Raw genomic sequence first — 72,089 nt, 5'->3', positions numbered from 1 at the left:
GGGAAAACAAGAGGATTGGAGTCAGACATATTTGTGTCTGACTACATCTTTTAAGGGAATTTAACTTCTTTCATCAGCTTCCCTTTCTTTATCTACTATGTGGGAAACTACCTAGGTAGTTCTTATTTGAATTAAATGAGATAATGTACATCCGATTTAATTACAATGTTTGGCACACAGCTCTTGGGAAACAGTATGCCATGACCATTTGGGTGCCTAGATTTCTTTCTGTAAGCACCAAAATCACAGGACTACGAGTGCTGTCTCACACAGGAAGTAAAACAATTCATCTTGTAGCCTAGCAGGTCACCTAACCCTCCTCAGGGTGAGGAAGAGGCCTCTCCCTGCTTGCTATAATAAAAGTGTTCTTTTAGACATACTGGCATACCTTGACTTGTGAACACAGAGTTTCACTGCACTATTTAAGATCCTTTCACTGTCTGTCAGCATATTATCTAGTTTTTAGTGAACAAATCTTATATATCAATTGTTAGACTTGTCCCAAAATATTTCACATGCTGGATGCCATTGTGAATAGTAATTATCTTAAACTAAACTACACATTGCTAATTACTAGTACTTAAGAAAAAGGTTATGGATTCTCTAAACTCAGCGTTCTTTTCTTCTTGAAAAGAGTTCATGTACATGCTGCCCTGTGCAATTTGGAGCTCAGGAAACCAGCACTCCTGTGAGGATAGTCTTGCTAATTTTTTCATTAATAGAAAAGTCCTTTGTCTCTGACTCCGAAGTCTTATTTCTTTTGTCAGCATTCATTGAACTCATTAGCTCTTCTCCTCACATCAAACCCATAGTATAATCTATATTCAACAAATGATAATCATTAAATAATAATATTTTTATTCATCCGGGTCAAAAAATGCCCATTGGAACAATTAATAAAATGATCTGACATAATCAACATAATCCCACAATACATCATAAGACCGATAATGTTAAATCCATATTTTAAATAATATTATTGAGGTTCAAGTTCAAATAAACTAAACATACCATGTAAGTATTGCTCTCCTGGTAGCACCAGGAGGCAAGAGACCAGCAAGAATAGTATAGATTAAACAGGTCTTTGAAAAACCTTTCTTGGCAATTTGTCAAAGCTAGCTGTGGCTCTTCTCCTTGTCACCTCACAGTTAATTACCAATCAAGAAAAGTAGGAAGAGGAGATAACTTTGTAGTGATTAATTTGTAAACCTGGAGGTACATGATGTGGGTGTGCTGCAAACTGAGATATGCCATATAGTGTTCTTGCCACGGCTTCAAGGGAGACACACGGAGACACACTGTGCTGCATTCAACATGGTCATAAACATAGGGCATGTATTTCCACTGAGGAAACTCAGTATAAAACTGCTCTGTGAATTAGTCTGCAGAGAATATCTAGGTTGTTTTTCATAACCCATAGAAAATAACAAGAAGTAAGCAAATCAACAGACTTTTTTTCCATATTTACAATGTTAAGCATAATGGATTTGGGAAACTGAGAAAAAGAGAGTTTGGAAACCTCACCCTGGCCTCCAACTCAGGCATAACTCCTCCCTCTTCTTAAACACAAGGTACCACAGTTATATGGGTGTTATAATGAAAAGAGTAATGATACTGGAGAATGATAGCCTAATTTTGCATCCTAGCACCCCCATTTTCTGCTTTTGTGGCCAAGATGTTATTTGATCTCTATTAGTATATTAGTATTTAATACCTTTATTTTATTTATATGTGGTGCTGAGGATCAAACCTGGTGCCTCACACACACTAGGCAAGCACTCTAACACTGAGCCACAACCCCAGCCCTATTAGTATCATTCTATAATATATAAAATCCAATACTAATTCTCCCTGGAAAACATCACCGTGTCCAGCACAGTAGGCACCTAGTAAATGGGAAACATCATCAACATTTCCAGGACACAACAGTTCTTCAGTGGAAGAGGCAGGATATGCTCATTTCCTGTATAATCAACCAGAGAGCTTTTCCTCTCATGGCTCCAAGGAAGATCACTCACACAGAACAACAGGTGGATACTTTGGGAGGAGTGTGGGGAAGTCTTTGCAGGTCTAAACTTTCACTCTAACAAGATCTCAGGAGAAATAAGCCCAGGGAGCAAAGTGCCCTTGATTCAGAGCTGCATTATTGCTTAACACTTTGGAGTATCCTTTGACTTGAAATAGGATGGTTTCTCTCCCTCTTTTTAATCTTCAGAGGAAAGTATTCCATTTATTCAGTTCTTACCTCCTCACTGAGAAAAGGCCAGTGTCAACACAAGGTTGCAAAATGTGAAGGCACAATCAAGGAGGCAAATTAGCTACTTGCTCCAGAGTCAGTCCTCAAAGAAAGATTACGCCCTAAATCTGAGCAGCTAATATCTTCCATGGCAATTAAGCCTGAGCTGCTTACAGTTCTAAGAATAAGCTACAATATACCTGAGGATGGAGAGGCCATGGGGGAGGCTTTCAATTTCTGGCTCTTTGTAGTTAATTAACCTTAAATAACAAAGTGAATTTGGGGTCAACAATGGTAAAGTGCACCTGGAAAGGAAGCTGAGGGACAGTGGAGAGAATATCTCAGAGGTTAGAAGGACTTCCCTTTAAATGAGAGCAGGCTGTGCCACTGTCTGTGTCAAGAAGAGTAAATGTGACAATGGCTGATCTTTATATATATATATATATATATATATATATATATATATATACACACATACACATATATATAGTTTTTTAAAAATATTTTTTAGATATTGATAGACCTTTATTATTTTCATTTATTTAGATGAGGTGCTGAGAATCAAACCCAGTGCCTCACACACGCTAGGCAAGCGCTCCACCACTGAACCACAACCCAACCCTACAATTGATTCTTTCTATGCTCTGACAGGTGCACTTTCAAGTAAGGAACAGACACTAATGGGAGCGCAATCTGGGTTAACAAGATAAGTGTGTAAGAAGCACCCAGATCTTAATAAATATTCAGGAGGGAAATTAGTATTATTTGGGAGTAACACTCAAGAGTAATTTTATTTTTTGCATTCCATATATTTCTAACTTTTGCATAGAGTTCTATTTTTTCTACTTTAACTTTTATTAAATGAGAAAACACCACACACACACACACACACACACACACACACACACACTACAGCTTCCTAAAATGCTCTCTAATAAAGCTAGGTATCTGGATTTTCCTCAGTGTGTCTTCCAAGTATTTGCTGAGGTTATAAGGAATAAAGGGGAACATACATACTTTACAATGAAGAAGAGGATTTTTATCTGGATAAACATAATGCCAAAAGTCATTCTGGTAAGTATTAGAGTTTGAACTGGAACATACATATATATATGGTGTTTAAAGTTTAGCTTTTCTCTGACTGTAGAAGAGTGTTTCACAAACCTCCATGACTGAAATAATTCCTGAAAATACTTTCTAGAAATGTAAATTCTGGAGCTTCCTTCAAATCCAAATATACAGGAAAGAGCACCAGAGAAGCTCTATGTTACTGAATATTCCAGATGAGTATATCATGGGCAAAGTTTGGGAACTATCATTTCAGAACACAGAGGTTAGTGTTCTGAACCTTTTGTCTGTTTATTTTTAATAAATAATTATTTTGGAACAAACTGATTTTGGTAGAAACATCTGTACCATTAAATTTCTATTAACAACATATATACAATTATTTCTGCATTTTTAAGAAAAGTGCGGATACACTATTGGAAAAGCCTACAGAATCTCAACGACAAAAGAAATACTGTAAAATATTTAAGGCAAAAACTATAGTTATATCAAATGGACCTTTACACTTTTTACTAAAACAAATTACAAAATGTTCAATGTCATGCAAATATTTAAATATGCTAAAGTTTTTCAAAAGTTCAAGTAATGTATATTAATTAGGATATAGAATAAACCATGAATTCTATGAAGTGAGAAGACATGTATCAAGACTAAGCTCTTCAATTTACTAGCTCTGTGGCCTTGAGCAAATCTTAAACTCTGTGGGTCCTAGTGACTCCATTCAACTAATAAATGGAATAATATTTTCTTTTCAGGATTAATGTACAAATTAAAAGGAATAAAATTTGATAAGTGGTTTCTAAATTCATACAGTTATAAAAATGAGTTTTGTTTTTTTTTTTTTTTTTTTTACTGTTATCATATCCTTAGAAGTTGGCTCTTTCTCTCTGCCAAGACTAAATTCATTACTCCTTTCTGGTTTTCCACCAGGGAAGAGAGTAAGGTTTTACAAGAAGGCAGAAATGGTGCAGGGTCCCTGGATGAGATGCTAAACTAGACTCTCTCCCTTTGTGTTACCAATTATTTAGAAGGAGTTTAAATCTATGAAGACTCTTTAACAGAGGAAAATGAAGAAGGACATCATCCTAATGTTCTTAAATCTCTTTCCTATATGTCTGCAATAAAGGTCTATTGCTCACAGCTATTTCTGATCATTTACACTGGTGGAGATAATAGCAACCTCATAGACCTTGGCAATCATCTTCTAAGTTAGTTCTCTTAAAATGGCTTTGTAATGTCTTATCAGGAGTGCAAAAAATTTAATTCCAAGGAATAAGAATGAGACTGAAAACTATAATGGAAATAATTATAGTGCTGTGTATGATAAGTATAACTTCAATGATGCAACTCATTTAGAGGTAAGATGTGACCCTGAAGTCACTTTACCCCTTCTATAACTGGAATATATGGAACTACTTTGCAAAAGCATCTTAGACGTAGCCTGGGATGTTTGAAACACAACTGCCAAAATTGCTTATGATTTCTGAAAATGAGCCAGAAGATCTGGGTTAAGAGTAGAGGAAGGCAACTAGGGGGAGGGAGGAGAGATGGTAAGGGGAGTTACTTGGGAATGAAATTAGCCAAATTATACTGTTATGTTCTGTGCACATACAACTATGTAACAATGAATCCCACTGTTATGCATAATTATAATACATCAATAAAACAAACAAAACAATACACAAAAAGAAGATCTGTGTTAAAGTCTAGCTTTCAGTATATTAGGTTGATCACTTTCTCTGAACTTTAATTTTCTCATCTCGAAAAAATGGTGATTATAACTATGCCATAGAAGAGAGAAGGTATGTGCAAACTATAAAATGATCTAGCAATTGCAATTACAATAAAGGTATCAATAAATGTTAAAGGTTATCAATAGTGTTAAGTCCAATGATGGTGATAATTATTTTCAAGGCAACTGTTAGCTTTATCCAGTTTATTTAATATCTCTGTATATTCTATGAAAGTCTAATGTGGCCTTATTAAGATATTGGGAATCTCCAACCATCACAGGTAGATATATTTAAATCATAGTTGCTTATTTTCCCTAACTGAAATAAAACTTAGCAGAATACACTCAGATATCAATTTCTATAATAAGCCTTTTGATCCTCCTCAGAGTTTCATATTTTTCAATTCCATTTTTATAACCTTCTCTTGATCTTCCTCCCATTTCTGTCATTTTGAACCCTTACAATTACCCAGATGTGAAAAGGGACCTTTACATCAGGAAGCACATTGGTTTTGGAGTCACGTTTGTCTACTATTGAGCACATGGGTTTTATATTCAAATTGTGGTTATGCCACTTGTCCAGGTGTCCTGACTTGACCTCTCTAAGACATCTGTTTCCCCCATCTGTAAAATAAACAAATACAAAGCTATGTATACAGTTCATAATCTTTGGGGGGTGAGTATACTGAACTCAGCTTGTCACACAATGGAGGTGACTATGACCTCCTAAGAGCTCCAGTCTCACCCAGGTACATGGGCTTTTCCAAGGAACTCCTGCATAATCTGGCCTCCAAGACCCACTCTTTTGGCCATCTGGTGGCATTTTGCCCTGAACCAAAGACAACAGACAAAGACATTTTCTTGCCCTTAAAAAAGAAAGACCACCAAAAGTGGGCTGCTTCCCCCAGAGTATAAAGCAATTATGGCTTCAACAACAACTTCACCCAGGTCTCCATACCATTCCACAGGATGACAGGATAAGGGCACATGTGCCGCTTTCTGACCCCTGGTGTATAAATTGCCCCTTAAAGTCCACTATGTAACCAGTACAGTACGGCACTGCTGAATTTTCCCTAATCTACTTTGTTTCGTGGTTGTTATCAGCTTTCTTGAGTCACTAAGGGAAACATGTCCAGCAAAGTATACTCTCCTGGTAATACCCTGGCTTCTTGCATTTTTTCTTTGCTATTCACTCTTCACCCTCTGGATGATTTCAGAAAATCACTTAGGAAGAGCACATTTTAAGATTGCAAACCATTCTTTCTCTAAGGTCTCTGTTTACCTATATTTCAATGCTATAATTATTTGCCACACCATAAATTATGATTACCAAGTATAGATGGTATCATCAACTTTTATTTATATAATAATACTTCTTTACTAGATCAATTTACTAACTGCTGACACAGTGAGATCCAATGAAATCTTGAAAGACTGATGGATATTGCCAAAGTCAAGGCAACTCCTAAATATAAACAGTATTTTCTTTCCTTTACCTCATATACATTGCCTATATATAGTGCTGTGCAATTTCCATTAGTCTCACCTAACATCCTTGTGTTTATTTCAGGATGCTATGGCTTTAGCAATTTTTAGGGTGCTGTCTTAGAAGAACTTTTTTTTCTAGTTCCTGTTAGTGACCCAGTAATTGTTTTCATGGCTCTCCAGTCAAGTGTGAAGTGCTCTGATAGCATGTCAACAAAACGTGGACTACTAGTGGAGAGACTGTATAAGTGCTTTCATGATTGATTGCTTATTTGAATCTTTCTGCTCCCAGTTGCTCCTTGGATGTTGTCTCAAGGAAGACAGAAATCTCAAGTACAATAAAAGCTGTGTTGTGTGTATGCCTTTATAGAAAGCAGAGAAGAACAGGAGGTGTAAGACTAACGGGGCTTCTGGGTGGATCACTGAAGGGAATGTTGTCTGAAAAATATTTGTAATTTGTAGTACTGCCCAGCAAATTGAACTGATGAGAATAGCCCACAGCCATCAGACTCCTATAAAATTAAGAGTCCTGGCTGTTTTCTGGTGACTTTGCTTGAGTCTCACAGTGGTGAGGAACAATGCTTCTTCTAATAATCTGAATTATCCAAAGGTGCAGAAGAAAAATTTGAAGGAAGATAAATCGTATAGTCAAATTCCACTTTCAGATCAGATAGTCAGTCTAGTAAACACCATCAAGTATGACTTTCTATTAATAAACTCAAGAAATTTATTTTTGAATTTGTCATTTTCTAAGTTATATAAATCTAAAAGGAAGACATTCCTCCCCTAGAGAAATTAACTGTATAGCTAATTCTGATACATTGTTATAAAAGTTCTTAGTAGTAAAATCTAGTAGAAATTTTGTTTCTGGGACAAAGTACCTTATTTACAAAACAGAGACTGGGTAAACTAAGATCAAAATAGAGAATTTCTTTTGGCAAAGCAGCATTTGAATAATAATTATGAAAAGTTATTTTCGAAAAGGTAAAATTTAATAACTATAATACTCGTATGAGTTATAGCTACTTGATGTTAAATGTACTCAATCAATCTGAATGTTTGGCTTAGCCAAGTCATCTCAGATTTCAATCATCACTGATGGATTTTCACAAGTACTATTTCTCAGTTGGAGGGGAAAAAATTCAAGGTTTTCAAGTATGAAATTCAATATCAAAAATCTTTGGGTTACTTGTCTATCCATAAAAGCCAATTTTCTTTTTAATGTAGCAAAACTTCATATAAAAACATTTTCTGAAAAAGAAAGATCAGCCTAGGATGCACTTACACTTAACAAAGGAAAAAGCAAATGACAGGGAAAATAGATTTAGTTATTTCTCAAGGAATAGTATCTTTATTTATAACAACAGCCCGGTACCCAAGACAGATACCAAACTTCTTGCCAGTTGGCTGAACAATAGCTATTGAGCATCTGCTGGTCATAAAAAGGCTACACTAGATATCACCAGGAAAGCTAAAAGAAAAGCCAAAATGAACCCTGCCCTTGAGGAGTTTAAAGTTTAACAGAAAAAAAAGAACAAGTTTACTAAGATACAATAAGAACAGTGACATCTTTTAGTGATACCCTTAGGGAAAATGTCTTATAGTGATACCCATAATAACTAAGGAAAACTACAAATTTTATTTGAGCACTTATTTTAGAAAACTTGTAAATATTTCCTCCTCTTTTTCAAATGTGTATAAATGTTTTTGAAAACCAGATGGGTCTTTTATCAGCTTTAGGATTAGGATTATCTTTCTCAAAGGACATGAGAGCCATCTTGTTGAACTATAAACATCAAGGGACTTGCACCTCCCTGGTCCAGTTCTTCCAGTTTCTGTGTGAGATTAGAAGCAAACCAGTTTGTTCCCTAGCTTCAGGCTATTAAAAAAAAAAAAAAAAAAAAAAGATCCTGTCAAAAATCTGTGAGAAGTTCGTGTACCTCTGGATAAGGTCATTTAACTAACACAGATGAATTTCCAGGTAAAATTAAGATGAACTCTGTGTGGCAAACAGTGATGTCAAGTCCTCTTTCATGAGAACCAATTGCTTTTCATTTTGAAAACATATATGCAATGGGTATAGTCATCAGCCTGGCTGATGTAATGATGATATAGTCATCACCCTGGCTGTGTAAAAGCGTGAGTTCTGTCTCCACCATCTCCTAGCATACTGTACATAATGCACATTTCTAGTTTGATGCTTACTCAGTTATAATATGTATTTATTTTCTATTCTTTACCTTGGTGGGGACGACTTCCGGGTTGGGAGAAGATTTTGCTTTTAATTATAAATATGTCAGCAAATGACATCCCTGTTTTTTAAAGTTTAAACTCAAATGAAGATAACTCTAGCAAACTAGGGTAGATTAAAACATGATTTTTAAATGGTATTTAATATCTATTATATTGTGCCATTTAGAACAATACTCCTATATAGGAAACTATTACAGTTTAAGCCTCTTGAGTATGTAAAGACAGCTAAACTTTAAAAAATTAAAATTAACAAAATGTAAGGAAAGAAAAAAGGGAGAGACAGAGGAAGGGAGATGATGTTTTTGGAAATTAAAGAGATAAGTTTTAATTCTAAATTTCCCCTAAACACATTTAAATGTTTTTGTAATATGCTATCCCATCTCCTTCACATTTTTAAATTTAAGAGTGTTCTACATCTACATTGTCAAATATATGGACATAAATACATGCATGATCCCATTTAAACCTGATTTTAATATTAGTTCTGTAAGAATGTATTTCCTGCTCACCTCTGCTCTTTGAAATCAGTGTTTCCATAGATACTTTGTTTATATGAAACTTGTTCCCTGTTCCCTATATGCTTTAAGAAGAATTAAACAGGAAAATATTTCCTTAATTCTTGAATGTTGATAAATATTTTTCATGCCCTTTATACTTACTTGAAAGTAAGTTTTACTGATAAAATATCTTTGGCACACATTTTTATTTCCTTGAGCATTTTAAATGTTATTCTTTTTTCTTTTGGCACAGGACATTGCTTTTAAAAAATGTGTTGAAAATTTAATTCAAGTTTCTGTTTAGCTTAAATGCTATTTTTACATAAATGTCCCTCAACATTTTTATTTTAAAGGTTCACACTTTTATTTCAAAAATTTGATGTCAGGTATCCTGGATTATAATTTCCAGGTACACAGTATGCTATTTGAATATTTTCAAATCCATTTTTTTCTGTTCCTCTGCTTTGGTCAAGCATTCTTATCATATATACAATAGATCTTGTTTTCCTATATTCAATCTTTTCTTTTTTGGCATGCTTTTAATTTTCTGAAAAGATGTTATTCTGTTCATTTTATTTTTCAAAATAACTGTACAAATTTTAACATCATAATTTTTGTCACATATTTTTATGTTAGTGCCCCATACTTTTACCTATTTCCTTAATTATTTGTTTGTTTATTTATCTATTTGCTTATTGTAGTGCTAGGCATCAAACCCTGGGCCTCCCATATGCTAGGCAAGTGCTCTACTACCCAGCTACCCAGCCCTGTTTTTCCTGAACTTTTAGAGAAAGGCTGGCTCTAGATAGCTTTCCAAATTTCACAGAACTCCCTCTACTGTTGTATTAGGCATTTCAGATATGCTATCATGTTTTTTAAAATTTTCTGGCTCTGTGGCTTTTCCTATTTTTACCTAAACTTGTGTTTTTTAATTTCCCTTTGACTCCACTGTTTCTGCTCAGTTTTATGTTGATTACCCTACCATCACACCCCTCTGCAACCATGGTTTTTCCAGTGTGAGGCGTTGTCAGACAAGGGTGCTCCAAGGGCTCAATTTTGAAAATACACGAGATGTAGATGACACTAGTCCCTCCAGATCTTGCTGTGTGCTACTCAACCTGTGACTGGAGTAGACAGAAGAATTTCATCATTTCTAGTAGCTATTCTCAAATGGTCCCACTGTGCCTTCTAGGGAATACCTAGAACTCTGGGTTCTGCTGTGATAGAAACTCAAACTCCCCATTGGTTTTCTCTGTGTCTGGTTGTGCATATACTGATACCACAGGACTCATGGCTGCCTGTGTTTTCACTTAATCTACTAGGGTCTATTGTAAATGCTGTGCATGAATTTTTTGTTTTTGTTATCTGGTTACTATATCCTTTACATGAGAATTTGCAAAGATCTAAAAGCATGATGTTGACCTTTCTTAGCATGCAGTTAACAAGAAAAAATGTTCAAGGAAGTCACTGGTGGTCAGACCAAATGAAAGTCTCCATGATCAGTTTCTTCACCTTCCTTTCCTCTGGGTCTGTATGTTCAGAATCATCCTGATTTAATGGCAAACCTAAAGAACATTATTTTAGGAATAGACAAGAACTACCTAACTTTAAGTGTTCTCATTAGTTGAGTGCTCCAGGCCATTTGTTATCACCCTCATCTTATCACCAAAATTCAGAATTGTCTAAGTACCTATTGGTTATATTTTAAGAGGAAACACTGTCTGAGACTTACTTGCATTTTAATCTGAATTTCAAAAGATCCTTCTAAATTCTTGTGGTCAGCTTATTAGGTGTGTTGAAAGATTCCACATGAGTCATTAAATTTTTAATTTCATGAACCAATTAGAAAAATCAATGAGAAAAAAACAAAATGGAAAAACTTTTTTCTAATTAGAAATAATCTGAATTAAAAGAAATCATGCTTTAAAATGTTAATATTGCTGTATTAGAATTCACTATACATGCAGGAAACCTGAAGCCAGTTTTGGTTAGTTGTCTCTTTTTTTTTGTCTTTTTGACTGAAATTTTACTGTTCCTTCCCCACTTTCTATTTTTTTTTTTTTTTTTGAGGGCTGATAATATACAGATCAAAAATATGAGATTTGGACTCAACTAGATATCACATAGTACTTAAAATCATAGTAAGTCCTCTTTTGAGTGTGGGACCAAGGAGATATATTTAGTCTCTCTAATCCTTAGTTTTTTTATCATTGAAATGGGAACAGTAATAACACTTACTACTCAGAAGGTTGTGAGGTTCAATCCTATGATACATGTCTCTAAAGTACTTAAAAGCATATAGCACAAACACTAGTAAAGGTTTACTATGTAAACAGTAAAAATGTTTTGTTATTATCATCATACTATTAGTTTTGATCTTCAGAGTTCAGAAACCTCTCTAGGATATACCTAGGTATAGGTTTTTACATGCTGATGAATAGTTGAGATTTTTACATGACCATGAGCAAGACCTTAATTTTATACATTTTAGCATTTATCATATTTTAGTGGCATTATCTCTTTACTTATCTATATTCATGATGGAACTGATATCTCTAGGAAAATATGGGGAACGTCTAACTTGATCATTACTGCATCTTTAATAGCTAGCGCAGTGCCCCAAAGCCACTCAATAAATATTTGTTGAACGAATTAGTAAATGAATTCATTTGTTTTCCCAAATATGTAGATCTGAAGAAGGAGATGCCTTGGATAAAAAATAGGAGATCACTATTGCTCATTTGTAAATTAATAAATTGACAGTTGGATATGCTTTGTAAGACTGATAATTATGAGTAAGTATCCTGTGAGTAATTGATAAAATCCAGTTCCCCATCTTGGATAATCCAGGTAGTTCCCAGTCTCAGATAAAGTACTCAAAATATATGCCCATCTGGAGGCACTGCCTTCGCAGTTCTCTGGCTTCCCTCCTTCTGAACATCTTTTCTATTAGAAGCATCCTTTTTTTGGAACACCAGCCTTTAGCAGGCATAAAACTCTGCAGCTATCCACTGAAGACCAGTTGCATGTATATAACATCAGCATCACTTTTGGCTACTTCTGAGCACACATGAATAAGCAGTAAAATGAGACCCCAGCTTAGCAATTTCTCAGCAAATGAATGGGGAACCATGCTCTGGGTGGTTATTGATAATACTAAATGGCCCTTGAAAATTGCCCATTGGAGCTGAAAGTATACCTTATTTCTTCTATGCCTTGAATTTCCTTTAACTGTCTTTTTTGGGCTTCAGAACAGCATTCTTCCTTGCTTAGGCATGCAGTTTTGCATGCAATCAGTACATGCAGGCTGCATTCTTCCAGAGAATACTTCAAGAAAAAAGTTAAGTTTGCAACTGCAACCCAGGGAGATAAATAAAGGAGGAGTTCTAAAGTTCTGATAGTGAGGTAATAGGCATAAGATATCAATACTATCAAACTATAACATGGACTCTGACCTTTTTAATCCAGTATGCCCACAGGGGCATGTCATTGAAATAGAGAGGGAATTCAAATCTGTTGATTCAAACTCCTTCCATAATCTCATACTACCTTGAGAAAGGAATGAGAAAGTGTTATGAAAAGTATTCAATAGGAACATAATGCTTAATTATGTTAGGTGTAAATAAAAGCAACAACATTGACTTACATCAGAAGACATGATATTTGAAGCATCACTATGTACAAAGGATGAGGGGGTACTTAAAATTGTTCAAATAAGAAAAGAAGAATTAGTAGGCTGAGGAGGAGGAGAGGATTTTGCTACTAATGTGATACAATGTCAACATTTTTCTACTTAATGGTGGGCTGCATGCTGAATAATTCCTTCCAAATCCCACTGCTGGAAGCCTGCATCTCCAAGCTTTTAGGTTAATCTATTATTCATGCTGCTTGTTTGCACAATAATATTGATTATCAGGCCAAATAGTAAGATGATATTTTTGTTCTCAATGAAAATTCATGGCAAATACTTGAAACACTAAATTTAAACTGTGAAGAGGAGGATATACAGGGTAATTCAATTGGAGAAAATAAGGAGTCCCTTAAGTTAACTGTGGACATTTTTCAGTCATCAGAATCCTATGAAACACACACTATACCTTGCTATGAAAGTAGGCATACTTATTTTAAAGGAAACTCAGTTTACCCTGAAAATGATGAAATGATAGGATAATTGGGTTATTTATTTACTTAGGTGCTAGGAATTGAACCCAGGGCCTTACACCAGCAAGGCAAGCACTCTACCACTAAGCTATACTTCCAGCCTGTGAAATTAATACTTTTGTTAATATAAACAAGGTTAAAATGTTTTGATATGTTAAAAGAAATTTTATGTGTGGATTCAATGACATTTCAAACTCAATTTTTGTAAAGACAATACTTCAACATGTTATGCAGGTAGAAGCTTAAGCTATTTTATTTTTATAATAGACTGTGAGCTGTACAGCAAGAATGACTTCCTACTCTCCTGAAGGTTTTCTATACAACATAAAGCACAAATCTAAACTATGCTAAGGTTGTATGCTTCCTACAAGAGTTTACTGAATGAAAAAAAAATATGCTCCTCCTGAAATGGAATGTGCTTTACATTAGTCGAACCAATTTATATTTGTTAAACCAATGCTCAGATTTATACCACAAAAATCTTTTATTTGGTTGCACAGCAAAAATTAATAATTTCTTTGCATACGTATGTTTATGCCTACACATGCATGCATATATAGATACATGCATACATATTGCAGAATGATTGATTTATTCTCTTGTTTTTATGTGTTATCATTGATAATAAATGAGCTAAAAGACAATCTGTTAATTCTGAATTTAAAAAAAGAGTACTGAATTTTCCTGGTGCTAGAGATCACCAAAACCAGGTTACAGATAGTGTGACTGCATTTCTGCTAGTGCAGGAATAAAGAGGGAAGAGAGGTAATCTACACTCCAATATGTAATGACATTGGTGACTAGACTGAGTGATGAGTTGTGTCTCACAAAAAGTGACTTTGCTTGACTGTCACTGCCTAATTCTGAATTTTCTATTAGCATATGAGACTTCCTGGGGCTTTGACTGGGAAAAAAATATCACCCCTTTTCTAATGGTCTCCTCTTGTGGATCCCAAACATTATACACCTGTGATGCCACTTGATTTCAAGGAAGCACATCTTTATCCTAGTCTCTTCAAATAGGGTTCATTTCCATTTGTGAATCTCACTACTTCATAGCCCCTTGAGGTTTCCTAGCACCAGGAACACTGGAACTTATCTAGATTCTGGTTCTGGATCTTTAGAATGGAGGGCCTGCCTGATAAATTTCCTAAAAGACTTGCTACATCTTTAAATATCAGCATGATTTAGAAGTCAAGAGACAAATGTCCTTGGACACCTCTGTTCTAGATGTCATAGAGAAGGGTACATATTTCTTTGGATCTCACATGTACTGGACATTAAGTGAGGTCATTGGACTATATGGTCATAATATTATAAATCTAATGCTTAGTCAATGATATGAGACTGCTTAAGCAGAAGAAAGTACAATCGAGCTCTGCTAGGAACTTCTAAAGAAATAATTTTAAGGCATGTGAGTGACTGACTGATAACAACTGGTACTTCTCAGGCTATTCTCTATGCATAAATATTGGTCATTATGAAATTTTATGGTATTTTCTAAATATGTTTGGGAAAACAAAAACATACAACTTCATTAACCCATTTGATCCTTGCTTGGAAAATAGGACAGGTTATGGTGCTAGAGTCTAATAGTCATAACTTTAATGAAACAATAAATAAAAAGAAACATCCATTCTCTTATTTTGCCTCAGAATTCAGCAGAACACTTAAAGTAGTCAAGGATGTGAACCAACAATCATCATGTCACCAGCTCCTGGCTCACAAAAAGGAACTCCACCAAAAAGAAAGTGGACATGTTTATTAATGACTTGAACATGACCATGCTTTGAGTATTCTGAAGAAGTCAATTTATGGAATACTCTTATCAGTCAAAGCTAACCCATGAATAACCCCCTGTCTTTTGTGAGATGGAAGTTAGTTGGAATGGATTTTATGTTAGGAGAATATTTTAAGAGCACACAATATGATAAAAGAGGGCAAAGGTAGCCAGAGGAGATTATTACCATACTTCTTTCTTTCTCCTTTCTTTCTACCTTCTCACACTACACGTACTAGCTCACATATCAATTTAACAAAAAATTTACTTCACATAAATTTAAATAATGGGTCTGGATTTATAACATTGACATAATCATTTAATGGCCCTGTTTAGCTTTCAGAATTATTGCAAAACTAAATATAGATGGAAATTTGAAAATGCTGAAAGATAGCTATTCAAATTCAGTATCGAAATATTACTAATTTACCAGTAGTTCTAATACTTCCATAGGGTTTTTTTCCACAAAAGTAAAAATGGACAGAAAGATATTGTGAGTAGGAAAACACACCAAAATTTCTTCTTTTCATATATCCTCACTACCTCCATTTATTCCACAAATGTTATTAAATGCCCAACGTACCAGTTACAAAATTAAGGTACCAACAGGTACCATATTTGGCTCAGGAAATGTAATGATGATCCAAATAGAAATTTTCCTGTTCACACATACTATGTCAAAAAAGACAATCAATCAAATATACAAGCAGTAATTGTAACCTGATATTTGTACCAGGATAAAGGAAAAAGTATCTGAGATGCTAGTCATGCAGATGCCTCTTCCCTCTTCTGTTGAATTGTATAGAGAATTTCCTCAATATTTGAGGAGATATTTGAGTGCTGAAGTATATACACATAGAACAACTGGGACTCAATAAAAACAGTCTTCACTGAAGAAGAAAGAGGCAAATAGAGTTCGAATAGCATTTCTAATATTGAGAGCCTCATGTACAGCCAAGAATCACAAATCTTTGTAAAGAGGAATAGGCAAGGTCCTATTGTAAGATACTCAACGACCAGTATGCACTCATAGGGACAGTTAGTTCCTGTTCTGTTTTTTGAGCTATTTAAAGATGGAAAAAGTGTTCAAGTGATAAGCATGGGAAAAGCAAAAATTTTTTCAAGTTTAATCTGTGAGGCAGTAAGCCACCACAAATTCTTCAAAATGACATATTTTGATTTCATTATCTCATTATAAGGAAGTTACAAGGAAGGATTTCTTAATTTTGAAAAAAACAGTGTTCAGGCACATGCATCATATAATTTCACACAAAGATATTTTGGTCTAGGGCAGAGAACACAAAAGAGAAAATAGGAAGGGATAGGGGTTTATTATAAATCTATGATCCATCAGCAGTTGAGTTGCTTGAATTAAGTCCTGTCTGTAACTGTGCTTGCTCTGATAAGCTGACAAAACAAGTGAGTTCCACATGTACGATAAATCATAAAGTCAAGGTATTGAATCCATTTTTATTTTATTTTAAAAATTCTGATTTATCTCTTTCTGACAGCACATCCCATAGTTCCTTCCGGCTTCTTGCTACATTAGAGAGCAATCATGAATGTCAAGTTTTGATGTACACCATGAGGACCCTTCTCTATAGTCCAGAGTCTGTGTGGTCTTTCTGATATGATTGATTGTGGCACAGAGGCATTCTCCAATAAAGATTAATTGCTCACAAATTATTCACTACTGAATAGTTGACTGTGACTCCACACTTCTGATTCCTACTGAAGCAAGCAGTTCCAGTGTTACAGTAATTTATTTTCTCCCTCTCTTTTTAACTTGTATATTCATTTTATTTTTATCTTTTTCATTTAGGTAAAATATTTCCTCTTGCCATTCTGGTTTGAGATTTAGGCATGCCTTCGAAAGACATAAGAAACATGATGGTCTAAAAAACTTAACATGAATTTTCTCTTACCAATAACTAAGAAAGAAATATTCTTATGCAAAAGTTATAAATTAAAGTGGTTAAGCAAACAAGGGAGATACTTCATGGTTTATTGTCACCTCTCTCCTTTAATGTGGACGTGACCTAATTGCTATAAATGACTCAACACTATAACGCTAATTTCCAAATTTGATTCTCTCAAAGTGCCATTAAGTTGGACTAGATCCAAAGGAAATGCTAGAAGTTAAAGAAACCAAAGAAGCACATACAATTTATTTTCAGCTCATTTAGAAAAACCAGAGCACAGTGCAGAGACAATCTTACTTTTGAAAAGTGAATAGCAAGCTTTTACTTAAGACTGTTCTTGATGAAATACCCTAGGGCCCAGGTTAGAAAATTTCAATTTGCTCTGCAAAAACAAAACAAAATGAAATGTATCTTTATTCTTCTAATAAGTAACTTTTTGGTAGTTATAAAAAGAGTTTTTAATTTACCATTTTCCTCTAAAGCAGCTTTGAGCTAGAAGAGACATCTATTGATAATGTAAGAAAGTTACATTTGAAGAGAATGAATATAATAACACATTGATTAAAAATATTAAATATATTGCATCTGAACTGTCTATAACTGTATATGGAAGATAAGCAAATTTAAATTCACTTAAGATCACAGAGAAAAAGAGAAAAAGGAAGAATAATAAAACCCAGATCTGTTCTCAGAACACTAAATGCTTGACTGTACTACATGTAAAATATGCTGGAGTTTTAAAGTACAAATGGCTGCCAATGGCATCTGTTGTATACTGTTACATAGTTCACAAAGCTAAATAAATCAACCAGTTTTATCAGGATGCCTGCAAAGGAATATTCAACTACCTTTCGGCAGTTTAGAAAAACAAATCTGTTTTAATTTTTTCATATGTAGTCCCTACAGGATAAGTAGAAAACATACTGTCATTAGCTAATATACCTTTTCATGACAGATTAGCATTTTTATCTTGGGTAGCTATTTAGATAATTTAGATATTCCATGACCTTGTCCTCCCCAGGTCCCTTCTCCACCTGCTCTGTAATGGCAGGGCAGCAATCTAGCTTTGCTTAGCTTGCTTATGTGGATAGAGTTCAGGATGCAAAACACCTGGAACTATTGATGAGTTCATATATTGCAAAACTATTGATTTTTCTCCTGTGCAGTGTTTTTCATTCCACTGAAAAGAAGGAATCACCTCTTCTGAGAAGATGGCTCACCAATATTTCACTTCAAAGTTGTGAATTTTTAAGCCAGAGAACCCTGCATTGTGCTATCACATTCATGTTTAGAGAAAAAGAGGGTACTGTATCATTTGTCAGACTCAATTGTATGAATTTTAGGATATATTTCAAAAATACTGAGTGCAGGCCAGTCTTTCCTGACTGCTTTTCCTTAAATTCCACAGGAAGATCTTTGTAATGTACATGTTATTTCCATCCAAAATAAGTTTTCAACATTTTCAAATCTAACTAAGAACCCAGATGCAAAGGATATTTTACTACTGTTTCACTCAGTTTAAAACCATTTATTAATTATTCTCTTTCCCCAACCCTCTCTCTCTCCTTCCCTCTCTCTGATACACAAGATATATGCAATTTTAAAAGCATAAGATGTGTTTAGTACTTTTTTATTCTCTTTAAAAATCACTAAAACAAAAAGTTCTAAATCAATTAATCTTATAATATATTTTGTTCCATATGCACAGCTTAAAATAGATAGCACATTATGATAAAATGGGTTTAAATGTTATAGATTTTAAGAAAACATAAAACTAGTAAAGGTGCTTAGTAGAAATTAGAAGTGTAAAACTATTTATTTTTTTAAAGGTAATGTTATCAATGAAATCAAAGTATTTGGGAACTTCCCTGGACTCTGCCTTCTCAAAATTCAGAATACCACATGATAATCAGTTTAAGTTACCACACTTTAAGTTTGCAGACTTTTTTATATGTATGTGTGTGTGTGTGTGTGTGTGTGTGTGTGTGTGTGTGTGTGTACGTATGTACCCACAGACAATTTAGGAGCCAAGAAATAACGTTTACAGGATTTTGAGTATGTGTTAAGACAAATATTTAGATCAGCCAAATTATATTATTATATCCTGTGCATGGACAAAGATTTAACAATGAATCCTACAATTATATATATAATCATCATGCACAATATAAAGTATGGAAAAATAAACTTTGAAAATTATGCTTATAAGAAGAATTAGTTAACTTTATATTAACTGAAATGAAATTGAAATCAAATATAATAAATAAATATTTAGATGTTAGAATTTTTAAGTATTTTGTAGCTATTCCCTTTGACTTGAATGATTAAAAGGAAGCTAAAAGGCTGGACATCAGGAATTTTGGAAGTAGGTGACAAGAACATGCTCTGCAATCCTTTTCAGCATCTAAGAATCATTAGAATGATGAACAAAATTCTCATTTTCTCCACTTGGTTTCCCTCTTTTTTCATCAGAGATTGATCATGGTCCCATCAGCTGTTTTTACTCTGTTCTTATTAAAAGTTATAGGTGATTAACTTCAGCGTTTTTTTTTTTTTTAATCATTGTGAGTGTGAAATTAGTTTTATGAATTGTATGTTGTTGTAGCTTTTATTCCTAGTTTTACTCTTCCTGATTTCTGTGTTGCTGTTCCTTTCGATCAGCAACAAAACACCTCAACAGATTAAGGGCTTCTTGAAGTAGCAGCTGGAATTTTCAAATACAACCTAATATTGTATGTGATAATTTGAGGCCAGATAGAGAGATCAGTTGATACTTCTTTGAAATTTTGAAGAGGATCAGTCAGAAATTACAATAATAGATATAAAAAGTTTAAACTATAAGATAATATTAATTAAATTGGAATATGCATGTTCATATATAGAGTCACTGAATGTCTAAACCTGAAGTGACCTTACATAGCTTGAATTTCAGCACTATTACTTTACGTATAAGGATATTGAGGTTCAGAGAGGGGTTTGGTCTCATTCTTTGTAACAGTTAAAAACAAAGCTGAGCCTAGAGTTCCTTTGTTTCTCCTGGGCCAAATAATCCCCTTACAGTATGAATTGAAAGGTCATGAACTGGCAATGCTCAGAAGGAAGGTGCACAGCTAGACACCAGGCTCTTGTGGGACTTTAGAAGAGACCCTGACTAGGGTGGGAAGTTGGACCATGTACTATCCCAGGTCTTCATTCCAATGCCAAGATTTTATTCACCTATATTTGAAATTAATTGTTGTGAAGATGAAAAGAGACAAAATGACTGCAGAAGAGTAACATGCTAAAACATCTATAGCTCTTTATTCAAATAATAAAATAATTTTCTTATTCTACATTTAGCAATATCTCCTGCTTTAGAAAAATAAGCCATCAATTCTACCCATGTTTCATTATCTCTTATAGTTATGCATGCTTTTGAACAACTGGTAAGGTAAGAAGCATGGAGTGAAATCCATTTAGTTGGCATTATATAGCCACAAGAACAGATGTTGCCAAAAGTCACTTTCATTCAGTTCATGAAGCAAAGGAATAAGAAATCTGAAAACAAAAGCTGTTAGCACCTAGCAGGCATTCAGAGAAATAACTAATATGTGATGGAGGAAAAACTCCCCACTTGATCCCATGCTTATTATATAAAAACAAGTTTAGCAGTCTGCATGTTATAAATAAAAACTTCAATACTACTTATTGGCAACATTATGAATATTTTCAATCTGGTTCAAATTCAAATATAATTGCAAACATTTTTAAATACCAAGGCTGAATGACCTCAGAGGGAATTTGATGGTTTTACACTGACTTGTACACATATTGTAGTGGTTTTTTTTTCTTTAATGCTGGAGTGATGGAAAATTCATAATTTCTTACTTAACTCCTCACTTTACTTAGATATCTCACATCACATAATACAAATTTCTAAGAAAACAGATTATAAGACAGACCATGCAAACTCTGTCTAGTGGTATGGACTTATTGACAAAATATTTTAGTTTTGAACCCTGATGTGACTCTTCAATGGAGTCAAAAAGAAGAAATAAAAAAAGACAAGAAAAGAGAAATTTTCATGAGAAGCCTGTTAGAGACACACGTGGAACCCAAATAGGAAACATCCCTTCAGTTCCAAAAACCAAAACATTGGTAACTTCCTTCCTTTTCTCTTTTTTCCTCCTCCTTCTCTTCCTTCTGTCACTGTGAATTATTTTATCATCTATGTACTAGGCACTATCCTGGGCTATGAGTATATGGAAGATTAGACTATGACCAAAAGATGATGACTATGAATAAACCCTAGTCTCAGAAAAAGAACACACCAGATAAAAAAGAAATTATATCAAGAATACAAGAAAACATGCATTGGAGAGTGCCATATTAATAGTATAAGGTGATAGTTGGTCTCACATTACTGTTTATATTTTGTACTGAAAAATCTTTCAAAGAATTATAGTAAGAGAGGTAGTATATATTCAATTCCAGTATTCAAACATAAAATATGTAATGTGGAACTCTTCTTTTTCTTTCCCCCACAATTAAAAAAAAATGTGTTCCTTCTGTGAAAGCCATCCTAGCATCAGGCTTCAGGGGAATTAATGGAGATCAATGGAGAACAATAGTCCATTCTCATGCCCACAATCTTAGAAAGCATGTTATGAGAAAAATTCAACATATTGTGCTCAACTGAAGCTAAGATTCATTGAAAAGGCCTGTAAGTACCTACAGAAAAGTCATGTCCCTTGCCTTTAAGTGGACAGTTGCTAAAAATAAGAATGTCTAAAAACCAATATGGGAACACAAACCCACAAACCCTAGGGCCAAGAGTCTGCCCAGAGGAGAGGGCTTAGTGAAATCTGCACTAAAGTAAATTACTTTTAAACTGGGCATTGAAAGGTAGGAATAAGTGGAATTTCACAAGGCAGAAAAGAGAACAAAGGACATTCCAGACAGAGGGAACTATGTATACAAAATCAGTGTCTTAGGTACTCCCAGTACCACCCGCTAGGCGGTACAAACAACAGAAATGTATTCCTCTCAGTTCTGGAAACTAGGAATACAAGATTAAGACCTTGGCAGTTCTTGTGTCTGGTGAGAGCAGTCTTAATGGTTTGCAGAGAACCTTCTCTGGATAGATTCTTACGTGATGGAAAGAGAGAATTCTGGTCCCTTCATCCCCTTTGAAGGCACTAATCCCAAAGGAGCTACATCCTCATGACCTAATACCTCCCCAAAGACTCTCTTTCTAATGCAATCAAACTGGGAGTATTATGATTTCACTATATAATTTGGGGGGACACACATATTCAGTCTGTAAGAATTTGTGCGAATTATTCTCTGAAAGTTTCATTTTCTTTTATGCTAATTTTGCAAAGGTAACTACTATTCCTGTGCTTGTAAGGAGAAACTGGCGTATCTTTATATTGGAGAAACCGGCATTTCTTTTTGTTGTTGTTTATTTATTAATAAAATATATCAACTCCTATTATTTACACAGTTAAAACTTAGATTTGAAAATAACACCAAAAAAATGTTGGACAGGCATTTTCCATTGAGAAACAAACAAATTCATTGCAGAGAGAGGCTGTGGTATAATGGGAAAGATATAGGTTTGGAGTTAGAAGTCAGTTTGTCTCACTTCTGTTTATCTCATAATTGTTTGGCATGTAGTTCATACTCCATAGATAACTAAATAAGTGTGTTCCCTATCATTTGAAATTGTTTTCAGGGAAGAACTTCAGAGCAATACAAAGTGGTTTGTAATTTCGTATCAACATGAACAGTAAATATGTCTGAATCTACTGTGCCTGAAAGTAAATGTGGAAATGTTAACTGAAGTAATGTGGGCTGTCTTTCAGTGATATATATAGAGAGGTATAATAAAAAGGAAGAAAATTATCTTTAGAAGAAAACACAGGTCTCGGTGTTTATTTTAGAAGGAGAATATACTATGTCTAGAAAAGGCACATGTCTTATGGCAGAAGGGAGTCAGGGGAAAACAGTTTTGTATTAATAAGTAATGAAACACACCAGATAAAACATCACATCATAAAGAGGTGTGAGCAGCAATGTAAATATCTGGAACACCAACCCAAGCACATTAAAACATCACTGACAGTGCCCAGACAAATACCTTCTTCTGCAGATATGAGGAAGACCACACTGGACAGAGGAGTGCAGGGCTAAGTCCTTATCACTGAGACTTACAGCAACTCTCCTTTCGGAGTAGCTCTCCCTGACCTCTGTACCCAAAGCAGCCTCTTACTCTCTGTGTCACACTTTGCAAAAATTGCTTTGCTGATCAAATTTGTTTAATTGAAATAATTTTCTCCTCTCACTAGATTTTAAGTTTTCCAAGAACTGGAACATTTCTCTTTGGGTTTACTGTCATCTTTTCAATCCTTGGAACAAAGCCTGGCACACAGCAGGTACTTGTTGTCTCTTGGCATACCACTACATGTGCACATATATGTGCACATGTATACACACACACACACACACCATTTAAATGTTTTCCTGAAAGGGAAAAAAAAAAAAAAACAACCCAGACTTTCTTGCTATAGCAAGATGTGAACAGTGTTGGCAATGGGTATTGAAGGAAAGGGAGAAATGGGATTTATAGCCAGGCTACCTCAGCAGGCATAGGGGTTGTAAGAACTAATTTTTCATGCCAAAATGTTACAATAAATTAAAAAATTCAATGTGTATCTAGCTGCCAACCATTACCTTCTGTCACAAATCCATTTATCTGCACTGAAATAGTCCACCTCTATCTCTCACCAGAGTTCACAAGTGCCAGTTCTCTTGTCATTCAGATGTCCTCCTTATGCAGTACATCTTCTGCTGACAATCACACCTCTCCAGGCCTGTTAGGTAAACACACAGTAGCTAATGACTAAAGAGAATCCATTTTTCTATTTGGCATTATATCGTGGAGTTATATTCTTTTCTATCAGGGAAGTTACTGTTAACTAAAGTTGTGTGGGTTTGTTTTGGTGGTGGTGGCTGTTTGTTTGTTCCTGTATATTATTGGTAAAAATCTTCCCTTGTACAAGAATAATACAATAGCATTTTGGCACAATTTAATGTGACATCATATCTTCAGGGGGCACATAAGAGTTGGGGAGAAAAGAGAACACTCATCAGATAAATATTTAAAAGGGTGAAGAGCCATCTGTATCTGTACATTTTTTAAATTTCATATCCCTGGCATCCAAAAGTTTCCTAACATATAAGTATTATTTTAGTAAATCTTCCCATGAATAGCTAGTATATTTCCATTGCATAGATGAACAAACTGAAGGAAAAAAAGAGAAATCACTTGCCCAGGGTGTCAATAATTTAGTGTTCTCTCCAAACAGGCTGAGTTGGAGATAGTAAAGACAAACTGATATTCCTTCCTCCCCTTCTTTCAGGCTCAACTTATGCCTGCAAACCCCAAATATGACTTAGTCAGTGTCTGTACCCTCACATCTGCAGGCTCTGATAAATGAGAGGTTTGATTCAGGTTCTCTGAAGAATTTCAATTGAATGGGCAAGAAGAGCCAAAGAACCACAGGGATGTGTGGAAATACTTCTAGGTGTGATGGGAAAATAAGAAAGTAAGACTAGTAGAGCAGAATCTTGACAGGTAGCCTCGAGCAACACTCAGAAAAAGAACCTCCTAGTCCAGAGTTTAGTAACTCAGGGCATTGTGAATCTCTCCCTCTCAATTTAGAGAAGCCTGCTTAAAATTAATAATGGATGTATGACTTTTTTTTCTCAAAACCAGCAAACAATAGCATTCTGAAGAAAAGGAAGTTCCAGGATAACATTGTGTGTGTGTGTGTGTGTGTGTGTTATTAAAATGTACCCTCACGAAATTACCAAATCACGATGCAATGTTGAATAGCTGTGCTAATGAAATGTTGGACCTAGCAGGACGCAGAAGTTGATAGTCGGTTTGTGCTATGGGGTCAGGAGGAGGGAAAGAAATCCACTCAGCACCATTTGTTTTCAGAAGAATCCCTCAGTACCAATGCAGTAAATAAGGAGAAGAGATTTCATACACTACAAAACCATGCAACTTAACATGCACTCAGAAACTTTTCATGGTGTTACAGTGGAAGAGAAACTGGTGTTCAATTATAAGTGTGTCCAGTAATCAAACACTTACACCAGATTCTGTATGGCTTTTGAAAGGCCCTACTGCAGAAGAAATTATGTGGCATCTTGAGGATAAATCTCTCATGTTTGCACAATGAAGGGAGAAGAATTGAGAGGAAAAACCTAAAAAAAAAGGAACCCCTTTTTTTTTTTTTTTCCCACTGCCTTATCACAAGTATATAAAAAAATCTGGAATAAAAATTAAAATGTAATACGCTTACATTCCAACTGTGAGAAGGAAAATAAAGTGCCTTTTACGAGTTAGTTTCTCAATATCTTATTGCACATTTAGAATATTTACTTTAGTATGATGATTAGAAACTTTTGATATGGCAACTACACATTTTAATTAATGTGGATTAAACTCATAGATCTCTTATTTATTATGTGATTATTTTCATTAATTCTCATCATTGCTAATATGCATAGAACTCCAACCAAAAATACTTTTGCAAACTACCATACTTCCTACTTACAATTGTGCTGGGGAAGCAAACCCATACTTATTCTCTAAAATATCTTCCCTTTTCCAACCCTAGAGTCATGTTCTCCTTGGCTTAACAGATGTTTTAAATAAGTAAATTCACCAACCATGGGTACTAACTTTCACATAAATTATGTGAAACAAAACATATTTTGCTGTTGTGGACCTGAATAAAGTATATCTGAAGTCATTCAAGCAATTTAGAAAGAAGAAAGAACCAGAAGGAAATTAAGACAAAGTTAAAAGATATAAAGCTACAAAAGATAGAGATTTAAGATTGAATTTTGCCATAATGCAATTACCATTCAACTGGAACTATATTATAGTTAAATTCTATTAGAAAGTGAGTAATTAAACCTCCTTATGTGAAGTTGAAAACTAAAGTCTATGACTATTCACTCTAGGATGAACAGTGTCAATGAGATTTCAGTGTACTACCATAAACTTATGATATGTTTTTTCAAGAAAATTATGTTTGTTGGTCAAAAGATTGTTCTGATGTTGGTAAGGGCCTGGTTACCAATTTATTAGAATATATAGTTAATGGTAGCTTTTTAGATTTCTGTTTCTGCATTATTACTTTACAGAAGCAGGGAAACTAACAGAAATTGAAGCACATGGTATTTGGGGATATATTACACAAGCAAAATAGTTTTTTGGCTATAATATGCACTGCTTGATGGAAATGCTTTTAAGACTAAAAATGAAGTAATTTCTTAATTTAAATGATCTAATATATAAGCATATTAACCTATTCTTATCAGTTAGCAAAATAAAAATATAAACCTCATAGCATGTGTCTAGCCCTAGATAAAATTATGATAATTTTTGACATAGCATCAATAAAACATTCATTTTAGAATTAGGACATAAATATAATATATATTGACCGTTTTCAAATATCACTAGTTTGAGGATTTTTAAGATTTTTTTCTTGGTGCCAGGACAATGGACATGGATAGAAGGGAAATAAGGTCCTATGCATCCTTTAATGATTGAATCTCACTGTTCTGAGGTAAAGAGTTCATTTCTTAGTGTTGTTACCTTGATAAACAGAAACAGTTATCCCCCATGGTCCCTATGTGTATTAGATTCCTACCTTCTCAGTGAAAATTATTAGATGGACAACGCTGTGAAAGCAAATCAAGTAAGCAACTGAGGATATTTTATCTGAAGTTAATAAAAAATATAACTTCATACTTAAGAGACTTCATTATTTGCCCAACATAGATCCCCTATTTTTTTTAATTAATTTAGGTTTTCTATTTTTGATGGCAAGGCTTATCTCCATCTCAAGGGAAGTTAGCCCAAAGTTCTCCAATTCTCTAACTCCTGAGTTTATGGTTCACTGGAAAGAGATGTATATGTGTTGCTTGTCAGGTTGACTACTTGTACTGAAATGTCATGAAGAGTTGGGTCTAAAATTGATGCCACAGTAAATTTGGAAATGATAAGTTAAGTTTATGAACGTAAAAAAAAAATACAGTAGCCCACAAGTAGAGGATAGTTATTGAGACCACAAAGGAAGAAACACATAATCCTTATGAATTAAGAGACCAGATCCAGGTATGGCACACACCTATAATCCCAGTTATCTGGGAGACTGAGGCAAGATACTCACAAGCTCAAGGTCAGCCTGAACAACTTAATTAGATCCCATCTAAAAAGAAAATTTGAAAAGGCTGGAATGTAACTCAGTGTTGAAGTGCATGCACTTCACACGTGAAAAAGCCAATAAACTAGCAATCTTCCAGATTCTTAGGTCTGACAATAAGAGTCATGCTGATATCTAATTTATCAAAGATTAATATATTCTTACAAAAACTCTATACTTCCTTCTATTTGCAATAGTTTAAGTAGATTTCTGTCCCTTTCAACCTGTCTTTCTCACTCTCTCTTCTTTTTTCTTTTCTAATTTCCTTTTCTTTTGTGGTGATGAATATTGAACCCAAGGCCTTGCCTATAGGCAGTTATTCTACCACTGAGCTACATACTCAGGCCCCAAAGAGTTTTTTTTTCTGAATAATAGGATAACTGAGAAATAAAAGATGGTGTGTGTATAGTTCCATTACAGTTTATGGTATACACAGGCACTTTCATACTATCATAATACTGACTAAACTCCAAAACAGAATGAAACTCACAGTTTCCAAAGATTTTTTTCCACTTTACTTGAGGAAAATATATGCCAACTGATGTACATATTAAAGTCTACATAAATGCATGTATAAAAGATAGTGCAATTAACTAGATCCCCTTCAAGTCCTACCATCAATGCAGTCTTTTTATCAGAATAGGAAAATATTAAAAAAGCAAGTTCAGGGTGTTTTTATTAAAACACAAAAATATTAAAAATAGTACTGAACATCTTATGATTGTAGTAATTTTCCATGTCTCTGTTTCTTTCTGAATACAAAGGATAATTCATCTTGAATGTGCTTTTGGTTCTTCAATTGAATTATTCAATGTTTTTAATATAAGAGTATAAGATCTAGAGCATTGTTAGTGGTAATCACCATGTATATTTAACAGATTTGTGCTAGATCTTTTATATTTAATAATTTTAATCTATACATTATCCAAGTTCTGTCATCATATCTCGTTTAGTAATAATCTACTGTGGCTGGGAAACCATGCAAATCATCTAGGCCAAGCAACTATTAAACAGTAAAGAAGATATTAAAAACATATCTGACTAATCCCCCAACTGTGCTTTTACAAACTCAATGCTAAGTATCTGAATATTCACTAAACTGAATATACTATACATCCTAAGATAAGGTAGGGCCAGATACTGCAAACCTTTTTCATAAATAAAGACTAGGGTTAAAAATGGGTTATGATCTAATCTGATTTAATAAATAAAATATGCAAACTACTTTATTCTCTAGATATTTTGATTAATTAAAAAATTACTAAATATGAGATTATGGTATTATACAATTTAACTGTATTATGAACTTGAAGATAATTTTAATGTATCTGGCCAGAATGATTAAAATATTACCAGAGATCTAAAAATATTTTCATTGTTTTGGAGATGAAAATATAATAATGATCAAAATGATGCCAGATATCAGTAAGATTAAATGAATTGAACAAGAGGAATATGTAGACAGTGTTTACACACACACACACACACACACACACACACACACAGTACAAATTACAGAACTAAAACAAAAGCAAATTAAGCAAATATATTTATTTGCCTAAGCCATATTATAAACACAGATGCATTGCAATGTGAAAGAATGTGATAAACCATGATAAGAGGAGAAGAAGGAGAGAGGGTAAGACATCTTATATACATCAGATTTTTAGTGATAGATGAGAAATATACATTGGTAATTTTTTTTTACTTGCAAAAACAAATCTCTGAGCCAAAACAACTTAAACACAAGTTAATTAGCACAGAATTTAAAGGTTTCATAAAAACCAGATGAAAACTAATGATGAATCCCTCTACAATCTACAAACACAAACAAATATGATCATAAACACCATTTACATTCAGCTACAAAATTCTATAGCCTCTAGTGATATATATGCAAAAGAGAATTAAGACAAACAAAGCAAAGAACTGCACTGCCAGTTTTGTTTCAGGTAATGATTATCCAAATGAGTTTTTTTGTTATGGTGCTGCTATTTATTGGATGCTCAGCTAATTGTTCTATCACAGGAAGCTTCATATACATATATGGTAACTAATCTCTCAGTTGAGTACCATCTCTGGGTTGAGTACCATCTTAGTAAAAGAAACAACATAGCCCCGCCTTTCCAAAATGTATTCAAGTACCTCAAATGACTTAAGTGGAGTTATTTCCATCTTGGTTACATAACTGGAGTGCTTATAACAATTTAGAGTAGCAAGAAAAAGTCATATTTTGTTCAATCATTGTCTTCATGTCATGTATTCTTAAAGATCATAAGCTCCTGATGATAAATTCTTTACCCAGTGAATGCTAGAAACTCATACCTAACTAGTAGCCTCAGGGGTTCTTTCTACAATGCATGTGAATCATCTGTTACCTAATGGAATTATATATGCATACAAGAAGAATGAATAGTCAGTATGGCTTTATAAATCTAGATAGTATTAAAGGAATCCACACAGGTGTGCGCGCACACACACACACACACACACACATGAATTCCGCATTTATCAATTATCTTCACAAAAGACAAATCTTATACCTTCACATCAATAATAATAATAATAATGATAATGTCACCTGTAGATAAAAAAATAAAAGGGAGTGACAGATTTTCAACAACAATCTTGAAAGGACAAACACAAACTTTATAAGATCAATAATTTTGAGCCATTTTTTGTTGTTTGTTTTGGGATTTCATGAAAAATGAAGGAAGAATAGTAGAAGAAAGGAGAGGGAGAAAAAGAGTGAGGAGAAGAGGGAAAGGGCAAATACTGGCAAATGATATTGGTCAAATTATGTTATATTGTGTGCACGTACATATATGTAATGAGTACCACTGTCGTGTACAACTATAATGCCCCAAAAAATATGGAAAAATGGGAGGTGGGTGCAGTGACAAATGCCTCCAGACATAGAGGCTTGGGAGGCTGAGGCAGGAGGATCACAAGTTCAAGGCCAGCCTCAGTAATTTATTGAGACCCTAAGCAATTTAGTGAGATCCTGTCTCAAAATAAAAAATAAAAGTGGCCTTCGGATGTGTTTCAGTGGTTAGGTGCCCCTGGGTTCAATGCCTGGTACCAAAGAAAAGGGCAGGGGCTGGGGGAGAAGTAGGTTTATTAAAGATTCTCTAGTAGACCAAAGCCTATCATCCAATTAAAAATACTTATCCGTTAATATAAATGAGATGATATTTTTCATTTTGTCCTCTTTCATTCATATGTTCTGTCTTTTGTAGAGAGTTATTTCCTTCCAAGAAAACTTGGGACTTTTCCCAGATCAGTGCAACTCCTAAATTTTACTCTGATGCATTTCTATTTTACAAATCAGTTACATACCATTTTAATGGTAGATACCTTATGGTTTGCAAATCCCCAGCTGCACACAAACAAGGGGAAAGCCTTCAGAAGCAACCACAAAGCATGATCTTTCCATCCATTATTTCTTCAAAGTTGGAGAGAGAGGAAGTATGACACATCAGGAAAACAGATGTGACAAGTCATCTGAATAACATATCCTATACCTTCTCGACTCCAAGTGGGGTGCTGGGATCAACAGCACAGATACCACTTCAGAGCTTGGTGGGAGAACAGTATCTCCAGCTCCTGGATGTAGTTATCATAATCTGCACTTCAATAAGATTTCTAAATGACATGTTTGCATATTAAAGTTTGAGATACACTATTCCCAAGAACTCCCAACAACTTGTTAGTTCTTCAACCAGAAAAATCAAATAGTTAAAATAATGCCTACCTTCCTACTCTTCAAAACCCTACCACCACCCTAGGAAAACAAAAAAGATAAAACAAAAGTATGAGCAAACTTACTGCTCTGACGGAGGTTTGGAACCAGGATGTTTATGTTACTGCTCAGGGGAAACACTGAATTAGTTATAGAAAGCTAGTTAGCTTATCCACAGACAAATATAGGCAGGGCAAACTCTTCCAAGCTGAAGACTCAAACTGAGTGGCTATATTTAATTGCAGTGTCACTACTCATGAAAGAGTGATGTCTTTGTCCCTTCCTAGGGCAGTCTTAGCATTCTGTCCTTTCTAGCTATCAGCAGAGTGGCAGCCTCTGTCTCCTGGAGCACACCAGTCATGTGCTCATGCCTCTTCTCCAACTTCCACTAAAATTTATTCTGGAATGTAATTATAAAAATCCTGTGTGGTCTATATGTCTCCTCAGTAGAGATAGAGGAATTGTTTGGGCATTTTTGTTATGTGCAAGCATGACACTTAAGGCAAATGGTTGAAGGTTGAACAAATAAGTTCATGAGTGATAAATTTCTATGAGGACATAAGTCCAGCTCTACTCTTGGACAACAGGTTTATAAAGCAAGAACCATGTGTCTTATTTTGTTATTGCTAATTCCAAAGTAGCCCTAGATATCTTTAGCAAAATTAGTAGATTCAGTTCTGAGTTGAGCTGAATTAAAGTCAATTCCTTCAAACTATTCCAACAGTAAGATTTTCCATATTGAGACTGGCAGTCTTTAATTATAAAGGGAAAAAATGTAATACAGCAGGAAGAGTCTAGAAAATAGGAGCTTTGGGGTTCTAGTCACACCTCCAAGGTAAAAATAACATCATGACGCTCCTAAAGGGAAACACGTGACAGACATTTTCAGAATGGCATGATATCCGTGGTATAACCTGTGAAATATGTCAATATTCTATTTTTAATATATTATAAATAGTTTAAAAATTTAAATAGTTTAAAAAGAAGCACGCATTAACACAGTAGAACAAGAACTCATCAGTAGCCCTCTCTGGAATTTTGATGATTGCTACATATTCTTCAAAATCTATCCTTTTGTACTTTCACAGTATATTATTCTTTTAAAGAAATATCTGTGTTACATTTTAGTCAGCTATCAGGAGCACCTAGAAGGAAACTCATGCTTCTACAGTAGCCTCAGGAGCTCTTTCTACTACCCACAAGAATCATCTCTCACTGAATGGAATTACAACTGCAAACAGTGTATGTGTTTATAAATCCAGACGACTAATATCAAAGATACACACACACACACACACACACACACACACACAATTCAGGAACAAAAACTGCATGGGAATACTTGTTCAGGAAAAAATTTAAGTGGAGCACAGAAATCCTTAAAACCAAGGACCACTCATTATATATCAGAGTAAAGATGAATTACAAGTTGATTTACTGACAGCTTAGACACAAAGGAGGCATTTCAACTTCCAGTCATATATTCATGAGGGGCTATGTATACTACCACATGCATTTAGGGACTCACATTTAAACAGAACATAATCCCTTTTACACACATAATCACTGTCTGCTGATATAACCTTGAGTATATATGACTCCACATCTTCATAAGATGGGAAACATTTCAAAAACTTCTAAACTTACATCTACAAACTATAAATTTGATATTTTCATAAAAACTGATCTGGTACTGTAACACATGACGGGCACATCATATATGAATGAGTTCCTAATGGATATTTTTATGAAGATGAAAACCCATTAAATGATACATTTAATAAACTGAAATGTTCTCATTTTTCACTGTTTCCAAGAAAATAGAAAGGTATCTGCAATTAGCATACCTCATTAAGTAAGACAAGATCTGCATCATAATGATTTTTATGCACAAGGTGATAAAAAGTGGGCATTTTCAAACATAGGAAGATTGTACAATTTACAGATTTTATGTCACTAGGCTATTGTTTGATGTGTTCTACATAGTTGAGAAGAGTATCACTGTGAAAAGTAAATAGTAGAAGTAAAGGATCTCTGAATCATTATATGTATAAGATACTCCCATGATATCTTGCGCCAAGCTTTCACATTTGCTGTCAAACACTGGGGTGCCTCTTACAGATACTGAAGTTATATGATATTTTTTGAATTTTTTCTGGAGGATGATCTATACTTTATTCTACAATGAGAGTAATATGTAAACATGAATGTATGTGTATGCATGTTTTAGACTACACATCATTATGTTTAAATTAATTTGCTACTAAGAGATAAATAATGCAACATTTTAAAGGTCTGATCTAAGTGAAATATAATTTGAGTGGAATATTCAAAAATAAGTAATACATTGTAGCAAACAAACACTGAAACTAGAAAGACACATTTAATTCACAATCCTTGAATTATTTCTAAAGTGCCATAAGATTGAGGTCATTCTTTGTCTCTGTTGATTAAATTTCAATTTTACAGGCACAATTCTGGACAGTGGTGAATAGTATGTAAGCAAAAATTATCCTTTATCCACAAAAATTTTGACTATATATAGACATAGATATAAATAGAAAGAGAGAAGGAGGAGGAAGAATTATTGGAAAACTACAGAAATAACTCAGATGAGAGATGTTCAGGTCTTAGTCTCAAGATGGCAATGAGGAAACTAGTGTGCTGTGATCTCACAGTTAGATTATATATATATATATATATATATATATATATATATATATATATATAGTTGAGGTTGAACTGACATGTTCTGCTGATGGATTAGATATGGCATATTCTCAAGAGGAAGGAAAATCAATCATGACTCAAAGATTCTTTCCTGAGCTCTTGAAGACTGAGAAGACTTTAACTCCTAGAAAAGGCTATGTGAAGGGTAAAGGAGGGGAGTTATGAGTTCAGTTTTGGAATTTTTCAGTTGCATATGCCCTGTATATATCCTCATAAATCTTTAAACTTTTGAATTTGAAATTTAGGGGAGAGATCCTGGCTAGAGATATTAAATTGGTAACAAAAAGCAATGACGTGGGAGGGAGGTAAGAATGGAAGAAGGAGGGACTGTATAAAGGGAAAAGAGGGGTGGGAGGGGTGGGGGGAAGGAAAAAAGTAACAGAATGAATCAAACACTATTATCCTATGTAAAAGTATGACTACACAAATGGTATGCATTTACTTCATGTACAAACAGAGAAACAGTATGTATCCCATTTGTGTACAATAAAAATAAATTAATAAAAAAAAAAGCAATGACACTTGAAAGTGCAAGACTGGACCTTATTACCAAAAGGAGTGAGTGTAGTAACCAAAGAAATAATGTACAAGGACTGAAACCTGAGGTAAGTGAGTTGTTAGAGGATATAAAAAGGGACCAATAAAGGAAACTGAGCCAGAATTACCAATGAGGTAAGAGGAGAATCAAGAGACTGTGCATCTTGGAAGTTCAATGAAAGCTCAATGAAAGTTGGCTATTAGTCAAGTAAAATAGAACCTGACAAGTATCACTGGATTTAGCAAAAGTGATCTTGACAAGCACAGTTTTGGTTGAGTGGTAAAGGTTAACACTTGATGTTAATGGGCTCAAGAGAGAGAAATAGGAGAGTAGGTATGGATGATTGTGTCTTAGAACTTTGCTGTCAAGGAAAGAAAAGAAATAGGTTAGTATTTAAATATACAATAAGAATCAACTGAGGTTTTTTTTTTTTTTCATTTTTTTAGTGGTAGAAATAAGTGCATGCTGCAAGTTTTAAATGATATGATAAAATTGGGGAAAAATGATGATGTAGAATGAATAGTACAGATTACTGAAAGAATATTCTTGAGTAACTGAGAGGGTGGCTCCAGTGACACAGGAAGGTGACCCTAGGTTTTGACATGTAGCTTCCAACCACTGGTACCATAGATAAAGCTGAGCATATGAGAGCTACTGGTGGCTGCTGTTTAGATGGATGATGGGAGATGGTAGATTGTTTCTTGTGATTGTAACTATTTTCTCCTTAAAATAGGATTTAAGGTCATCATTTGTAAAAGGAGATTTTGATGGGTTGAGATGTAGGAGGAAGAAAAGTGTGAAATATTAGTCTAAGAGAGTGTAAGAATGAATGCATTCCCTTGTGGTCAATGAATATAAATCTAACCTGAAGTTGGTCAATTTAAACAAAGGGTTCTGTGTTTTCTTCAAGCCAAGTTCACCTGCACAGTTGCAGGTACAAAATAGGTTGGAAGACAGTTTTAATCAGTGTTTGTTTGTTTGTTTGTTTTCCAAAATGAAGCAAAAGGCAAATGAGGATACAAAAGAGAAGTGATTATAACACTGTTGATATTAAGCTGGATGAGAAGGAAAATAAGAATATAAGTATAAGACATACAAAAATATGTTAATATGACCAATTTGTTTAGATCAATTAGGGATGAATATATTATCGAACTTAGAGGGATGGAGAAGAGGGAGTGATCAGAGAGAAGAACAAAAGAAACCGAGATCTTAGAGAATCTGCATTATTGGTTAAATAACTAAATTTATGAGTTGTTGGTGGCTACAATTTAATAGGGTAAAGTCATTGGCAGAGAGATCAAGAAACTGGAGACCAGGTTATTGGAAGACACTCAACATATATATGAAATAACTAAGAATCACAAGAGGAATACCATTGGAAAGAGAAATGATGATCTAGGATCTTTAAGAAATTAATAGGTAAGACCAAGCTACAACAAGAATAGGCAGTGGACGTATGATCCAATGACAGAAGACTCAAAGTTAGGTGTTTTTAGGGAGATGCTTCTCTGGCAGCATCAATAACGAGTAAAGAAATATCTATATTCCAACCAAATCCAGTGATAAAAATGGTGTGAAAGTGAACACTCCCCTATTGAGGAGGATCCTTTTGAATCTATGTCATCTGATGAAAGCCAGGTTCAAAGAAATTAAAAATGCTTAAAGAAAAATTTGGGAAGAATAAGCTATCCAACATTTTTTTTTTCTGGTGTCTGACTATGAAGGAAAACCAGTAGGGTTTTAAGAACTGAGAGGGGAGAAATGGAATTGTATAGGGATAGATGCTGAAATGAATGGCAATCAGAAGACCAGAAATGGCAGAGACCTGGGACTCCAAGTTTCCTGTGATAATTAATAAAAGCTTTCTGCACATGTGAAATTAATAGTACAACCTATGTCACAGAATTTTAAATGAGTAAGTATGATACAGATATAAAGAATTTATCTCAGCACCTGAAAAAAATTTAAGTGCACCATAAATATTAGCTATCATCACCATCATCATCCTCACCCTTCAGTTTGACAAAAACACTGCAAACATTAGGAATAAGCCTTAGAATTTTCTAGGAATCAAAAATTTCCTCCTAGAAATACACCTCTGAAGTTATAATGTAAGCTGATGAGGAAATAAGAATGGTTATAAAGAAAAATCAGCAATTATTTTTCAGAACAATGACACATTTTCTCTCTTACTTTAGAACTTAGGTTTATTGACTATGTTTCAAGGGTTCCATGGTATTTGACATGTTGATGTTTTTGATGAAAAGATGAGCAGAATCAAAATGACATTTTACATGTCAGCAGTGAGAAATACAAAGGAGATTAAAGATTCATTGCACTTCTCTAAATCAACATAGGTTCACAGTTACTTTTCAGCTAAGATAACTCTTTCTAGCCCATGGAAAATTTAGTTGGTAGTTGGCATTACCATGTTGAAATGTCTTCTGAGCTGAAATCTCTCCTCCTTCATGACTGTGGAGAAATGTTACCATTGTTTGATATGGTCTATAAGGATGCAACCTGCAACATTATTTTGAAGTTCAAATTCAGAACGTACTTTTAGCCTACATTTTTCCCTGAGAGTCATACTTATTCCCCTCCCACTCTTCTCTACTGTCTCTCTAGAGATTGTTCTTTGCAAAGAACTCTTCAGTCTATTACAAGTCCATTCCGTGTTAATTAAAATGACATCCAAATCATCTGGGTTCTGGCTCCCATAGATGTATTGCTCCAGTCTACTTGTAATTAATTCTCCACTCAGCACCAGCAGTAGCCATATCATTGGCCACAAAGGTACTCAGAAGATTAATGAAACTGGATAAAATAAATGGAGCTGTAATTCGGGAGGACAAGCTAAACAACCCCACTAAGCAGACACTGCCAAAACTAGCAGACTGTAGCTCATCTCTTATTGAGCCATGACAGTAAACATTTATCAAGTGAAGGAAAATAATATGCCAGCTTTAAAATGATATCTCACTCTATGCACAGAGACAAGAATACTCTGACTCGTCTTTTCTAATTAACTGTAAATAACAATGAGGTTATGTTACAATGCATATATAGCTATTTTCCAGCCAGTTCAAGTACATGAAGTATGTCCTCAAACTGCTTGATGAGATACAAAGCCACATGAAAAAGCAGATGGACAGCTAACAAGCCATACTGTAAGGTTGAGCAATATGGCACGATTGGCTAGAGATGTTATAATCCTGGTGAACCTCTCTCAGAAACAGGCAGTAAATCTGAACCCTAATTATAGTGGTCTAGCTCATTTCCTAATCATACTGCCAGATAAGAAAGGATCTAATTTTGAAGCATTAGCCCTCAAATGGAGCTAACAATCATGCTAGCAGCTTCAATCTTTGGTTCCTGCCATAGTAATCACAGCTCCTGCCAATGGCGAAGCTCAGTGATATTTAAGCCAACAGAAAGGGAAAGCTCCTTAGGATGGGTAGGTGCAAGCTGATGGCCTTATGCTGTTACATTTCACTAGAAATTTGTTGCCAAGAACAACATATTGTGTATATTGACTAATAACTTATAGAGATGGACACTAAGAAATAGTGGTGCCTCACCAGGATCCAAATTCATAAAAAATTTTTCAAGACTGCTCTGAATTTAAAGGTTGTGTTTCCTGCTCACTTCTATTACATGATGTGATCTGCTTTAGGGATGCAAAAACATGGCGTCCAAACTCAGGGTGGCCAGAGACATGCAAATGTAATTTATGATCAGTCATAGAGTCACTCTGAGGTCCACATCTGTCCTGTTGTCTGCACACTGATTAGAGCCCTTGCTGTGTAATCTCAGTCATCTGCATATCTATTTTGCCACTTGGTTGTAAAACTCCTTCCAGGCAGAAGCTATGTTAATCATTGCTGCCAAATCATTTGCTCAATTAATCAAGGAAAGAAACTGTTAGTTATTGGAAGAGAAAGTAGGTAAAAATCAATTAAAATAGAAAAAGTCTCAGATTTGGGGAAGCTATATACCTAGAAGAAGAGCCAGAGGTAGACACAAGAAAATTAAAGTCACATAATGCACATGAACGCACACAAATATATACAGTATATTTATTAAATTTATAATAAAATATTACATGTTAACTGTAAGAAATCTCAAAACTAGAGGCAATCAAAATAACTACATTGGAAAAATTTGTAATGCACAAGTCTTACATAAAAACTGTCAAATATTCGTAGTCCTTGTATTTTCTATATATACACATGAAACAGTTATATTTGAGCAAAAGATACTATATTTGGAATTTTTAAAAATCCAGTAATATGTCGCTCCATAATTTTTCTGATTTACCTTTAAAAGTTTTGTCTGTCTCTTTCAAAGGCATATTTCAAGCAACTGAGACAGTACCTTGAACAATAGGCATTTAATCGGATCAGAATAATTCACTATTCTTTCACAGTTGCCTTTTTTATATCTAAAGACTAACCAGTTCAAATAGTCACACAAGGCATTTAAGAGAAAATTTAGGGAAAGACTTTTGAAACTGTGAGTTGCTATAAGAAAATTCCATAACCTATTAGATGGGAAGTTTTCCATAATTATTTAATAGAAATGGCTTTATTAGGACTCTGCATTATATTATTATATATTATTATTGCCAATAAAGATATCCTACCAGCTTGCATTTTAACTTCCAATTACTCTGTGGGAATAAGAATGTAAGTAACAGTTTTCAAAGGTAATTGTCAGAAGGATGGTGCTTTATGTATTTAAGGATATCTCTAACGTAAAAGAACCTAATGGTAATTATGAAATCATTTTGGGTAGCATGGAATTTAAGGAATTAAAAGAGCCAATTTAAGGAAGTGAAAAGAGAGTAATTAAAAATTAAAATGTCTATGGACATACTTTAAAATCTGTTGGTATAATTCTCAAAGTTCAAAGTATATCTTTAATACAAAGGATGAGGGGTCAGGAGAATTTTTAGCTCCTGTTCTTTCGGTTGCTACATCTTTGACCTACTACTACTAAGGAGACTGCAACTCCAAACCAGAAAGCTAAAAGAAGGAAATCAGAACTTTAGGATGTTGCTGCCTTGTCCTCTTATCCGTGGAGTCAATGATTTCTTCTAACCTTCCAGATTCAGTACCTTTCTCTTAGAATCATTTTAGAGTTGAAAAATTCCTTAAAAACAATGACTCTGGGAAAGACTAAGATGAGTAGTGAATATACCCAGTTAAACCATGATCTGATCAGTTAGAAAATGTACTAAAACATTCAGCACACTCAGCACTTGCATGAAGCTATGTGGCCCATAGTATAAACAATTTGTTCCTTGGAAGCACAATATAAATCCTCCATTTTACTTACTTTCTAAATGAGTGCATCAAAACAGCATTTTTTCAAAAAAGAAAAAAGAAATAGAATGTAATAAAAATCAAATTGCAGCAAAATAGGAATATCAGATGTGTCTGTGAATTTAAATACATGTAATCACATGTTTGTCAAATTGCAAAACTATATTACAATTTATTTTAGGTCAACAGTAAACAATATTTGAAAACTGTTTCATTCTCATGAGAAAACTATAATTGGGTGTCATAATTGTGAACAGAGTTGACATTAAATAGTTTTAAACATGATCAATAGTTTTTCAATGCATGTATACCATTATATTCATTTGGGATAATAAAAGCATACTGTCAACTCAAATAATATTAATCATGATGTTATAATTATTTTGATATACTCAACATTAGTTAACTTTCTAAAAGTCACACAGTTCAATATTAGTAGAATAAAACTCAAAAATACTGACATCCACTCCAGCTATTTTCCCAGTAGTTCAGATAATGGTATTTCCTCTATGATTGCTACATAAAAAGCATAAATATCTTCTGAACAGACCATAGAAGGGATCATAATTTAATAGAAGGAAAATTTGCCACAGATGATAAATATGGCCTGAGTAAATGTTATATATAACTAGCATTAACTAAATAGTGAAGAAGTGTCATGATTCTACCTCAAAGCATTTAAAATATTTTATAAAATAACCTCTACTCTCAATTTTTCTGCAAAGAATTGTAAAGACGAGTGTGAATCAATGACTTCTTTCTTCCAAATATGCCATGGTGATTTATTTGTCTCTAAAATTAAAGAACATCCATACTGAAAGACCCCAGTTAAGACAATAGTTATAGTTTAGGGAATGGGGCCTCTTTTGTTACATTCTCTCATTGTTCTTACACTACCTTATGCTCCAGTCCATCAGTCCCCTGGTTTTTCCAATCTATGACACTAAGATTTAAAATGCAGATAACTGAGGAGTGAGGAGGGTAGTAGACAAGGTATGGTTTCTTCAGACTTTCTCATACATAATGCATGTACATTAAGTTAGCTGAGAATCATGTAAGGGGCCAACTATGAGAAACACAAATGAATGACACCGAAATCAACCAAAATCTTCATGCAAGTCAAATACAGATTTTAATTATACATCGTTGAAAGAATAACTAAGAAAGACAAAGAAAGAGCCAATTGTCTGAAGAGTAAACTATTTCCTGAATATGGTAGGGATTCAAAAAAGCCTTATTTATTCAGTCTCCAAATTTTCAATCGAGTACATACTTTGCTGGATTCAACAAGTTAAGAGCTGGAATAGGAGAACAATTTCCTTATAGCAATTTTAAATCAAATTTCAATAATTGTCAAGTGTGTGCACAGGTTCTCTGGGTCAAGAACGAACTTGAAGAAAAGCAGTGGACAATGTGATTTAATCTGCACCTTTGTCAAGGAATTTTGTATATTAATCCTCTCTAAAATAATGTGTATATATTCTATGATAAAATACAAGGTCCTAAAATACAACTATTTTCACAGATAAGCAGGTTTTAAAGTAAATTATTAAGCAAATTGGTGTCTGATTATTAAAACAAATCATGGCAGAGCTGGAATCTTCTGGCCAATAAGAGATCATCTTTATAAATTTTATTGTCAAAATTGCAGTAACATTATTTCTACTGCTTCTTTTGAGATATATAATAATATTCTTGTCAGGTTCCAGTGTTGAATGTCCTTCAATTTTAAAATGATGAGAATGGAATATATCAAAAACATCCTAGGAAAAGACTAAGATTTTATGGGGATTTTTTTTACATATGCAGGTCCTATATGGCACATGTCATAACACACAGGACTATCTGTTCTTTAAATCCTGATTTGTCAATACTTATCCCATATGTAAAATTTGTTAACTGAGAGATTCCTTGGGCACTTGAGTAAATGTTAAAGTGTAATACTCAGAATCTGCTAACTTGAATATAAAAGTCAGAAATTCATCATTTCATTATTTTTCCTTGACACATTAGATATATTTCATTTCTTTGCATCATCTGCTGTTGCCTACATTTCCACCATTTATTATTAGTGGATAATAAGTAAACTGAGTATAAGAGACTTGAGTTCCAGGTCCTCCTTTGTCTCTCAGTGATTCTGTGGCCTCAGGGATATGAGTCTATTTGGGGGCATAAGTTGGCTGCTCTCTGTAGTTTTAATGCCTTGGCAATAATATGTCTACTCTATGGTTTCTGTTTCTCTGTATCACTTTAAGTATGTGACTGCAGACTGGGGAGCTCAGTTGGAAGAGTGCTTGCCACAAGTACAAGGTCCTGGGTTCAATCCCCAGCACCGCAAAACAAACAAACAAACAACAAAAAAAAAAAACTGTTACTACAAAAATGTAGGACCTAAGATAAGGTTTAGGAATTGGATTTGGTAGAAACACAAATGATTGTGTTTATACTGGTGGGTCAGTGTGTAACACCCTTTCCACCCATTTTGTGCTCTTATATGGTTTTAAGGGGATCCTAGTAAAAATGTTGACTTAGTCTTTAAAAATCTCCTAACACAATTGAGTTAAGATGGAGGGGTGACTCTGACACGCAAAGGAAACCGCATACCACTGAGATGGTCCAGAACTGGAGGAACTGTCATCACATTTCCCCATATTATTCTATTTTTAAAGAATATAAAGACAATAAACTGATAAAGTATCCCTGAAAATGATTACTGACAATGTTCTTTATGCAATGAAGTGCATAGAACCTTTATGAAAATGCATCTTCAAATTCTGTTTGAATGATAGAATTTCAGAGTTCTCTCTTAATCAAACTTCCATTTGGTTGAGGTGAAAGCACAAACAGAATGCAATAATTCACCTGTGCATAGGTGCTTATCACAGAATACTTAAAACCAAAATACTACACAGCCATCTATTCCACTTCTGATAAGTGATTTCCTAGAACTTTACAACTGATTAACAAAATGATCCAGCAGTATTAAAAAAAAACATAAATGTGAATCAGAGAAGCATGTTCATATATATTAAAAAAACTTCTGCCCTTAAAATCCTCTGTTATTATTTCAGGTGTACTTAATGTCCAGATCTCCTTTCCTCTGCAAGTTTCAAGCAGTGTGTTAATAACTGGATTGTATCAGGAATTAGAAAAGCTGAGCTCTAATATCAACCCAAGGTTTAGAAAAGTTTCTAAGACTCAGTTTCTGTCTATAAAATGAGAGGCAACTCCATATTGACTACAGAGCATTCCTATGATAAAATAAATACTAACCCTATCGTCCTATCTGGTTTCCAAAGCAAATTCACCTGCCCTTTCTCCAGAACCATGAGAATTAGGATATTAAGTCCACAGTAGAAAATATAACCATGGTCATTTTCTCTACAAGTATCCTTAGAAGCCAAGGTGACAGGGATGATGTATAATAAGTTAATATGAGTATTATTCTTTTTCATATCCCTCAAAATAATTTAATTTTTATACATTACACTGGATAAGCAGGACTCAATATTCTCAACCACATTTGCCTAACCTCCTGTAAAACCATTTTCCCTCAGGTACTTGAATATTATCATTTCACTGTAAGGTTTTATAGAGAACCATTCTGAGAAATAATCATAATAAGATTGTTTCTACATTTAGGTATGGAAGCATAATATGAGTCTCTGACTTAAGATTTTTTGTATGAGGTCCCATGTGAAAAACTGCTTTAAAAATTAAAGCTAGAAAAAGTCTATCTCATACAAAGACTGTCTCCCTGATACGAATTTATGTAACTAAATGAGCTTTATTTTCCCTTTACATTCATATTTCCAAAACTAAGCTCAAACACTATACCTCATTTAAACCTCAGAGAGAGCATTTGGTATTGTTTGGCTAAACCAGTTTCCAGCCTTGAAACAAGCATCTAGGCTATCAGTACAGTATGTACAATTAAACTAATTAGCATGCGTTTGAAATAGAAGTATTAAGTAATCAAAATATATATATATAAATTAATTTTTTATTTGTTATAATTAGTTGTACATGACAGTAGAATGCATTTATACATTTTGATAAATCATACATAAATGGGGTGTAATTTCTCATTTTTCTGATTACATATATTGTAGGATCACATGGGTCATGCAATCATATATATACATGAGGTAATATTATCTGTTTCACTCTACTGTCCTTCTTACCCCCATACCTCTTCTCCTCCCTTCATCTTCCTCTACCTAATAAAAAGTAACTCTATTGTCCCCTATCCCCCTGCCCCTTATTGTTAGCATCCACACACCAGAGAAAACATTTAGCCTTTGGTGTTTTTGTGTTTGGCTAATTTCACTTAGCATGATATTTTGTAACTCCATCCATTTACCAGAAAATGCCATAATTTCATTATTCTTTAAAGTTGAGTAATATTTTATCATAGGTATATATCACAGATATATACCTATGATAATACCTATGATAAAATATATACATATAAAATATATATATGATATATATATATCACATTTTTTTACCCATTCGTCTAATGAAGGGCACCTAGGTTGGTTCCATAGTCTAGCTATTGTTAGTTGAGTTGCTATAAACATTGATGTGACTGCATCAAATATATTTTAAATGGCAAAAAAAAAAAAAAAAGCTGAGAATCTTTACCCTGTGCAGGATTTTAGATAACATAAATGAAATAACTGGAAACAGTGTATAAAATGTTCATTTTGGTACTATAACAATTGCATAAAATGACAGATTTTGTATAATCATAGCATTCATAATTATTAGTTTATTGATTTATTTTCCCCATTATACTATATGCCCTCTGAGGGTAAGAATAGTGTTCATCTTGATAACCCTAAGACTTGAACCATGCCTGACACATAGTTAAGATGTCAGCTATTGCTGAGTGAATGGAGGAAAAAATAAAAACAAGACAATGAAGAAATCCACCAATACAATGGTCTTACTTGTTATTCATAGTAAGATCATGATCCATTGCATACCTATGACCATTAACAATGATCAGAATCATCATAATGACCAAAAAAGCAGTGGTAGTGAAAACACCTCATTTTTCATCACATTGTAATTTTGAAACATTCCAGGTTTTCTTTTCTTTCAGTGCAGTTTCAGCAACGCTTTAAGTATTCTGCAAAACCAAAAGCTTTTAGAGCTAAATGCATCAATTACACATAATCTTGTGATGTGATTCTGCCATGAATCCTTAGTCATTCATCCTCAGCCCACAGAATGCCATCTGCTTATTTTGGGTGTACCTTGTTACATAGAGAAAGAGAGGAAAAGAAGTCTTAAACAGATTTTGTTCCCCTAAACTATGCTACTTTAAAGTGTATTTTCATTTCAATGATATTATTGTTCTTATGTTTTAATGACCTTATTAACTGTACATGCTAAAATTTTTACAAAGAGGTGGTATACACATTCTGACCTGTTTGTTGTTTTCTTATGTGCATTCTCCTTTGCTGATTTAGAAATTGAAACAAAGAATTATCTCAAAAAAGTTCTAACTCTAGCTATTGACCACACTCCTGTTCTGATTCCTTATTGAAGTGACTCTTATAAAATCCTAGCATTGAAAGGGTGAGGTTTGGGCCATTCTTTCCTTGTCACAAGCTCTCTGGGATAAGATTATAGCTTATATTTAATGGTAGAACAAACAGTCAAAAAGGCATTCCATCTTTTCAGCAAAAGTGACCAAATTTAGACAACCAATCAAAGGAGAAATGGGTTCTATTCATTCAAATATTTAATATGATTAAATATTTCCATAATCATTTTAATCTTTGCTTTTTATAACATCTGTGTGAAAAATATAAATGCATCTAGAAGTTAAATTTTCATAGGTAATAAGAACAATTAAAAAAAATAGGCTGAAAATCTCAGTCTCCATTGATCAGAATTGGCTCTAATCCCACATCTGTATTTCATGCATATAAGTATTTTTATTTTTGTATTGTGTACATTTATAGACATATATAGAGATATAGTTTGACCTATGGTGTAAACAAATCTTGCAATTATATGTTCTTTTTAAACTGTTCTTAATGAGGGGATAAAAGATACAGTCCCTGGAACATCATATAAAATATGTTTGGAGAGTAGGAATGGCTGAAATGTATAAATTATATATGTATCAAATTTTTCATAGGAATAAACATGCATGTGCTATGCTTTGGTAGTGGCTCATCCCCCAGGGGTAAGCATGATCCTCAATGTGGTGGAATCATTAAGAGGAGGGGCTTGGTACAGGAGTAAAGATATTAGGTCATGGGGAACCTGCCTTCAAAAGATCCACACTGATTTTGTAAAGTGAGTTAGTTGTTCTAACAAGAACAAATGGTTATAAAAGAGCAAGTGTGACCCTCAGTCCTCTGCGGCTTCCTATCATACCATGAAATCCCTCCCTGTCACAGATGTCTTGCCATTGTGATGCTGTGTTGTGATGCAGTCAAGGGGTCCCGTACTGGAGCAGAGCAGAAGCCAGTACCATGGTCTTGAACCTTCAGAACATGGAGGCAAATAAACCTATTTCCTTTAGAAATTATTCAGTTTCAGGTATTTGTTACAACAATAGAAAAGAGACCAACATATCATGCCACTGAGAGAAGGAACAAATGGTCTATTACAAAGACTGATATAATCGTGGCATCTTCCACGTGCGCTCGCTCGCTCTCTCTCTCTCTCTCTCTCTCTCTCTCTCTCTCTCTCTCTCTTTCTCTCTCCTCTTGTCAAGGTGTCCTCATCCTTTCCTAGACTACTATAATAGATTTCAACATTTCCAACATTCATTATTCCTTCTGATCTATTCTCCATAAGAGAGTCAGAGTGATAGTTTAAAAAATGTTACTGTGAATATGTCACACTTCAACTTCATGTTTTCCAACTGGAAATTGGCTAATCTTTATAGTTCACCAATACTCCAACTATTTGTGTCTTCTGCATTTCAGAGGTTTCACATCTTCATTCCTTCTGTGTGGAATCTGTTTCCTCTACCCCTCTCTTCATATATAAAATTGTCTCTGTTGTCCTTAATTATCATCTTCCTAAAATCCCAACCCCAACAATGAAAACCATTCTCCCCTATTATAATATCACACATTTATACCTGTTTGCTTTATCAGTCATGTATATATATATATATATATATATATATATATATATATATATACACATATATGTGTGTGTGTGTGTGTGTGTGTGTGTATGTGTGTGTGTGTGTGTATAAAGGTTCATCATTACCTCACTGAAAGGAAAATTAAGAAATGGAAACTTAAGACTTAAGGCTTAATTTAAGGCTTATTCAAATATTTTTACAAAAGACCAATAAATTTCTTTTTCATTTAACATGGTAAATTTACAAATTCCCAGATGATAAAATATAAAGTCAGAGGATAAGTCACAAGATCACAGAACAATGCACAGAAATTAAACTGAACATAAACTGCTATTTCAATTGATTTTTAAAAATATAAATTATTGTATATTATCTTGTTTCAACTATAAAGCAGTTGAAGTTGTAAGTGATCCAATAAACATTTAGAGCAGGAATTATAAAGAGATGTCATGTTATATACCAACTTGGTCAGATCAGTTAGGATGGTGGGGAGAACTATATGGAAAGGGAGTCTGTGCAGAGTTTAGATTCATCAAGAAAGAATGTCAGGATTTAATGATGATTCCCTAGACTGGAAATCACAGAAATGGTGCTTCATTTTATATGAGGGAAAAAAAAGAGATAAGAGGGGTGAAGACTTACTTCAGAAGGAAGTGAGAAACACAGTCCGTAACTAATGACAACTGAATCCTTCTTTAGAGCATCGGTCGGTCACTATGTGGTAAATATTTACTGAGCCCCAGTTGTACTTAAAATAGTTAAAACTTCTTTTCCTTCTGACTTCCAGGGTCTCTTTCTGTTCTCTAGTATTCTCTTACCTTACTGGTCATTCCAAAGTCTATTTTGGGTGTGTTACCTCCTCTGCTTAACCTCTAATTATTGGGTTTCTCCAAAGCTCAGCCTTCATTCTTCTCACTGTCTTTTTAAGTGACTTTATTCCATCCCGTGACCTTAAATATTTTAATACTGAAAACTAATGCTTCTTGTTTCTAAAGGACTACTCCCTGGCATCTGGACAGTCTAGAAGTATCTCAAATTTTTTGATAGAAACGACACAACTCTTGAATTCATCATACTCAATCTTACTATTGAATCAGTATTCCTCATTTATGTAAATGGGACCACAATCTACTTTATATCAATCCAATAATCTAGCATTTTTCTTGGTTTTTCTCTTTCCCTCATCTCTCAAATTTAGTCAGTCAACAAGCTCTGCTGACTCCAAGTTACATCTTGAACCCATGCATTCTTTCATAACTAATGACAACCACCCTGGTTCCAGTCACAGTTATCTCTAAATGACTTCACTCACCTCTGTCTTATTTGTTTTTGACCCATTTACCCCATCCCTCTCTCTATGGTACTCAGTGATTTATTAAAAAACACATGAATGAACTCTTGTCATGGCCTCACTTAAAACTCTCTAATGGTTCATTATTAAGCTTGGAAGTGAAGTCAAAGTTCTAACCTTGGGTTCTAAAGCCACACATGATAATGATCTGTTCCCATCCCTTAGGAATCTTCATTTGATAACACTATACCCTGCTATTCACTCTATTTCAGACAAACTAGCTGTCTTTGTTACCTCAACCATGCTATACAGATTTCTACCTTCATGTCTTAGCATTATTTAAATACTTTTTCAATGACTGGATTGATCCTGTCTTTCTGAATTTAGCTTAAATTTGAACTTTTCTAACCATCAGTCAGCAGCAAATAATCATATACCTTCTTTTACTTCTTTTATCATCCTTTTTTCTTCACTCTACAGCACTTATATGTTCCTGGTAACTTTGTTGTATATTTATTCATTTTTCATTCATTTATTCAATCATTCATTCTTCTCTGTGTCTCTTTATTTGAAAACAGAATCCATGACAGCAAAGAACTTGTCTTGCTTATTTGCCTCTAGAACACAATGGGTGCACGGTAGGCAGACTGTAGTATTCATGAGTGTTTAAACCATATTTTCTAATCATTTTTCTACATTTAACATAAAATCAACCCCTTCTCAAATCATTGCAGCAGATATTTAATCTTTGGTTGTAATCTTGTGGCAATCCAGAATCTTTTGCAGCAATCTGCCTACCATTGATTGTCATATATTTAGAATTTTAAGCAATTATGTAAATATATCTTTGTTAGGAAAATGAAACTGAGGCAAGAACTAGAGAAAGGAGAGAGACTAGGTGCCAAATTAAAATACATACTTATTATTTTGAGTGTGTGATTATTTGATAGCATCTTCTTTTAAATAAAGACTTTCAATAAATAAATATTTTCATTGAAAATTACATAGATGTTGGACTTTTTTTCCCATTAATGAATGCATCCAAATTTAGAAAAATGATATGTAAATATATTTCTTTCAAAAACTTCCTTTCCTGATGTTCAATCATTTTCTATTGTTCTGGGCACATCATATGTAGCTATGCCCTATTCACCTGAGAAATTCAGATTTCCAACAGTAAGAAGATTGTCAGAGAAAATTTCTGTGCATAAGGGTCCCGTTAGATAACCAGAAACAGCCTTTATGAGCCACCAAATGCCCCAGCACATGCCCCAGGAGAAAGTAAATACTTGCTTCTTACTCTTACCAAATATCTTAAAAGTGAGTCTAACACATTAATTGAAACAGTAAAGTCCACAGTGGAGGATTGATTTTCTCAAAGAATGGCTTCTTTTCATTAATCTCAGAGTTCCAACTCCAGAAAAAAAGTAATTGCTCTTTATTCTGATGAGATAAAGACAAGAGAAAAAGATGCTCTTATGAGCTGAGATCCCAACTATGTCAAGCCTGGGGAGAAGTGTCCTAAGTGACAAGTGAAAGGATGCATCTAGGGAGGGAGCATCTACAGGACATGTATGTCACTGTTAACCTTGATTCCTGTGCTAACTGAAGTTTGTGAATGACATTTATAACAGCTTCAGGTACTAGACAGACAATGCAGAAATATAATCTAGTGTCAACGGGGTTGTGGATAATTATACTAAGGTTGATTTGGAATCCTGTAGCCAGCTACATTGGAATAATAGGACATTATTGCTTACCAGTGTATCTAAAGAGAAGCCCCGATATTGAGCATATCGTCACATACAGTAGTGAGCAGCACCATGTAAGAGGGACCTGAAGTGTAAAATTCTATTAACCCTATCCTCCTTCCCTTCCTTCTACCATTAGTAAATATTTAATGAGCATGAACATCTATTATGTTATCAGGCACAGGAAATACAGCATTGAAAGGAAGTATGGGACCCTCCTTTACAGTGATTCTGGAAACATAATACATGAATAAATAAACTAATAAATAAAGTTACTGTATTTTGTAACACATGCTATAAATGCAAGAGGCAGGATAAAGATATGGTATTAAGAACTGGAAGATATGGTATAATAATCTACTTAAGATTAGAAAATCAAGGAAGCCTTTTGAAAAAAAAAAAAAAAACATGAAAAATCAAAAGAACCTAGCCAGGCATAGGTTTAGTAAGAAATATTCTTATCAAGGGGAACAAAATGACCAAGAAGCAGAAAAACTTCAACGTGTATGAGAACTTGGAAAGTCAACATGATTATAGACAAGTTGTCTAAGTAGCTTGATATTACACAAAGATGTAAAGGGGGCCAAATTCAGAGGCTAGGAGACACACACATACAGTGTCTACTGATAACAAGCCTAGCATTATTATGGAGCGTATTTATGCCCAGAAGTCTATGTGGCACATAAGGCCATAAATGACCAGAACCAAATCACAAATGTAAATCCTAAAAGAGAGGACAATAGCAGAAATCTCCCGATGCCATCTCTAGTGATATACTCTGCCATAGTGGTTTGGCAACTCAGTCACAAAAGTAAAAAAAAAAAAAAAAAAAATCATTGAGAAGGACCATGAACATGGATGTAGGCACTTATGAGTTAGTAAATATATTATAAAGAGAGTTTTATAAAGAAAAAAGAAAACCACAAGATCAAGAATTCAAAGATGTTTTTAAATCAAAATACAGTTTCAGGGAAAACTGCTTAAACAATCCAACAATAGTTGTGTCAACTATAAAATAGAAGGTTGGAATTACTTAGTAGTTTTCAAATTTGCATTCATTTTCATAAGGCAGCAATATAAATTGTATTTATTTTAGACAAAATAGAACAAAGGATAATAGCAAAACAGAACAGAAAGAGGTGTATCTGCTTTGTTTAAAATAAGACAGATAGAAGTTTATGATCTTCACAGGCAAACCTTTCCACACTGCCATAGCCTTAATATGGCCAGAGTCTGTAATCATCCCAAATGTTCCTCTTACCTAACACTCTGTGCTTACCATTGCCTTCCTCAGAGGCCAAACATAGGTTTTTAGGGGGGAAACAAACATGCAATATAGCGATAAAGTCTTTTGTGTTTTATACTGGAACACTAGTAAATCAATGCAGGAGTAAAGAAACATTTTTTTGCTAAAAACACTCAGGATTTTTTTAGTATCGCACTGGGCCAACATCATATACCAGAACTGTCCAGTAGGAATAAACTCAAGAAACTAGACTGACGTTACAGGTAGCAACCTAAAACCAAAACTGGAGCCATTTTTTCCCTTTAATCTGAATCATAGACAAAGAAGAACAAAAAAAAAAGTCCCCCCAAACAACAACAACAACAACAAAATATCAATAACAAAAACAATCAAAGTGAGCACCAGTAAACAATATTTCAAGCAAACCATGAGAAGAACACAAAGTCAGAGTTCAAGTAAAGGTTTGAAACATCATCACTGTTGCCGACACCAACTCAGGAAGTAGCTGCCCTGAAGTCCCAGGAAATCAGCCTTCAGGACCTGTAGGAAGCTAATCTTGGGCAGCAGATTATTCTCACTTGTGAGGGATCATTCCTGTCTGTCAACTGTACTCATTTGTCATTGTGTCAACTCACTTGTCATTTCTTCAACTCGTATTTTTTTCTTTTCTCTTCTGCCTTCTGCACCTTGTTTGGAAATTCATATGCTCACCATAAGACTCTAATAAAGAGAGTAACCTAAACCAGCCACATAGATGTTTTTTCTGGCATATGATCAATGGACAAGACCTGGTATGGAAGAAGTATATGACTGGGATTCTGCAAAACATACCTGAAAATGAGTCAAGAGTTAATGATGCAAATTTAGTCTGTTAGTGGGTTCACAAAAGATGATAAGAATAAAAATATGTGTAAACCACAGCTCTCCCAACATATTAGTGAATTCTGGATCCTCAATCAACCTGAAATTGAAAATGCTTGAAAAAAATTGTGTGTATATTTAACATGTACAGACATTTTTTGTCATTATTTCTTAAACAATACAATGTAGCAATTATTTTCACAGTATTTGCATTATATTAGGTATTACAAGTAATCTAGAAATTATTTAAAGTTCATGGATGAATTCGTGAAGGTAGAATGTAAAAACTACATTAAGGGACTTGTGCATCTGTGGATTTTGTGAACTGTTGGCATCATCAGGAGAACACCGGAACCAATCCCCTATAGGTATGCAAGGATCACTGTATAATATGCTACAAATATATAAGAATCTGATATTCAGAATATATAAGAATTTCAGAAACTAAATAGCAAAAATATAAATAAAATAAATAAAAACAAACCGATTAGTTAATGGTCTATTTATTTTTTCTTTTTTGTGATACTGGCCATTGAACCAAAGAGCACTCTACCACTGCTCAATCCCCAGTCATTCACCACCCATTTAAAATTTTGATACAGTCTCATCAAGTTGCCCAAGCAGGCCTCATTCAAACCTATAATCCTCCATCCTCAGACTTCCAAGTAACTGGGATTACAGACATGCACCACTGCATATAGCCAAGAAAAATAAAAAAGGAAATAGAGCCAAATAGGTATTTCTTTAAAGAAAGCTCACAAATGACAAAAAGGTTCATGAAAAAAAAAATATTCCACATAACTTATCATCAGAGAAATGCAAATAAAAACCATAATGAAATTTCACTTTATCCCAACCAGAGTGGGTATTATAAAAACAACCAAAAAAACAAGTTTCAAGATAACAGCTGCTGGTAGGGAAACCCATCTGATGAAGAAATAATATGCACTCCCCCATTCACTGCAGCATTATTTACATTTGCCAAGAAATGGAAACAACCATAGTGTCCATCAGTCAATGACTGGAAAGGAAAACATGGCACAGGTGTATGTAAAGGAATACTATTCAGCCATAACAAAAGAATGAAGCCCTGTTATTTGTGACAGAATGGATGGAAATGGAGATTATATGTGAAGAGAAATAATCCAGCACAGGAAGATGAGTATCACATGATCTCACTCATATGAGGAAGCTAGAGTAAATCTCAGAGAAGTTAAGAGGTCAGTGGTTATTATTACCACTGACCACTGAAAGTTGGATGGGGTAGGAAAACTTTGATCAACTAGTGCTAAGTTACAGTAAGATAGGAGCAAGAACTTCTGAGGTGCTATTACACAGTAGGGTGACTACTGATAATGATAATGAGCTATACTTTTCAAAAAGTTACAAGAAAAAATTTTGAATGTTTTCACTATATGGAAATGAAAAATAGATGGGAATGATGGCACACACTTATCATCTCAGTTACTCTGGTGGCTAAGGCAATAGGATCCCAAGTTCAAGGCCAGCCTCAACAACTCAGCAAAGCCCTGCTGCCCTATTTAAAAAAAAAAAAAAAATTGTGGGGACTGTGAAGGGCTCAGTGGAAAAGTGTCCCTGGTTTCAATAACCAGTATGGCAGAAAGAATGTGAGAGGGCTACAGAGAGAGAGGGAGAAAGGGAGGGAGGGAGATAGGAAGGAGGGAAGGAAGGAAGGAAGGAAGGAAGGAAGGAAAGAAGGAAGGAAGGAAGGAAGGAAGGAAGGAAGAAAGGAAGAAAGGAAGAAAGGAAGGAAGGAAGGAAGGAAGGATGGATAGACTTGAGAAGATTCTTATGCTTGAACTTACTTAAACATTACACAATGAAAATATATGATCCTCCTTAAGTAAAATTTTATGATTTTATGCATCAGTTAAAAATGAACAAAATGTATACTACAGATTAATCGAACACAATAAATGAGAAATCTTCAGAAATTTTTAGTTTTCCTGGTTTGGGAGACAGAAAATATTGCTTGGTATGGAAATAGCCAGGAAGGGACACCAAACACAATCTCCCATGCTGGATTCAGATACTGAAGATGATGGATATGAACTATGGACATGGGTCTCATCTTTAGGAAATGATAATCTACTGAACATGTTCAAGGAATCAAAGATTATCTGTTGACTCAGGAGGATATCTGATTCCTTAAAATTCCTCCTATTTGGGATACAACAGGATTAAGCTGCTTTACGTATATATTATGCAGCAGTTCTCAGTTCTCAGGTAGGGAGGTCCTTGGCATGGATATATTGGAATTGCATATACACACACAGACACACACAAGTACCACTTCAGGAAAGAAGTCATTACAGGAGAGAGAGAGAGAGAGAGAGAGAGAGAGAGAGAGAGAGAAACTCTTAGTAACGAAGAGTTTATTACATTGTTCTCAGAAGGTAACCTCATTTTTTTGTTTGTTTTTTTTTTGTGCAAGATTCTATTCTTATTTAACCAATCCCTTTTTTTAATCTAGTTTGTAATTTTTAACTTTTTTATTGCCTAATTTCTTGAGCCTGCTTTTACTATCTCTACCTTTTTTCTACTCTGTTAACTTCTCAATTTTTTGTATTTTGTTTTCAGCTTCACCAACATTGTTTCCATAGAGTTTAAATATATGGGGAATAAACTTTTGACTTTTCGTCTTCCTAGTCCCCTCTCCTTTTCCATCCTTCTCTTCTCCTTTTAATATATCCTGGGAAACAGGAAGTATGCCATTGTCTCTCATATACAGGCCTGACAGTTTTTTCTGATATTTGCCTACCCTGTTTTTAAATCCAATTTATCATGACAGTAATTGTCTATGCACAAACACATGCATGTTGCTAATACAAAAATCACTACTGTATTATGGTTAATTGATAAACTCAAAATCCTGGATGAGAAGAATTATATTAATCAGAAGCAAGATATAGTGTCTCAAATGCTTTGAATTAACTACAACATTTTTGCAATTCTGTAGTGCCAAGTGTAATTGTGATGCCGAAGTCTCCCATGTCAGGGAGAAGATGAAGTCAGGTTTGTCTTCCCAAACCAGGTGCTAAGATGCTCAAACATCACTCATACTTAATTCTGGCAGGAGAAAGAAATACAGAACCATTCAAGAAGGCAACAGATGGAAGTTCATTTCGCTGCTGTAAACTAGAACAGTTAGATGCTCATATTCAAAAGTTAAGACTTGAGTTAGTAGGTTTTGTAACTTTCTTCAATTTGGTGAATATAAGAAACATCTCTAAGTTCAGAAGATTCAGATGGGCATAAAAATACCTTCTCACACCACACACATCAAATGAAATGTTTTTCAGTAGTTGTGCTCAAATGTATCTACTTGCTGATATTTCACTAGGAAAATCATAGGCATTTCCCCTTTAATTCCCAACTCTATTTGTGTTAATATAATATGATTTCTTAAAAATATCCACATGCAAATAAATAAATAAATAATCCACATGCTACTATGAAAAATAGAAAGTGCACAATTTCCCCTTCAATCTTAACCTGTCGTTATTTAAATAAATATAAGGTGTATGGATCTTACATATAGTTGGCCTTTAAAGACATGTGATTATGTGCTCAGGGAAGAGATGATACAAGTGTAATGGTAGAGAAAACAGCGTTGGAAAGGAGACAGAGTTGAGTTTTAGAGATGGAAAAGAGAGAGGGGTCAAGAATGGGGTCAGAATTTAAGCTTGGATATTACATACATACATGGCTCTTCTGTGAAAAGGAGAATGTGGAAATGTATTGAAGGGGATGAGTTCATTAGGAACAGGAATGAGTTTAAATTTAGGTGTTTTTAGGTTATCCATTCTGAAAAATTTAAAGAAATATGATTGAATCACTCTGGAGCTAAGAAAGACAAGAATTACCTCTCTCTCTCTCTCTCTCTCTCTCTCCCCCTCTCTTTCTTTCTGTCTCTCCCCGCCCCAACCTTACACAGGCAACACAAACACACACACATACACACACACATACACACACACATACACACACACATACACACACACACACACACACGCACAAACACACACACATACACACACACACTCTGAGTGTCATGAACAAATGATCATAGAAACTCAAGGGTGACTGAATTACACAAGGAGAACAGAGTGAGATGGTTAAGGGTTTAGATTGGATTAATGAATAAAGTTGATATTTTAAAAGTACCTCAGTTAGGAAGTGCCCCTCAGAACCACTCAAAGAAAACTGGAGAAAAAGTGGGGTCAAATGATAAAGCAGAAAACTAAAGAAGAATTTTGATTCCTTGTGGTCAGTAATTTCAAACTCTGAACAGAGGCCAAATTAACTAAATTAACAACTTTGCCATGTTTTTTTTTTATGTGTTGCCATAAAACTCATTTGTCAAAGGAAGGTGAACCTTCAGAAAGGCCCCAACAAGGGCCAATAATAAAATAATTAGCTACACTTTCACTTTGAAGATTGAATAGATTTGGACAGTTTTATATGCTCAAGGAAAAGTTCTGGTTGATAGGGAGGAATTTAATATATAGTCAAATGAGAAAGACTGAGAATAGCTCAAAATGTCAACAGAGAGAATGGGATTCAGCGTAGAGATGGAGGGTCTGCCATGTTTAACAGAAGAGTATTGTTTCCTTAATTTATTTGGTTTCTGATTGAGTATATTCATCAACTCAAAGTTCAACTCATGTTCCCCAATCTATACACATTTTTGTAGTCATCCAGCCTAACAAACTACTCTAGAATAAAATCTAGGGAACAGAAGTCATTCCAGAAATAATTTAAACTAAATTTCTTCTTAACACTATAAAGTAAAAATTACTACCATCACTAACACCAATATAACACAATTCTAAACCTGAAAAAAAATGTCCAAAGTACTTTCAAGTATCTCATCTCATTTGGTCTTCTGATTAATAGTCCCAGGATTCTTCCACAAGATTTCAAGGTTCAATGGTGTATTAATTAAGTTACTAGAATGTATCTCATATAGGATTGCCTCTAGCTAGAAGAAACCTGAGTGAACTGAATTCCCACCTTAGTCCTGTCAATTCTTTCTCAGTAGGAAATCTCAAACAAAAAGATTGCTTTTCCCTGAACCCTTTCGCAAGGTGCAGTGGACTGAATCAGTGAGAAAAATGCTTGGGCAGATTCATTTATCATCACTCACCTTTTTAAGCTCAATAAAAGAGTCACTGTCATTTTTTATCAGTCTCATTTTCTTTTTAAATCAGGAATTAAGATATTCTTTGCAATTTAGGTAAATTGTAGGTGGGAGACCCAGCTTACAATGGGACAGAAAGTCCCATTTAGTATAACATTAAATAATAACCCTCATTCACAGTGGTTAATTTTACATCTGAACAACTGTAATATCCATCATTACAAGGGGTCTGTGCCTCTACTAATTTTATTCTCAAAAAATCTTCTCAGAATATTTTTGCCAAGTATCATAGGAGTTGCCTGGCAACTGCTAAGAACAAATGCAAAGAAAAAGAGGTGATTTAATAAAGAGCTCAGACACAATCAAAACCTTGTAAAATGAACTAGATATCAGATTTATTCAGAAGAAATAAATACTATCCCTTGAGCTGATCTTAAATGCAAAAAATTAATCTTATTGTGAATCATCAATAATATAATTAATAAAAGAGAGCAAGACATGGGAACTAATGAAAAGTGACCAATGAACCATTTAACATTTTTTCTTTATCACAATGCAGTATGTTCAAATACTAGATCCCAAGGCTCATTAATTTATTGTACTCCCTAGAAACATTCTTTAGAAATATGTCTGTGAATATGTGAAGCAAATAAGAAAATTATACTTTACCTATCATGGCAACCTGGGAATTTTATAGGTTTGGGATTTTAACAGATTCACAAGTTTTTCCCAGGCCTCAAAGAACTCATGCGCATTAAAGAGATGCAAAGTTATCATCAATAGATAGCTCTAGAAAGAAAAAAAAAAAAAAGAAGAAGAAGAAATGTAAACTTGAATGTAGAACTCAGTCACTGCCAAGCTATGTAGGGGTTTGATTTAAGAAAAAGAAGATCAGGTACCACTCTTTTGTATTAGCATAGAATGTTTTGGTTGCAAGTAATAGAAAATAATTTTACCTAGTTAGGCAGAAAACGAAATTGATTTGTGGAAATCGAACTACTTCACAAAATGTTGTTGACACAGAGAGTTAGCATGTCAGGGCAATGACACAGATATTTAAATGCCTTCAGAACTTTCTCTTCTTCTTCATAATCTAAGTTTTTCTCTGCATGAAATCTGTCTTTGCCTAGTACTGTACCTCCACCAGAGAAAGACGACTAATAGCTGAGCCCAAGTCTTAGTTTTCAAAGTTTCAATAGAAAAGAAATGATACTCTTCTCTTCTTAAATATAGTTTTAAAAATCTCAAACAAGTATTTGAATTGGCCAGACTTGAGTCAGCAACCTGTTACAGAATCAGTTTTGGCTAAGGAACTGAGCCAATGGATTGGCTGCTCCAATAAAACAGAACAACCGGAAAGGAGAAAGAAAAAACCTTCCAAAAGGAAGAGAGTATATTTGGGAGAAGATGGGAAAGCTTCAGGCCAGACATAATGAGTAAAGAAATGAATGCGCTTTGCTTCTGAATTTCTGTTTCTTGGTTTGACATTACGTGTAATATATTCAAAACTGACTCTCATTCACTTTATTTAGGTGCCTAGTTCTATGGCTCTTTTAACATGTGTCACTCTTCTAGTTATCCTTTTTGTATAGGGATTAGAAAACTACAGTAGAATGTAGTAAGAGTGTGTGCGAAAAGTCAAGCCCAGTCTGAGATGTGTGACCTTGAGCTCACAGATGAACTTTCTAGGAGGTAATCCTATATTGTAAAGTTTAGACATAGAACCACTTCTCTTCCCAGATTGGGATTAAGTCCTAATGGGTGTGAGTCATGGATTTTCATTTTGTCCTCATAGAAGCAATTCATTAGTAGGGTTTGAGTCAACGCTCAGAGTATTTTGGGGGCTGGTTGAGAAGCAGAGGTGATGCTTCTAATGCACAGGGCTTAGAGTGGCTGATAATAAGCAAAGGACTTTCCCTGGAGCAAAAGGAATTCAATTCATTTACAACATTAAGTTTTCCTTTGTAAAGCATCAAGTCATTCTTGCATCAGTTTACAGGAAGTTAACCATTGCTCCTGAGAACCAAGCTCAAACATCAAAGAGATGATTTTACTAATTTGCACTTTAGCAATGTAGAAAAGCAGAGGATCCTGTATCATTCCAGGGTGCGGACTATTAAAATAAACAATATTAAAGCATTAAAGCTGAAAAACTGCCTCGTCAGTGCCTGTGTTTTTGTTTCTTTTCCTTAAGATGAGTCACATTCAGTCTTTATACACAATGAGAAAACTAAAACAATCTATGTCCAAACAAAAAAAAATACTTCTAAAACTTTTTTGACTTCGCTTCATGTTACTGGAAGATTCATCATCCCTCAGCATGACCAATCTGAGGTCCTCAGCAACCTGTCCTCTCTCTAATCTATGAGCACTTCTGTCTATAACCAGGCTATCATCACAGCAACCTCACTACAGTTCTGAGGATAGGTCTTACATTTCTGAACCTCTTTGCAAGATCTTGATCCTGCTGAGCCTATGCCCAGAATACCCTTTCCTTCAATTCTTTTCAATTTTGGAGGCTAGCTCAAATTCCACCATCTTCGTAAAACTATTCTTTATTCTCACCCCATGGATCTCCTTCTCTCCCAGTTTGGGAACTATGTCTAGGTGTATCCAGAACATTTAAAAAAGTGTCTCATTATATAATATTTGATATGGTACACTGACATTCTATCACTATCATATACTCTGAATGCTAAATTGGCTATATTTATTTGTGTGACTTTCTTTTCTCTCCTGATGTCAGATTTCCTTGAGATAATGCCTGGTTTTTCCATATCCTGGACTATAAACCAAGAACTGTGTTTTTTGTTCCCCACTGGATGGCAAGCTCTCAGAGAGCAGGACATGCTCTTCAACTGTGTATCTTTTTCACTTAGCCATGGGCTTGTGGCAGAACAGGGCACAGGAAACTGCTGACTGAAGGAGGGAATGAACACTAGCATAAAACTGCTCAATTACATCACTAGACCATTAAATCATCAAATAGACCAGCCGTTTTCTCCCAGACCAATACAAATGGATACCTTCAGCAGGTTAATAATTTGATGTCACTTCAATGTCTTAATCTTAATTTTTTGTTCAGGATGAATTTCTTGAGGTTCTAGACCTGTATCTTTGAGAATTTTGTTTTGCTTTGTTCTTTTTTGAAACTACAATCTTTTCCCAAGGGAGTGGATACTAATTGGTCATTATTCAAAGAGTCACAAGTTGAGTCAAGAATAAACTGGCATCAAATTGATGGATCTCTCTAGATAGGTTACATTAACTTACAGATCAGTATTCCACAAACCCTTTAGTCTACCTCTAAAGGTGAGGTTCCACTGCTTCTGCTATAAGATCTAAATGAATAAATTCATCATCTAATGACTCTTTGAAAGCTCAGTATAGCATTCTTTGAACAGTTGTTAAATCATTTATGCTTCCTCTTTCTCTTCTATAAAACCAGGATTCATATTATCATAGAAATATTAACAAGAGTAACTGGTAAAGTACATGCATAACAATTGCTCAGTAGTTTACCATAATATGTGTTCAACAACAACAATGAAAAAATTGGTATTTATTTTTTTCTTCCAGAGTCTTAACAGCACTGCCCAATGGGTCATTATCTGGTTTTGGCAATGTTCTATTGCTATACTGTCAATATTGCTATATTACTAAACATAAGCCACATGTGGGTAATGAGCAGTTAAAAAGTGATCCATACACCAGGTGTGGTACTAAACATCTATAATCAGTGACTCAGGAGACTAAGGTAGATAGACTGCAAGTTTTAGGCCAAACTTGGTCACATAGTAAGACCCTGTCTTTAAAAAAAATAAATAAATTAAAAAAAAAAAAAAGCTGGGAATGTAGCCCAGTGGTAAAAGACCCCTGGGTTCAATCCCCATTATCACACAAACAAAAAAAGAAGCTCATGTGATAAACTCATTTTTTTTCCTTATTTCAAATTTAAATATCACATAGCCAGTGGCTAGCCTACTGGACATATAGTGACTCTAAACTGCACATTTAGTGTAAATTGTCCTATATCTTTTTTCCACATCTCACCAGTAGAAATTAGAATGACTGCATACAGCAGGGGTTCAGAAATGTTCCATGAATAAATGGAGTAAATTTTAAATGAATCAGGGAAATTATAAGGGAGATTTCAAAGTAAATACAAGGGATGCAAGGTATGTTTTCTGGCAATCAGGCTGTAGAGAATAGAAAAATTAAGGAAATGGACTTGATGCATTTCATGGTAACTATGGGCTGTGATAGACCTGCTTAGTTCTGTCCACAGTGAAAACCTCAAGTCAAAGACAAACTCATACTATATTCCAACTGGAACCGAAGTCAACGGAGCAGTTTCTCCCATCAATGTATTTGCTGCCCAGAATGAAGATCAGAGCAAATATCATGGGGGAAAGACTGAGAAAAGACAGGAGAGAAGGGTAGGCAGAAGCAAGGGAAGCACATTGTCTTAATGCTAATCACAAAGTCAGGAGTCCAATTCCACACTTTTTTAGGGAGTAACTAAAATTGCCATAACAGTCCTCCAGCACTGCAGAAACCGTATATGACATTATTTTTCATTCTGCTCTTGACAAGAGAAGGGGAATGGTGTACCTGTATAATATGCATCTCCATGTCTACCAATACTGTTACTAAAATCCATTATCCTCTACATAAAATGATCACCTCCTTCTTTCAATAAATTAATTCTAATTTGCTGAACAATTTTAAGTTATTCAGGTATAGAAAGAGATATGTGGATTATGTCAACTCTGATTTATCACTATTTTAACTAGAGATACACAATGGGAAATGAGATTAAAACTCATGAAATGTTCAAAAGAATCAAGACAATAATGAATATAGTAACAAAATGAGTATTGCCTGGGTAGTCTAGAATACTGGAATGAGATGATCCTGGCTTTGGAAATGATATGTGATTGAGAACAGATGGGATAAAAGACCTGGGAACAAAATTATTGAAGGTCATGTTTACTACACTAAGCAAGGCAATTAGCGATCCTTCAGAGACATTTTAGTCAGCTTTTTCACTGCTGTGACCAAAAGACCTGAACAGGACAATTGTAGGAATGAAAAGTTTATTTGGGGGCACATGGTTTTAGTGGTCTCAGTCCACAGACATCAGACTCCATTCCTTGGGGCTCAAGGTGAATCAGAACATCATGGCAGAAGAGTATAGTGGAGGGAAGCAGTTTACATCATGGTCAGAGAGAGCAGAGAGAGAAGTCTCCACTTGCCAGATACAAATATATAGACCCACACCACACCCCCAATTCCCACCTCCTCCAGTCATACCCTATCACCTTCAGTTACCACTCAGTTAATCCCTATCAGGGGAGTAATTCACTGATTGGAGTAAGATTCCCACAACCCAATCATTTCTCCTCTGAATCCTCTCAAATTGTCTCACGGATGCGTGTTTGGGGGACACCTTGCATCCAAACCACAATAAGAGAATTATCACCAGGAAAGAGAAGATGATGAAAATGACTTTAGCAATTGTAGTTCAATGGAAAACAGCATTCTATGTTTCTACTGCAGGTACTGAAAAAGATGCTTCCTGTAAAAAGCTAAAGAAAACACTATGTAATCCAATCATATGCATTGACATATATCAACTATCAGTCAAGATCAGAAGAATAAGAAATGGTTTCATCATGGGGCCCATTATCTATATCCACAGCACCGATGCTTTTAAAATCAAGGGCAGACCACTTTAAAAATAATTTGAAAAAAAAAAATAAACCTGGCAAATATAGTTGGCAAAATATCTACAAAAATTATAATAGACCTCTCATTCTAGATGCAGTTGAAAAATAGCATTCCTGGGGCCATTGTTCAGGCACAGAGTGGGCAGAGAAAGTTGGAAGTCTACCCAGATTTTGCTCCCTGAGAAACAGTGGGGGTCTTGGCAAACAGAGATGTGAATATTCAGTGATGGCCAATAATCAGTTTACCACAAAAATAGCAGCAGTCGCAACAACAATGGCTCTATGGGCTTGCCAGAAGGGTACCCCATACCCACACACATACTTGGGAAGAAGTGGAGGAAACACCATCCTTGTAAAACAGCCTTCAGGGCTTTCTTTTTGATGGATCTGTCACAAGAAGGATTACAATGTGCAGCTTTCTTCACTGCTGCTTTCACAGCTAGTATTTTATTATGCCCAGAAACACTAAGGAAGCTGTTAGCATCTAACTTAAATAGGAGCAGGCAACGCTTTGCCTTCATCATTGGTTAAAATAAATAAATCTTCAAAACATCATGCTGGTTACACAGAGACAGGTAGCCCTTTTGCTCTGAATGAGCATCAACAGGAATCACTGACTAGAAGTACACCTTGGAGAGGCCTTCAATTATATTTAATTCCAGTTAGACAAAATGCTTTCCTATCAAAGTCTGCTGATACTGTGCTTCTTTGTTTCCTGGAACTTTCCACCTATGAGGGAATAAAAGACTGTGCAGAAGCTGAGCTGAAAGATTATAAGAACAAATAAGGAGGGAGAGTGGCAATAATGATCTTCCTGGCAGGATGCCCACCGCAACAAAGGTAAGGCATGAAGAAAATCCTTAGGGTTTATTCACACAGGTCTGGAAGCTCTACAAAAAGAAGTACTTGAAAACCTCAACCTTAGACCTGGATGTCTCCAGCTGTAACTGCAACAAACCTGTCTCAATGCACCATGGAAGCAGAACGCCATGAAAGAGTTCTTTGGGAAAGACCACAAGGTAGGTTTAGGAGTTTGGAAATAATGAGCGTGGTGCTGTCTTCTTAGCTACAAATTACTGAAATAAGTAGATTTGCTCTGGCACCCCATTAAACAGAGAAAGAAGAGCATGCATGAATAAAAGTACAAGGGAAGCAAATGATTGGGGAGCATCCATAGTCTTGTTCTATGGTCTCAGTGGTTCTTCTAGTTCCATGTGAAGAAACAAAGAGACTAGAAGAAGAATTAGGTTAGAAATACTCAGGTGGAAAACAGACAGTCAAGGTAATAATCCCTACACAGGAGGGTATGGACTCTTGTACGGCTGGAGACAGTGTGGCATCAATCAGAGGGTATCCATATTGACAGAGAAATCAGGGTAAAGTTGGACACTGCCTTCGCTAAAATCAACCCCACCATCCTCAGGGCCCACAAGACACAGAAGAAGCCAGAATGAGGCCAGAGATGCTTCTAAATGACCCATAGGTTCATGGACTGTTTCTCTTCTTATTTTCCACAGCCTTTATTATGCCCTCCAACCCCAACGAAGCCAGACACAGAACAGGGAAAAGGAGAAGAATCTCATGTCAAACCACACTCAAACTCAATACTCCCCTACCTCTACTTCAAGATGGAACATAGAAGGCAGAGTAGAAGAACAGATCACACTCTGTCCCCACTGCAAATCACTCCTGATAATATGAGTTGTGGAAAGGAAGACTGCTAAATCAGGTACAAGATGGCAATTTTAACTGTCGTGAAAATTTAATGACTTAAAGTAGTCAAAAATATAAGAAATGGGAAAAATTAACCGATGATTATATCAGGTACAGGAAAGAAATCAGTATAAACAGAGCATAATTCAAAGTATTACTTGAATTAAAAAAGAAACTTTTTATATTAATACCCCTGTGTTTCAGACTACCCAATAAGCCTATAACTGTACAAACACTTTAATTCTTACCACAGTGATGAGATTAACATTGTATTATACTCACTGGAAAGAAAAGTAAATTGACACTCTGAGAAGTTTCCCTGAGTTCAGTTATTAAAATGGTGTTTGAAAACAGATCTGCTTGGCTCTAAAAAGTAATTTTTTTTTTTCTCAATCATCTTATCTTCCTAAACTTTTTTGATAATAGGGTAGCAGGAACTCAAGTACAGAAAGACATGTATGTGCCAAGGTATGTGCCAAATGTTAGCAGCAGAAGGAATTACAAATAAAAGGATATATTATGACAGTGACATTATAAACTATGATAAGTTACCACTAAATGGGGATCCAGGCAGATGGGCCTGGTAGACTATCTCAAAAGGTGACTATCTCAAAAGGTGGTTGAAGCATTCTAGTAATGACTAAGCAGGCAAAGGCAATAGAAGTGTGGGGGACTGTGACAAGTTGCATTTTCCAAAGATTAGCACAATAATGTAGCTCTTTCTGAATGTTCTTGCTCCCTTGAGAGAGGCAGACTATCTGACACCACTTGGGTGGGCCTTTGTGAGTACTTTTATCCACCAAGTATGGCAGAAGTGGCCCTGAGATTAGATCACAGAATGCCATGCACTCTTGGAATGCTTGCTCTTGGAACTCACTTACCTGAGAGTAAGCCTAAGAAGCCATGGAGAGGCCCACATAAAGAGGGCCTGAGACCCCAGTCCATCACCCTGAATTAGCTCCCAAAGACAGCCATTTGAATGACACATCTTGAAACTTAATTCTCAGTGTGTAAGAGGAAGTTTAATAAATGTAAATACTTCTCTGTGTTTTTTTTAAGGCCCTCTAGCATTTTCAATATTTTCAGCTGTGTGCATGGACAAGATTGAACCAAAACGCTAGTTGTATGTATTGCCTTCAGTGTATGTCCCTTCAGAGTTAAGTTATAAAACAAAAAACTCTGCATTTAACTGGTAATCAGGATAAAGAAAAAACCAATAACAGAAAAAAATCCAAACCAATGAAACAAAAATAAAAACAAACAAACTAAAATACTAATCAGTTGACTGCACTTGAATCATGGAGGAATAATTCCTGAAAAGGTAAATAATCAAAATTGAAAGTTATTGAAAAAAGTTAACACTTGTTATTCTCTCAAGGATGTGAACTTCAGGGGTGGTTTGTTTCATAGGAATAGATAACTGATATTATAACTAGTTAGTAATATATAACTGATCCAGTCAAAGAACATAGACAATAGTAACTGGACTGTAGTCTCTGGAAATATAGGAAAGAACTCATGATCCAATTCCAGGTTGGTGGAAATGAGTTATAGAATACAACTTCAAATGTGAGGAACAAGAAAGAATATCTGTTTCTAGACCCTGGGTGAAATATAGGGGCTTAGTCCTAGGAATAAAGGTGTAAGCTCAGTTAGTAGGCATATGGTCAGGACGGGTTTAACAAGTGAGACCTAATGTTTGAGGAGTTAATTGGCCTCAGATGTGGGGTAGGAAGGGCTATCCTGTAGGACTGAAAATTAAGTATGTCATTTGAGTTTTGTATGAGAGCATATGTGTCACTTCAAGTTCCAGTGTCAGAATGGCAAATGAATTTCAACATTCAGAAGACTCTGATTTATTAATAGTGCTTTCCTGGAGTAATATATTGAGAAATACTAAGAGGGAGCATTCAGGCTCATCAGGAAAGGCTTGGGCAACTGATTAATGATGCTTTTCACCAGAAGAGGGGGGAAGAAACCACTCAATATTCATACCATGCATCTCCTAGTCCTCTGTTAAATGTGACTAATTGCAACATTACAACGTGGCTCTCATCACAAAACCCGGCATGAAAGCAAGTGCAAAATGCCTCGCCTGCTTTGAACAGTACACTATCAGTTATTTACCCCAAATTAAAGAAAGGATCTAGAGTCTAAAGATTAGTGTTAAATTGGTTGTTGGAACTAACTTGTAGTACAACCTTAAGCAAAGCACTTCATCGCTCTTCTTCTTCTTATGTAACCAAGGAAAACAAAATCTCTTCAAAGGGTTACTATGAGGCCAAGGAGGAGAACTTGTAAGAATATGCTTTGTAGGGGCAGGGGCTATGGCTCAGGGTAGAGTGCTTGCCTAGCAGGAGTCAGGCACTGGGTTGGATCCTCAGCACCACATATAAGTAAATAAAATAAAGGTCTTTCAACAACTAAAAATATATTTTTTTAAAAAAAAATATGCTTTGTAGACTGTGAAAGCCACATGCATGTTTGTAATCATTAAAATTTATTTTATGAAGGCACTAAAACCATGAAGTATAATTTGTTTCAGTCCCATCACTGTTTAGGAATAAACCATCACAAATACTATTCTATCTTTCATTATAAAGAACAGGTTCTTCTTTTCTTTTCCCACCAATGCCTCCCCAGTTCCTTTCCTACTACCTAATACATTTATTTTGACACTGTCATTAAGATGGGTAGGTTTTCTTGGTCAAGGGGGATAGCAGAATTGGGTGAAGTTATAACTAGAAGAAACAGCCAATGGTGGAGTAGAATTGGTCAGACAGACATAGATAGCAGGAACTTACTAGAAAAGAAGAGGATCTAGGGTCCATGTGGAAAGCTGGAATCTACATTACATGGCAATTGAAAGTTAGAGAGTTGGGAATTCAGTAAAAGGCAGAGAGTTAAATGAGCAAGAGATACAGGACACAAATATCTTGCCATCTTAGGTTTCTTTATTTCAGTCAGGGAAGCTGATCATTATCTAATTTTTTAAAAAAATACTTAATTTTTATGCATGCATTCTTTTAAGAATTTAAAGATCTGTTATTAAGAACTTTAATATCTACCATACTCCATTAATCATCCTGTGTGGTAAAATAGATCTACTTGATATCTCCCAAATATTCAATGCACTTTTCCAACTCTATTTACAGCATGTCTTCTATGCCAGCCTCAGATTCACTGTCCTTTCTTCTCTTCCAGCTTCCCTTATTGAAATATTGTACATGTTGTGAGAACTATAGCCACGATTCTGAGTTACCATCTTGAGAAAGGAACTTCTCTCTTTTTCCCTTGCAATGTTTTTAGTGTGATGCATTTGGCAATCATCACACATCATATTGTCAGGTGTCTTAGACAAATGCAGATGCCTGAATTCTTCACACAGGTTCATAAGCTCATACCTAAAGGCTATCATAAAGAACAGTTTGCATGTTTCTTTTTTAAATTTCTGACACTGTATTTATCTATATTAGGAGTCTTAATAGTGTTAAGCAAATATAACTTGATTAGTAACACAGTTTATTAGACTTTTTTGATATAAATGAATTCTGCTGATTTTAGAAAAAAGAAATGAATAGTCAAGAAAAAGAAAGCACATTAATTTTCACTGTGCACAAAAACACTTAAATGTATTCTTTCTTTAATCATAAAGCATCAGACCTCAATGTGTATTTTCTATAAGGCTGGGGGTTGGGTTTTAAAATATCTTTCCTTACATGGATGATTTCAAAGTACACTCTTAAAAGCAGCAATTTTCCCAGGCGTAGAATATTTCTATCACCTATTCCATTTCTTAGACAGTTAATCCTTTTTGGTATCACAATGCCAAAAGATTTTCAAAGAATTTTTATCCTTTTCAAATTTCAACTGAAAAGATACTGTTTCATCTAAGCTGTGTGAAAATTTTAATTAATTTAATATTAAAATTCATATTAATAAAAGATAATACATAGAAACAAATTCCACACAATGGTCTTAGTTAAATATATATTGTGTTAAAGCTGAGCTCCTACATGGGTAAAAGAGAATGAAAAACAATGAAGTTCTCTGGATAGGAGAGATGAAAAATAAAACGCTTTAGTGGTGAATAATTTGTTTGGCTATAATGGAACTGAAGAACTATTCCTGTCTCTTAATTTCTGTATGATGGTCTAGAATCATGGTTGGTCTAGAATTAGACTATAACTTCTCCAGACTCTTATTTTTTGTTTTACTTGGTGATAAATTCTTGACTGCTCATGTTTGCCAAGATAACATATTCATTCTATGCATTCTTGAGTTTTTACCTCCCAATGTGCTGATGATCAATGAGTGTTTTAGTCAGGTTTTTCATCGCTGTGACCAAAAGACCTGACAAGAACTATTATAGGAGGCAAAACTGATTTTGGGGATCCTGGTTTCAGAGGATCCTGGTTTCAGAGGTCTAAGTTTATAGAAAACTGGCACGATTCTTCAGGGACTGTGGTGAGGGAGAACACCATGGTGGAAGGATGTGGTGAAGGAAAGTGGCTTAGAACATGACACCAGGAAGCAGAGAGTGATAATTCCTCTCCACAAGGACAAAAACATGTACTCCAAAGGCATACCCCTAGGGACCACCTCCTCCTGCAACATCCTACTTGCCTATAGTTACCACCCAGTTAATCCTTGTGAGGGGATTAATACACTGATTAGGTTAACACTCTCACAAACCAATAATTTCATCTCTAAACTTTCTTGCATAATCTCACGCATGAACTTTTTTAGGAAACAACTCACCTCCAAACTATAATAATGAGTATAAGCAATAAGATATCTAAGACACTGTGGGTAGATCAATATTTAAAAAAAGGATAAAGATAACAGAAGCCAGGAGTCCAAAGTAAGAAGGTAGGAGAAAATCTCTCAGAACATAAGTGAAAATTTGTGACCTCATAATTCTTCCAACATTGTTCAGTTGCATAGGGAAAGACCTGGGAATGATTTGAGAAAGTGATCTTGTAGTCAATGATATGACTGTAAATTGTTTTTTGTCAGTAAAACTTGTAAATTGTAACTGATTAAATTTCACAGAATGGGCTCCCTGTATGTTAATGCCATTCCTGATGATCTCTCTAAGCTTAAGTGTCTCAACGTTAATTCGCATTATGCTCACGCACAAATCCACAGGGCTAAGTGTGGATTTTGTTACTTTAACAGGACAATATCTGGGAGGTGGAAGCCCCTACTAGGTTACAGGTAAAATGTCCATTGAAGTATCAGAAAGAGACATTGACCAGTCAGCATGAATCCCAGCTGTGAAGAACCTGCATGAAAAGATTCGTGCACATTAATCTACTGGTACCTTAGGAATGATTTATTTTCATCTCTTCCACTGCCAACAACATCACCACCATATTGTCTGTTACAGTGAGATCTTCTGTATAATAACAAAAAGCATTTTGAAAAATTAAAAAAGCATTATATCTCATGCTCTATAGAAAAGAAAGATTGAGTGATAAATAAAAACTATAGGATGGATTCTTTTTCACAGTTACCATCCAGTGTCCTCCGCTAAGCCAGCTTTTTGTTTTTTTCCTGGTGCTCCTACTAGGAGATGAATGTAGGTACCTGTAGAGCTCAGGGGAAGAGAATTGCATAAAAAAAAATCCAAGGACTGCTAAAGACTCAGTCTGATTGAATATACTCCAGCGTGCATGTACATATACACACACACAGACACACATATGAATTGGTTTGGGTTATTGATGGCTGTGTTAGTAATAACAAAATCGGCCATATGACCAATATGATGCTGATAATAAATGCTGGCTTTCATATCTGGGGACACAGACAAAATGTGGCAGGCTAAATGATCATTAGGAAGTCAGCATGAATGTAGCACCACAGAGTCTGTTAACTTGACTGATGCTTCCTTCTAATGTCTTATTAGTATTAAGGTGAGGGAAAGGTACAGGATTAGGTACCTAATATAGAAACAACAATGTGCACAATTTGGGAGTAAACTACAATAAGGGGACAATCAGGGGAGTTGAGCAGGAGGACGATGTAACTTTGACAGCACCAATTTCCACTACAACTTTTCTGAAATCTAATTTCAAAGTGTCAAAGATTCTATGGTTACTTGTGTGAGGAAATTTATTTAAAATAATGTTCCAATGTTTTTTTCATTATTAAAATGGGCATTAGTGTTGTGAATAGCTAATTTTAGTGATAACACATTAAAAGTTTTTAAAAACAACCTAGTAAGAATTATTGGCAGAGATATAGAAATACTTTCATAAGAAAGATGTCAAGTTAACTGTCTGAATCAATTCCATAGAATCCAAGAATATAAAAGAGACTTAAAGGTCATTTGTGATAGGCAGTCATCTGGATTTTTTTTAACTCAAATTAGGATTAATGAGGTAGTTGATTTATAGTCCTACCTAAAGACTCCCTCCTAATATTGAACTTAAATTGGCTCTTTGACTTCTATCCACTATTTCTGATCATACACAATAGTGCTATTTGCTCTTTGAGATGTTCACTTATGTTCACAACTCAGAATTTACTACTAAACCTGGAGCAAGTTATTTAAACTCTCTCTGTCTCAGTTTTCATATGTTTAAAATAGAGATAATAACTATATCCATTTCACAAGGCTGATGAGGTTCTTAGAAAGATTAAATGAGTAAATGTATGTAATTTGTTTACAATAGTACCTGAGAAATGATAGGAACTCAGTACATGTCTGTTGACAGATTTGAGGAAAATTTAACAAAAACACAAACACGAAGGTGATTTAGATGTTGGAAAACATACTTGGAATTCTACATGACTTGATTAGGTTATAACAAAGAAAATCCACAAGATTAGGTGAAAATTTTAAAACGTTATATACCAAAACAATATTGGAAAGATTATATTAATTTATAAAAGAAAAATAAGGTTTAAAGTTAATGGAAATTAAGACTAGGAAAATTTCTTAATCACAAAATCAATCAAAAGTATGACTTGGCCAGTAAAAAGTCAATGGAGAATGGGACTACGAACAGTGTGTATAAGGTAATATGGATTGTGTAGGACAGTGTGCTAAACATGTTTTTAGAGTTTATATGTATATATGTGCATGTATGAGGATGATAGCTAGAAAAATACAACCATAATGGCTATCCTTGAAGAGGGGGGTTAGAAGACTTGAATACTGCATTTTATAAACTCCTCTATCAAATGAAACTATGAACTTATATACATAAATGTACACATATACATGTTCTATATGTAATATACTTTGTGAGGGTATACACATACACACATAACAGTTAAAACACAAAGGAGGGTTGGTAATGTACCTCAGTGGTAGAGCACTTGCCTATCATGTGTACAAGGCCCTGGTTCTCAGCACGGCAAATTTTTTAAAAAGTAAAATGCAATCTAAGTGTTTTAGTCAGCTTTTTCGCTCCTGTGACCAAAAGACCTGACAAAAATAATTAGAGGAGGAA

The sequence above is a fragment of the Sciurus carolinensis genome, chromosome 14 (assembly GCF_902686445.1).
Source record: "Sciurus carolinensis chromosome 14, mSciCar1.2, whole genome shotgun sequence".
Classification (NCBI taxonomy): domain Eukaryota; kingdom Metazoa; phylum Chordata; class Mammalia; order Rodentia; family Sciuridae; genus Sciurus; species Sciurus carolinensis.
The sequence above is the reverse complement of the archived record's forward strand: the minus strand, read 5'-3'. Positions refer to the sequence as shown.